Source organism: Pinus tabuliformis, chromosome 5_2 (assembly GCF_031772625.1).
Source record: "Pinus tabuliformis cultivar Carrire ecotype Pingquan chromosome 5_2, CPIR1, whole genome shotgun sequence".
Classification (NCBI taxonomy): domain Eukaryota; kingdom Viridiplantae; phylum Streptophyta; class Pinopsida; order Pinales; family Pinaceae; genus Pinus; species Pinus tabuliformis.
The window spans coordinates 1,005,575,123-1,005,647,211 of NC_142306.1; the positions used below are offsets into that span (position 1 = coordinate 1,005,575,123).

At 40.6% G+C, this 72,089-nt stretch overlaps 1 protein-coding gene across 1 annotated transcript; it reads left to right on the forward strand.

Annotated features, from left to right (window-relative positions):
* Positions 1-730: 730 nt before the first annotated feature.
* Positions 731-28,842, forward strand: LOC149162686 (uncharacterized). Its single transcript, XM_089435267.1, has 2 exons — positions 731-879; positions 27,408-28,842. Exons 1-2 carry the CDS (start codon positions 731-733, stop codon positions 28,840-28,842), a joined length of 1,584 nt encoding a protein of 527 aa, XP_089291393.1.
* Positions 28,843-72,089: the final 43,247 nt, after the last annotated feature.

The following is a 72,089-nucleotide window of genomic DNA, read 5'->3' on the forward strand; positions in this document are numbered from 1 at the left end:
AGTGGTGAAACAAAAAAGTTCATTGGTGCCACAACCACCTATGTGTGGTTGGAAGGCACCACTCACGTAAGGGCATGATAGATGGTATCAGAGCCCATTTTGTGAGAAGTGGGCTTTGTAGATTTAAATTGTGAAGCAGTGATACTACTACCACTATTTGATAGTTGGTATCAAATCTTGGTTCAGGGTGAGCTGAGCGGATTTGATGTTGAAGAAAAAATACAATAGCAGAGCTGCATTTGGTATTGAAGCTGGATCATTTTGTAGTTGGTTGCAATGTGACACTAGGAAACTGAGCATGGGCAAAGCAGTAATATTGGACCAAGTTGAAAAAAGGAAGATGGCATATAGAAGGGTTTTCCAAAAGCTTCAAGACATGACATATTATTGGAAGGAAAAGAGGCAACAACACTATTAAGCTCTTGTGCAAGAGTGGGAACTCTTGGGGCACATTGGAGATGGAATAGAAGATATGTGGAAGGCCTTGACAAATCTTTATGGAAGGTCTACTGAACTTAAGGAACTTGAAAATAAGATACAATAGGGGAAACGTAGACTCCAAGAACTCATGGATGAATAAGTTCACTTTAGGGAAAAAAGTGCCAAGTTGTGGGATAAAGTCAAGGGAATTGAGGAATAAAGCAAGAGGGACTTTCTTGATCATAAACCCGTTGTTATAGAAGAAGTTGACATCGATTACATTGAAAAATGTGGAGCTTACTATCATGAAATGAAGGATTATTTACGATCAGTGGGAGAAATACGAGTGGAAGAGGTCGATGCATGCAAAGTAGGTGCAGTTGAGCAACATGCGAAGAAGGAGAAGCTTGATGGAACACATGCTAGACTAGGATCGGATTTATTGAATGAAATGAAAGGGTAAGTTACATACCTCAAGAGTATAGTTAGGTCGATAAATTAGATGAAAGGCAACTCTGAGTGCCAATTGTTGAAGAAGGTTGTTGAGATAAGATACAAGATTAATCCTATGGAGAATGGAGATACCTTAAGCTTGAGTTTTGTGTAGGTGACTACATGTGGGAAGAATTTTTTTGCATTGGTTCACATGGGATCTACACATAGTTTCCTTTATAAAACACTAGCAACATATTTAGAGAAGAAGGTTTAAGTGGAAATAGAGTTGAGTGCTTACAAAGCTATTAACTCAACCACGAGAGTTGTGATATGTGTTTTAAAGAACACACAAGTGAGAGTGGGTTTGTGGTTTGGAAAGTTGGATTTGAGAGTGATTGATATGGATGATCATGCTATGGTCTTGGGGTAGTATTTCTTGGTAGCTTCACAAGCCATACTGATGGTGGACCATGACATACTCTTGATTACAACTCAAGGAAAAACCATGATCGTGCTGATGACAAGCAAGAGTCCCTTGGGATATCGACCAAGGAATTTTTCGAAAAACTTGTATGAGAAGGACTCGAATGTGAAGCATGAGTATGTGGAGAAATGGGAACTTGGATGTTGTTGACAGTGATGGATCTGCCAACATTTACGGGATCTCCCCGGTATGAAGTCCCAACTAGACCTCAAACCGTTTGGTGTAGGAGTCTCATCTGGTATTATGACCCAATTGCCATTCTCTTAAATATATGCCTTAGCTCTTGCTTGTCAGCACATGAGAGTGGTATACTTAGTCTTCAAACAATGAGGTATGTGTGCCTAGTGAGTTCTTAGTGTAACTTGTGTCTAAGTTCCTTCACTACAGAGGGGGAGGGTGAAAGTGAGTCTCAGGTCGAGAGGGAGTAGTCCCAACTCAGGAAGAGATGCACACAACACAACAAGATCTGTGTAGCTTTTGATGGAGTAGTCCACACAGATGTAGTAGTCACAAACACTACAGTGAACGGATAGCATGTACAACACCCATTGGAGTAGTTCACACGGATGCGATGGTCGTTATAAAAATATATAAGGATGAATATGTCTAGTGTCCAGTGGAGTAGTCCACATGGACGAGACAAAAATAGTGACCATTACAACACATCTTAAACAATATATGCACTAGCATAACCGAAGTAGTTCAACTATCCTAGTACGAGTTAAGAAAACATGCATTACAAGCATTTAAAGAATAATTTTACAAATGAATACAACACATGCATGAAAACTTGTTGGTCTGTGAAAGTCTTCTGAATTAAGCGAAAGTTCCAAGGCACATTTGTATGCCATACATCACTATACCTATTAGTGGAGCATTGGAGCCACTGCTCACTCCTCAAAGAAAAGATTACAGACTCTCAAGGCTATGGAGGAGGAGTCAAGGTGAAAATGTCCTTTGCATGTACAAATGAGGGGGTATATCTAGTCAAGGGTGAAACTGACCTTTGTGACTCGTCGACTTCCCTCATGACTATTTGACTTACATGACTCTTCAACTTCATTATTGGGTATCTTGGACTTACACGGTATATTACGATTACAACAAGTATGGCCCAAAGTAGTGATGTGGTTGAGAAAACTCATGACACAACTCTACATGACACTGCTGACATGAACATGATAATTGTGGTGTCTATGTCAACCTGCTATGTTGCTGGGTGATGAGTATTCTCTTGGTGTATCATATCTTTACCTCCACATGACAAAGTGTGCAGGGTCTTTGATGGTCTTGGTATTTGCTTAATGGTTAATGCATGTGTATGTATCTCCTTCCCTTGCTACTTTGTATGCTTCGTGTGTTCGTCCAACTGCAAGGAAGTCTTATAGCATGTACTCCCTTTTCATCTCGTTCATCGTCACGCCATGTTCCATTCATGTTCCTGATTTTGCAATCACTCATGGTGAGACAACATCAAATCTAGAAATATCCTAATCTACCATGATGCATTATTTTCCGTTTCTGGGTGCAAGTGACAGGGATAAAGGACAAGGGTATGAAACAGCACAGAGCACATGTCAGGCCGAGATGCGAGGCTTTGGGACACTATCAGGAAAAAATGCACAAAGGTCAATAGGAGGTTGGGATTAATAGTTCAGGACAAAAATGACATCTACAGGATATGGCTCAGCTGGGAGGAAAAATTGTACATTTTTTCTGGGGAAGGAAGTGCGGGCACTAGGGAGAACTAGCAGTGAAAACTTCACAGTTTTCCGCAGGAGGTCGGGATTGGCCTGTGGGAGATTGCTATTCAGGATTGTGCAGTTATGGGAGGTATTCAAGCAAGACATGACTGCACATTTTTTGGGCAAAGTTGAGTGTCACACAGCAGGTGGACTGTCACTGAAAACTGCGCAGTTTTCAGGAGGAGTGGAGAATAGTCCAATGGGGGGACTGCCTCACAAAACTGTGCAATTTCTTAGCATAGTGTAGTGATATGCAGCGGGTGCTTGTCCCTCATGTCTACGTATTTTCTACAGGCAGTACATGTAGGTAGGGTGGAAAACTTCTGCACAAGCTTGGAGATGAGTGCAACCCTGGGTCACTACTAAATTTAAATTCTCTGGTTGACAAATGAGAGGCTTGATGGATAGGCTTATGGGCAGAGTAGACTAAGATGGATTCTTGGGAAAATTTTGCACTGTTTAGGGTGACAGTCAACTGAGTTGATTCTAGAACTACATAGTGTAGACTGCCTAGAGGGAAGTCTTAAGCTCTACACATTTCTGGACAACAATTCTTGGTCATTGAGAACTGCAACTGCACATTGCAGCTTAGTGGAGGTCCGACTGATGGAGGGTGGTCTCATCACAGATTTTCAGAAAAATGGCTAAGTGTGTGAGCGAGTGAAATCATGTGTACATGATGTTGTGAACACACACTCAACATGACTCGATGACGAGACACCTCAATCAAACAAGACAAAATGTCCTAGTGTGACTGTCTAGCCGTTAAGAGCGAGAAGTGCTTGACAATCAAGATGGGTCATTGAACGACCATGATGACACTTGTGAGACATTGTTCACAACTTCATGTGCGAGTGCGATAAATGTTTACATAGCGAACACAACTCATGCACATAAAGAAAAACCTTTGATATCACCAGAACGAGGTCACAAGCATGACATAGAAATTAGCATGTCAAAGATGACATTTAGTTAAATAAGCAAAATGGAAGCAAGATATGTAGAGGAAACACATGAAATGAATTTTTTGTGTTTATACCCATGCATGTTACTTAAGACAGGATCATATGACAATGTCAAGTGGTCTTGCAAACTCAAATAAGAGGTGTACTTCAAAAGTTGTTCTTTACTTACCATACTTACCCTCGAGATGATCATGCATCTGACTGAGTTTGCATGTGGTCTTGATCTTTTTCCATCACTTGGTATCTTGGTCCTTCTTCTCAACTCCTTGGGAGTGATCTCAGCATGTCACCTTTTCCTATATTCATTAAGAGATAAATTAGCACAGTTTCAGTGGGCAGTGACTACTGTCGGGATTAATCCATGGGAGGCCCATCTACACAGTTTCTGAATGCAAGACTGATACAGTAGCTTGGACAACACTGTGCAGTTTTGAAGCACAAGACACTGTTATGGGATGGGGTCTTTGGAGGACACCTCTACACAATTTTTGAGTGCAGTGCAAGTTGGGTAGCTGAGAGGAATTACTACACAGTTTTTGGATGCAAGGAAATGTTGCAGGATGGGTTCTAAGAGGACACATCTGCATAGTTTCAGGTTGCAAGGAAGACTCATCAGCTGAGGGACAAGATTGTGAAATTTCTGGAGACACTAGGTTCTAGCTGGAGAAAAGATGCTAGAGGAAACCACTGTGCAGTTTTGGATGCAAGGGCAGGCTGAGATCTCTGTGCATTGTAGAGTTCCAGCAGGCAAGGTAGAAGTATTGGGGGTTGCAGAAGCAAAGTGTGTAGTTTCAGGAAGTTGTATGAGGCTAAGTTTCTGGGGACATGAGCTAAGTGTGAGATCAGTGAAACATATGTAAAGAGTGATAGGACTCAACTATGATAACACACGAACACTTAGTGATACAATGTAGACCACATAGAATGTATAAAACATACTCTACTTGATGCAACAACCTTCATGACAAGGGTGCATGAAGTGAGTATGAAACATGTCTATGTGATGATAAAAACTCATGCGCACATGCTTTCCCTTGAAGCAAAACAACATCCCCTTTGCATGATAAACAACAATCCCTATGCCCAAAGATGACACATGCTCCATAAATATGAGAACATGGAAAACTCTTAAGATCAAGGAGGGGAGCTTGAGATCATCAACTTACGAACAGGTGTCCAAGGAATGATCAATTGTAGGATCCAAGATAGGCTCTGAAATTTGTATGCAAGCCAAAAATTTGGAGGGTGGTTGTAGCCGCTAAAATAGATGTGTGACTCAAGTAATAAAGGAGAAGAGGATGATCATTTTTTTTGCGAGAGCCATGAAGGAAAATAATGATGGAGGTGGAAGGGTAGTTCCACCTATCATAGAGAAGAAGACAAATGTATCTTCTATTGTGAGGCTTCACCATGAGGTTTTTGACGAGGGAGGAAGTCTGAGTACTTCTTCTAAGGAAAAAGATGGAGAGGAGTATATAGGTAGATATCCAGCTAGGATTTTGGACTATTGCAAGTATTCTATGGGCATATATGACTTTCAATTGACAAATGAAAAACTTGAGAATCTTGGATGTATGGGAGATGAGGTTGTTTCTCTGCATGAGTACTTAAGGATGCATATTCAATCTATTACATAGGTGGATGAGTGTCAGGGATGAAAATTGCTTCCGCTTGTCATGCACTAGACCTTTGGAGATGGGTGCGTGTAGTACCTTAATGTGGATAGAGGTGACTCCACAACTATGACAAAGTGGCCTTTGGGTAAGGCCCCTCACACATATAGTGATGATGATTCTTAGATGGATGTCGTTGTTGGTACATGACCAGGGGAAGCACATGGAAAATAAAATTGACGATAGCATATTACATATGAGATGGAGACTACTTCATGGACCTAGATATGGCTTACTTAGCATTGGATAGAGATGGGATGGATTATTGATCGATTTGATGATGTGACAGGATGCTAGAGAAACAACCAGCGATGGCATGAGGAGGAGAATTCTCATGGGTTTGTTTATCAATTTGCGAACAAATCTAATCCTTTTACACATTTCCTCATGCTATATCGCATAAATGTTTACAAATGATGCGGTATGTGCATCAAAGCAAGGAATATTATTATGTTTCATTGTATGAAGATTTTTGCTATGAAGGGTATGAAGTATGTGCAGGCAGAAATTGTGTAGAGGTTATCTCTTAGAACTATGAATCTTTGTAGAGGACGGGGTGCAGGAGAACATAATTCTTAAAGTTGTTAATTTTCATTATGAGGTGTTTTTACTATGGGTTGGCATGGGAGAATGGGTGGTTCATAACATAATTTTGTAATTTTGCTTCTTTTACATATGAAGTAACACAAAATTACTTGCAATTAGATAGTTCCATACTCAGTAATGCTTTACAAATAGTCATTTACAATTGATTACTCTAACTTTTATGACTTACAATATAAGATATCTATTTTTTGAACAAATGTAATACTTTTACACATTTCCTGATATCGTATGAATGTTTACAGAGGATAGGGTATGTGTACGAGAGCAAGGAATATTATTATTTTTCGTTGTATGAATATCTTACTGTGTGGAGTAGGAAGTATGTGTCATTGTAGAGGAGAGGTTATTTGCAGGAGAAAATAATGATTAAAATTGTTAATTTTCATTGTGTAGGGTTTCTACTGTGTGTGTTGTGTGGGTGAACGGGTGGTGCATAATGCAATTTTGTAATTTTGTCTCTTTTCAAAAGTTAACAAATACTCATTTACAATTGACTACTGTAATTTCTATGACTTGCAATATAAGCTTTAATATGGGTTTTTCATAGGAAAATATTCATATAAGAAAATAGGTTTCTATCTTTAGTAGGACTTATTTAACTACTTATTTTCTTTAAGTGAACAAATTGTATATGTCTATAAATAGATTACTTATGAAAATTGGTTTACACTTGAGCATTGCAAAATGAAATATGGATTTTTTTGATAGCATTTCAAATTACACGAGTGCTTTGACAGTGTGTTATTGCTATGAGTGTTGGTCAACGAGCATGATATCATCTTCTCTATAATTGGCATCCTCTTTGTTGATAAAACTTTTCAATTTTTAGATTGTAATGTTATATTTTGAGAATATGGAGATAGGTGCATAATCTATTAGTTTGTTGGCATTACATTATATGCCCATACTCTAAACAAAAAACATTGTGAGCTAGTAGGGGCTGTTGATAATCATAGGGCTTCTCTTCGAAGGATTTTGAAGCATTTGGATCATAACACTTCGAAAAAAATATAATCTCTTGTTGGTTGTATATACTCCTTCAACTCTTCTTTGTATTAATATAATAACATTATCTATTGCTAGTGTGCCTGTTGCCCTACTCGGTTCTTTTGCTGGGTTCATTCTATTTTTTGTAGTTTTATAGCTGTAGAAGATTCATAAGACTTGTTATTTTTAGTAGACAATTATTACATTGTGTTGAGGCTAATGTAATGTGTTGATATGTGTTGAGCATCTTTTATCGATTATAATATTATGTGATGAGAATATGGGGATATGGTAATATAGTTAATGACAAGTGCATCATTTGTGGTTCATTAGCACTGCATCATATGATCATATTCTCAGCACAGAACATTGTGATCAAGTAGGGGCTCCTGATAATAGTAGCGATTCTCTTCGGATCATTTTGGTGCATTTCGACCATAGCATACCAAAAAACAATATAATATTTCATTGTTTCTTGATATTGCTTTAGCTCTTTTCTGAATTGTTAACAGGGCATTATCTATTTCTAGTGCGATTGCAAGAATTTCCATTTTTGGTAGAAGATTATTTCACTCAATTTATCATTATTACTTATAGATTGAGATTGATACACTTATGTGTGAAAAGTACATGAAATATTTTTGGTTCAGTTCGAAAAGGATAACTTACATGTAGCATTTCTCAAATTTACAGTAATCGATTTGGGAATCACGACCACTATTTTATTTCAATTCAATTGTGATTATTATGAAAATTACGGTACTTGTTTCAAATTCCATTACGTTTCTTATCATCAGTTTCTTTGACTTTCCATCATCAATATTTCATTAAAGGCATTGTGATGGTTAAAAATTCAGGCTATATAAAAATGTATCTAGATAACGATGAGGAAGATTAAACTGTGATTAGGAAATAATGTTAGCTACTTTATTTCAATTCAGTTCTCATTAGTATTATTATCATAGCAATTATGGTAATTTATTAGTATTCAGATAGAGATTTCATTAAATTAATTCCTATCACTTCTTGTCATTGTACATTGTCAATATTTTATTGGTAACAATGTATCTAGATAATGATGAGGATGATTAAAATGTGATTAGGAAATAACGCTGATTATTTAAATTCAACTCAGTTGTCATTTCTCTGCGAGGAGCAGAAAGACAAGTTTCACTTCTCGAGGAGAAAAAATCATGGTGAGTTGAACGTCGACGGTGGCAAGCTACACAAGTTGTTATGTGGGGATACTCTTACAAATTTCCTAATCATATATCATATGAATTTTTATAGAGGATGGGGTGTGTGTGGGAGAGCGGGGAATATTATCATGTTTCTTTGTGAGAAGCTTTTACTCTGTGGATTACAAATTTTGTGTGGGAGAGCAGTTGCATAGAGCTTTAGATTTTAGAGCTTTGTATTTTGAAGAAATGATTAATATTGTTAATTTCAATGTTCTGATTTTTCTAGACTCTGCAATCTTGATATTCATTATCAGATGAGAATAAAGAAATTCTTTTTGATCTCTTTCTAGTTTAGTCGTACTAAAAGTTAATATGTCAAGCTTGTATTTATGTGGTTGTCCGGAGGAAGCATGCGGTTGTTCGAAGGTGGTTGTGAAAAGAAAGCATGTACGGAAGAAACATGTGTGAGGAATTTATGTGGAGACTTGCTTTAATAAATTAATTCATTATTGTTATGAGAACTAGTGCTAAAGTTGAATCTTTGTCGAGAACGGGGTATGTGTGGGAGATTTCATTATGTAGAGATTTTACTATGTTGAGCTTTTATGGCAAAGACAAAATTAGGATAGGGTATTTTCAAAAGAACTATGATTATGTATTGTATGAAGGTATGTGTAGGAGAATGAGAAATATTATTATGTTCCATTGTGTGGAGATGGTGTATGCTTATTGATTTCTTGAACATATCTAATACTTTTACAAGTTTTCACATCGTATATAGTATAAATGTTTACGAACGATGAAGTATGCATGAGAGATAAATTGCATAGAGCTTTTCTTTTAGAACAATGAATCTTTGCAGAGGATGGGGTGTTTGTGGGAGAACATAATGATTTAAGTTGTAAATTTTCATTGTGAGGTCTTTTTACTGTTAGTTTATGTCGGGGAACGGTGATGCATATAGTAATTTTGTAATTATACTTCTTTTCCATATGTAGTAGCACATAATCACTTGTGCTTAGCTTGTTCCATACTCAATAATGATTTAAAAATACTCATTTATAATTGATTACTGCAAATTTTATGAATTACTCCATAAGCTATCAATTTTCCAAACAAATCTAATACTTTTACAAATTTCTTGATTGTATATCATATGAATGAGTATGTGTAGGAGAGTGGGGAATCCTGTTATGTTTTTTTGTATGGATATTTTAATTTTTTGAGTAAGAATTATTTGTGGGGGGACAATTGTGAAGATATTTGATTTTAGAACTATGAAACTCTGCAGAGGACAAGGTATGTGCGGGAGAACGTAATGATTAAAATTGTTAATTTTCATTGTGCAAGAATTTTACTTTGTGTTGTGTGGGTGAACGAGTGGTGCATAACACAATTTTGTAATTTTATCTTGTTTAAAAAGTTCACAAATACTCATTTACAATTGACTACTATAATTTCTATGACTTACAATATAAGATTTAATATGGGTTTTGCATAGAAAAATATTCATATAACAAAATAGGTTTCTATATTTAGTACGACTTATTTAAATACTTATTTTCTTTAATTGAACAAATGGTATATGTCTATAGATAGATTACTTACGAAAATTGGTTTAAACTTGAGCATTGCAAAACGAAATATGGATTTTTTTTATAGTGTTTCAAATTACGCGAGTGCTTTGACAGTGTGTTATTGCTACAAGTGTTGGTCAACAATCATGATATCATCATCTCTATCATTGACATTCTCTTTGTTGACAAATATATTCAATTTATCGATTATAATGTTATATGTTGAGAAGATGGCGATATGATAATAGCATTAATGAGAGGTGCATAATTTATAGTTCGTTGTCATTGCATCATATGCCCATATTCTCAGCACAAAACATTGTGATCTAGTACGAGCCCTTGATAATCGTAGGGATTCTCTTCGAAGGATTTTGGTGCATTTGGATCATAACACATCGAAAAAGCATATAATGTATTATTGCTTGTATATACTCCTTTAACTCTTCTCTATATTAATATAATAGCATTATCTATTGCTAGTATGCTTGTTGCCCTACTAGATTCTTTTGCTCGGTTCGTTCTATTTTTTGTAGTTTTATAGCTATAGTAGATTCATAAGACTTGTTATTTTCAGTAAACGATTATTACATTGTGTTGAGGATAATGTAATATGTTGATATGTGTTGAGCATCTTTTATTTATTATAATATTATGTGATAAGGATATGTGAATATGATAATACAGTTAATGACAAGTGCATCATTCTTAGTTCGTTAGCACTACATCATATGATCATATTCTCAGCACAAAACATAGTGATCGAGTTGGGGCTCCTGATAATAGTAGGGCTTCTCTTCAGATCATTTTGGTGCAATTGGACCATAGAAGACCAAAAAAATATATAATATTTCATTTTTTCTTGATATTTATTTAGATCTAGTCTGAGTTATTAACATGGCATTATCTATTTCTAGTGAAATTGTAAGAATTGCTAGTTTTGGTAGAAGATTATTTCACTCACTTTATCATTGGTACTTGCAGACTGAGATTGATACACTTATGTGTGAAAAGTACATGAATATTTTTAGTTCAATTCAAAAAGGATAACTTACACGTAGCATTTCTCAAATTTATAGTAATTGATTTTGGAATAGTGACCACTATTTTATTTCAATTCAATTGTGATTATTCTGAAAATTATGGTACTTGTTATGTATTCCATTAAATTGCTTACCATCAATTTCATTGACTTTCCATTGTCAACATTTCATTAAAGGCATTGTGATGGTTAAAAATCTTGGCTAAATAACAACATATCTAGATAATGATGAGGAATATTAAATTATTATTAGGAAATAATGTCAGCTACTTTATTTCAATTCAATTGTCATTATTATTATTATAGAAATTATGGTAATTTATTGGTATTCAGATACGAATTACATTAAATTACTTCCTGTCACTTCTCGTGGTTGTACATTGTCAATATTGCATTGATAATAATGTATCTAGATAATGATGAGGATGATTAAAATTTGATTAGGAAATAATGTCGATTATTTTCTTTTAACTCAATTGTCATGTCTCTGCGAGGAGTAGAAAGAATGGTTTCACTTCTCGAGGAGAAAAATTCATGGTCAGTTGAACGTTGGCGGTGGCAAGCTACACAACTCGTTGTGTGGAGATACTCTTACAAATTTCCTGATCGTATATCATATGAATGTTTACAAGGGATACGGTATGTGCGATAGAATTGGGAATATTATCATGTTTAGTTGTGAAAAGATTTTACTGTGTGGATTATGAATTTTGTGTGGGAGAGAAATTGCATAGACCTTTTGATTTTAGAGCTTTGTGTTTTGAAAAAATGATTAATATTGTTAATTTCAATGTTCTGATTTTTCTAGACTATCCAGTCTTGATCTTCATTATCAGACGAGCATCAGGAAATTCATTTTGATCTCTTACTAGTTTAGTCTCGCTAAAAGTTAATATGTAAAGCTTTTACAGTGGTGGTTTTGTGGAGGAAGCATGTGGTTGTTCGAAGGTGGTTGTGAAAAGGAAGCATGTATAGGAGAAACATGTGTGGAGGAATTTGTGTGGAGATTGGCGTTAACCAATTAATTCATTATTTTTCTGAGCACTAGTGCTAAAACTGAATCTTTGTGGAGAACAAGGTATGTGTGGGAGATTTCATTGTGTAGAGAGTTTACTCTGTTGAGCTTTTATGAAATAGACAAAATTAGGATAGGGTATTTTGAAAATAACTATGATTATGTATCGTATGAAGGTATGTGCAGGAGAATGGGAAATATTATTATGTTCCGTTGTACGGATATGGTCTATGCATATTGATTTCTTAAACATATCTAATACTTTTACAAATTTTCACATCATATATTGTATGAATGTTTATGAAAGATGAAGTATGCTTAAGAGAGAAATTATGAATGTTTATGAATGATGAAGTATGCTTTAAAGAGAAATTGCATAGAGCTTTTCTTTTAGAACTATGAATCTTTGCAGAGGATAGGGTGTTTGCGGGATAACATAATGATTAAATTTGTTAATTTTCATTGTGACATGTTTTTACTGTTAGTTTATGCGGGAGAATGGTGGTGCATAAAGAAATTTTATAATTATACTTCTTTTCCATATGCAGTAACACATAATAACTTGCACTTAGTTAGTTCCATACTCAGTAATGCTTTAAAAATACTCATTTATAATTGACGGTTGTAACTTTTAAGACTTACTACATAAGCTATCAATTTTCCAAACAAACAAATTTCTTGATTGTATATCATATCAATGAGTATGTGCAGGAGAGTGGGGAATCTTATTATGTTTTTTTGTATGGAGATTTTAATTTTTTGAGTACAAATTATGTGTGGGGGTACAATTATGAAGAGATTTGATTTTAGAACTATGAAACTTTGTGGAGGACAGGGTATTTGTGAGAGAACATAATGATTAAATTGTTAATTTTCATTGGGCTAGAAATTTACTGTGTGTCTTGTGTGGGTGAATAAGTGGTGCATAATGCAATTTTTTAATTTTGTCTCTTCTAAAAAGTTCACAAATACTCATTTACAATTGACTACTGTGATTTCTATGAATTACAATATAAGATTTAATATGGGTTTTTCACAGGAGAATATTTTGTATAAGAAAATAGGTTTCTATCTTTAGTAGGACCTATTTAAATACTTATTTGCTTTAATTAAACAAATGGCATATGTCTATAAATAGATCACTTACGAAAATTGGTTTACACATGAGCATTGCAAAATGAAATATGTTTTTCTTTATAGTGCTTCAGCTTACGCGAGTGCTTTGACAGTGTGTTATTGCTATGCATTTTGGTCAATGACCATGATATCATCATCTCTATCATTGGCATCCTCTTTGTTGATAAAAATTTTCAATATTTCAATTAAAATTTTATATGTTGAGAAGATGGGGATATGATAATAACATCAATAACAGTTGAATAATTTATAGTTCGTTGGCATTGCACATATGCCCATATTCTCAGCACAAAACATTGTGATATAGTAGGGGCTCTTGATAATCATAGGGCTTCTCTTCGAAGGATTTTGGTGAATTTGGATCATAACACATTGAAAAAAATATAATATCTTGTTGGTTTATATACTCCTTTAACTCTTGTTTGTATTAATATAATATCATTATCTATTGCTAGTGTGCTTGTTGCCCTACTGGTTTCTTTTGTTGGGTTCGTTCTATTTGTTGTAGTTTTATATCTGTAGCAGATTCATAAGAATTGTTATTTTCGGTAGACGGTTATTACATTGTGTTGAGGATCATGTAATGTGTTGATATGTGTTGAGCATTTTCTATCAATTATAATATTATGTGATGAGGATACGGGGATATGATAATACAATTAATGGCAAGTCCATCATTCCTCGTTCGTTAACATTGCATCATATGATCATATTCTCAAGAAAGAACATTGTGATCGAGTAGGGGCTCCTCATAATAGTAGGGCTCTCTTTGGATCGTTTTGGTGCATTTGGACCATAGAAAACCAGAAAACAATATAATATTTCATTTTTTCTCGATATTGATTTAGCTATTGAGTGAAGTATTAACATCGCATTATCTATTTCTAGTGTGATTGCAAGAATTTCCATTTTTGGTAGAAGATTATTTCACTCACTTTATCATTAGTACTTGTAGATTGAGATCGATATGCTTACATGTGAAAAGTACATGAAATAGTTTTAGTTTAGTTCGAAAATGATAACTTACATGTAGCATTTCTCAAATCTATAGTAATCGATATGGGAATAGCGACCACTATTTTATTTCAATTCAATTGCGATTATTATGAAAATTATGGTACTTGTTTCGTATTCCATTAAATTTCTTATTGTCAATTTTGTTGTGATGCATATTTAGCCGCACATATCCACAGTATGGATATAAATGCATGTCATAATCATGTCCCAAGAATTTCAATCACATAATTAGGAAAAACTCTCTTAGGTCAAGGTTTAATGCTCTTTCAAATAAATCTATGTGGAGACATTTCATTCAATTATCCAAAGTCTAAACCTTTATAAACCTTCAAGCAGAACCTTACAAAATTCTTCCATAATCTTTGGTTAATTATTATTATCTGCACATATCAATAATACCCTTTTAACTTGGATTTTAGTTTAATCCCAACATTAACCATAATATATTTATTCCTCTTTATTTCTATTATAACTCTTGTAAAATAAAAATTATACATAAACCATTTAACCTTTCATTAATTTACCATTCTGCCGATTCACACAACTTTACACTTTTACCGATGCCCAACCTGCACTTCAAATCTCCACCATTAATTCTCTTCCTTAAGATCCAATGGTTATCACGTCATATTGCACCCTAACTAGCACGATGGATAAAATTCCAGAAACACGCGAGAAAAGATGTTTTTCTTCCCCCTTGGCATGCTATGAGTCACCTCCACATTTTGTCGTGCACTCTTAAGGAATTCCACTTACCATTTTATTTCCATGCGAGATACCGCTTACCATCTTTCCCACTAGAACTCAAAGAAGTTAAACTTCTTTTGAATAACTCATCGGGTCCGCCCAGTGTGTTAACTCGTGCTCACATTTGAGAGTGATTACCATCAGATTATCACCAGAATGAATGGTCATGATGAATCGATGAATAAAATTTGGTTAATAGATGCATCGGGTCTGTCAGTCGTGGATAGATCGCATGCTAGTTCTAACTTGATCATCGTAGGATCGTAGGATCTCCTCCCATCGACAATCACAACACTGTCATGAATGTTGTCAGTTTTATTCATGTTGTACACTTTGTCTTCATCCACCGGTTCATGATCTGAAAGACTTCACTGTTTGCAACACATTCACCTCAAAATTCCACTGTGTCACACCTCACAATCTTTGCAATTCTGCTACCATTTCTGAGCTTCTTCGGTGTATTTCTCACATGCTTAGTTCGCATGTAGAATTGTCTACAGTCTTGATTGTGCACTATCCTCTATGTAAATTTGCTCAAGTTCACCTACACATTTGTATTCCACAGAAATATTCGACAATTTACACATCGTTTGTAGTTCAATCACTTAGTGTACACTATATAATTCATAATCAAATCTCTGTATATATATATAAACAAATATTTACAAAAGGGTTCTTTTCTCAGGATTTATTTCTAACGAGTGGCCTCTTCACCTACTCTCTTGCCTGTAGGCTCACAATTCAAACCTTTACTATCTATCTAAATTCAGAATCCCTCCATGCCTTGATGCTTATAGTTTTTATACAAAAGGTTCTGTGAACCAATTCTGGTTCAGATCCTTAATAATTTCAACTAAACCCTAAGAATCCTCTCAATCCCAGAAATCATGAACTAATTCCTAATTTAAGATCTATAATTAATTTCCAAATCTATCAATTCCTATGAACTCTCAACTATCCTGATTCTCTCATGTTCCCCTTCATTCGAGAACATTTACAATATGCCTCTCAATACTTAATTAGATCCTATTCTCATAAAATCACTCAAAAACATTAGAATTACATTAATTTGATGCATAGGAAACCAACTTCCTTAAAAAACACAAGACCCCTAAATTCTACTAAATGTACAAATTTTTGGAACCATGATGCTCCTGCATCAGACTCCCAAGGTAGAAAACATTCATGATCTCCAGATCATGTGTCTTCATATGCCAATAAAAAAAACCTCCATGGTCCCAAACCTTAGTTTGTAACTGCCCAAATGCCTTGCACCTTTGCTGCTGTTGTATATCTGTTGTCTTCTGGTTCATCTTCCTCTCTTCAATTAGTTTCAAATTATAATTGATCACTCTTCCTACTATCATTTTCCTCAACCTGGAATGTTTCATCATCAACTGCCATAATTCTTCAATCTCCATCTCCAGCACATCCTTGGGTTGGTACATAATCCGCCATTTACTACTATCTTACTCTCTCAGAAATATAAACACAGAAAATGCATAAAACAAGAGAGACACAGATATACGTGGTTCACCCAGTTTGGGCTATTTCCATGGAGAAATATCCAGTCCTTCTTTTTTATATATTATCCAGTAAATTGAAGAGATACAACCTACAACAGATCCACTGTAACACCCTCTTTGCTCTCAATCTCCTCTCTCTTCCTCAATCAGAATATAGATATACATAGACGCAATACAATTCCCTCATATATAGTGAGGGGTTCTAGGGAAAAAAACCCTAAATTAAACATAACTTCTACTGTCATATCATCCGCCTAATGAACAGCCCAGATTGACTAGAAATTACTAGGCTTTTACAAGGCAATTTTACATCTATTTTTAGCTTGGGGGGCGTTGCCTCAGGACCCGACCAGGGGGGGACAAGTCCCCCCCGCACCCCCACGCATGAATGGGTGTACAGTCTTCCTGGGGTATACATCTGGCTGAAACCTTTGAATACAGAAGATAATCAGGCTCCACACCTAACAATCTCCCACGTGGAGACTGATTATAGCAACTCCACCACTGCTTCATTTGCTAGAAAATAACTCCACTTTGGACCTAGTTGTTTCTCATCTTCTTCATCATACTTGAAGACCAATTGAAACTGAGCAGATTCTTATTTTCTCCCTGGTTACAACTTTTGTTAACATATCTGTAGGATTCTAGCTAGTGTGCATCTTTTCCAGCTTCAACTATCCATCTTCTAATGCTGACCGTATCAAATGGTACTTGAGCTATATATGTTTAGTCTTGGAATGAAATGCAGAGTTCTTTGCAAGATGTATGGCACTCTGGCTATCACTGTATAACATGCCCAACTCCTGTTTCTTACCTAATTCATCTAGAAACCTTTGTAACCAAATCATTTCTTTACTAGCCTCTGTAGCAGCAACATACTTTGCTTCTGTTGTTGAAAGTGAAACAACACTTTGGCTTTTTGAAACCAAACTGACAGCTATTCCACCTACAGTAAATACATGTCCCGTAGTGCTCCTCCTATTATCTCTGTCACCTGCCATATTTGCATCAACATATCCCTGTAGAGCATTGTTTGAACCACCAAAGCATAATGCTTGATTTGTGGTACCTCTCAAATACCTGAGAATCCACTTCACCGCCATCCGATGTTATTTTCCTGGATTGTTCATGTACCTACTTACAACTCCCACTGCATGTGCAATATCAGGCCTTGTGTAGACCATTGCATACATTAAGCTTCCAACTACTGATGCATATGGAACTTTAGACATCTGAGCCATTTCTTCTTGAGTCTTGGGACACACCTCCTTACTTAATTTTAAATGTCTTGCCAAAGGTATCATAACTGGTTTTGCATGCTGCATATTAAACCTTTTCAACACCTTTTCTATGTACTCACTTTAAGACAGTCTTATTTTGCGATTCTTCCTGTCTCTAATTATTCTCATACCAAGGATTTGTTTTGCAACACCCAAATCCTTCATTGCAAATGAGTTTGCCAATTTCCTTTTGAGCACATTTATTTCCTGCATGTTAGAACCTGCAACAAGCATGTCATCTACATACAATAACAATATAATATAGCTTCCATAATTTTGCCTTTTGAGATAAACACAATGATCAGAGTGACACCTAGTATAACCTTATTCAGACATAAACCTGTCAAATTTTAGATACCACTGCCTTGGAGCCTGTTTTAAGCCATACAAGCTCTTCTTCAACCTTCACACTAGTTTCTCCTTCCCTTTTACCTCATATCCTTGTGGTTGTCGCATATATATCTCTTCCTCCAAATCCCCATGGAGAAAGGTTGTCTTTACATCTAACTGCTCAAGATGAAAATCTTCAACTACTACTAGACTTAAAATAGTTCTGATTGAAGTCATTTTAACAACAAGAGAAATATTTCATCAAAATCTATACCTTTCTTCTGTGCAAACCCCTTCACCACAAGTCTAGCTTTGTAACTCTATTTTCCTCCATCTTCTTCCTTCATCTTGTAAACCCATTTATTCTGCAATGTTGTTTTACCTGCAGGCAACCTGACTAAGTCCCAAGTCTGGTTATGTGCTGAGGAGTCCATCTCTTCTTTCATGGCTTGATCCCACTTCTTCCTGGTTTCTACCTGCACTATTTCTTCATAACATTTTGGTTCACCAGAATCAGTCAACAATAAATAATATAATGAAGGAGAGTATCATTCAGGGGGTCTACTTATCCTAGTAGATCTTATAACACCACTTTCTAGTGTTTGAGGTGCTTGTTGTTGTTGTGGTTGTTTCTCTAGCTATTGATCATTATGATCTTTAGGCACCATCACGTTTCTTGTGATATCATCAAGCACTGTGTATTCACTGTTTTCTTTTTCTTGTTTCTTTTCCTACAACTGATTCTTATACAAGACCTTTTCATTGAATATTACATCTCTGCTCCTAATGATTTTGTGATTTTCATAATCATATAAACGATAACCAAAATAATTAACACCATATCCAATAAAGGTACATTTCTTTGATTTTGCCTCAAGCTTTGTTTTATTTTTTTTATTAATGTGGACAAAGGCTTCACAACCAAAAGTCTTTAAAAATGAGTAGTTTACCTTTTTACCTGTCCATGCCTCTTCTGGAATACCACCATCCAAGGAACTTGAAGGCCCTCTGTTTATTAGATAAATAACAGTATCTACAACATCTACCCAAAATTGTAAAGGCAATCCTATATGCAATCTCATGCACCTTGCATGCTCCATGATTGTCCCGTTCATCCTTTCTGACACACCATTTTCTTGTGGTGTTCCTGGAGCTATCTTCTCTCTATGAATTCCATTCTCTGAATAGTACCTATCAAACTCTTTGCTAAAATATTCTCCTCCATTATCTGATCTGAGATACTTCAACCTTTTCCCTGTCTCATTTTCAACCAAATCTTTCCATTTCTTGAAGGTATCAAATACATCAGATTTATTTCGAATACAATAAATCCAGGTTTTTCTGGTTGCATCATAAATAAAAATAACATAATAATGAGAGCCACCAAGAGATGATACCTAAGAAGGTCTCCATACATCAGTATGCACAATCTCTAATTTTTCACTCTTCTTTTCTTTCCCAACTCTAAGGAATCTGACTCTCTTCTGTTTTCCATAAACACAATTCTCACATAATTTTAAATCAACATGCTTCAAACCTGGCAAAAAATTTCTTGAGTGAAGAATCTGCATCCCCTTCTCACTCATGTGCCCAAGCCTATGATGCCACAATGCCGTATCTTCTCCTGTAGAGGTTAAAGCATTAACAGAATTAGAAATACCATTGCATAAATACAATGTACCAACCTTTCCGCCTTTTGCAATTACCAAGGATCCTTTAGTGACCTTCCAAGTTTTATCTGTGAAAGTACTTATGCAACCTTCACCTCCCAACTACCCTGTTGAAATCAAATTTTTCTTCAAATCTGGAACAAGCCTTACCTCCTTCAATAGCCAATGATTTCCATTTTGTTGTTTTATGAAAAATGTACCCATTCCAACGATTTTACAGGGTTTATCATCACCCAATCGAACCTGTCCAAAATCTCCTTGAACATAATCATGAAAATTTTTCCTATCAGGTGTGGCATGGAATGAGGCCCCTGAATCTACCACCGAGGCATCAATAATATTTTCTAATGAAATAATCAAGGCATCTTGCAACACATCACCTGTCACATTCACTTCATGATTAGTTTCTTGTTGCGCATCTCCTTCTTTTCCCTTCCGAGACTTGCAGTCTTTCTTCATGTGTCCTTTCTTCCCACATTTCCAGCACACTATCCCCAATCTGGACTTGGATCTATCTTTTCTTGACTTACTACGATATCTTGGGCTCTTTCCTCTTTCCATTTTACTTCAACTAGTCTCTGCAGTCAAAGCATTACCTAATGTCTCACCAGAGCTTTTCTGTCACATTTCCTTGCTAAGGATTGCACCGACAACATCATCAAACTTTAAAGTACTAGATCTACACACAGAGTTACTAATGGCCATAACTAAACCATTCCAACTTTCTGGCAATGAGCACAGAAATAACAAAGCCCTAACTTCATCATCAAAATTTACCCCTAGAGAACTTAAATGACTTGTAACTGTATTAAAATCATTTAAATGATCAGCAACAGATCCACCCTCTGACATCTTCATATTAAATAAATGCTTCATAAGAAATACCTTATGTGACACGGAGGGTTCTTCATATAGTTTGTCTAATGCTGAAATTAAACCCTGTGTTGTCGTTTCCTTTGAAATATTGAATGCTACCGACACTGCTAGGCATAGCCATATTGTTCCAAGTGCCTTTCTATCTAAAATATCCCATTCTGTGTCTGTCATACTCGTCTGCTTCTTTGTCTTTCCGCTCAATTGTAGGTAATATCTCTCTGATACAGATAATCTTCCATTTGCATCTTCCACAACTGGTAGTTTTGGCCATTGAATTTTTCGACCCTAAACCTACCATCTTCCGCCATTGCTCCCACTAGAACCAGGAACCCTTCTCTCTTGTGAGTTTATTAGCCAAATAGACCTTCGGCTTTGATACCATTTGTTAGAAAATTATATATTACGGAGCAATGGAACACATAAAATATTGCAGAAATATTAACACAGAAAACACATAAAACAAGAGAGACACAGATATACGTGGTTCACCCAGTTTGGGCTACGTCCACAGAGAAATAGTCAGTCCTTATTTTTATATATTATCCAGCAAACTGAAGAGATACAACCTACAGTAGATCCGCTATAACACCCTCTTCACTCTCAATCTCCTCTCTCTTCCCCCCGCACCCCCTTGCGTGGAGGGGTGTACAGTCTTCCTGCCGTATACATTTAGCTGAAACCTTTGAATACAGAAGATAATCAGGCTCCACACCTAACAATCTATGTGGAAACATTTCATTCAATTATCCAAAGTCTAAACCTTTATAAACATTCGATCAGAACCTTATAAAATTCTTCCATAATCTTTGGTTAATTATTATTATCCACACATATCAATAATACCCTTTTAACTTGGATTTTAGTTTAATCCAAACATTAACCATACTATATTTATTCTGCTTTATTTCTATTTAACTCTTGTATAATAGAAATTATACATAAACCATTTAACCCTTTGTTAATTTATCATTTTGTCAATTCACACGAATTTGCACATTTATTGATGCCCAACCTACACTTCAAATCTCCACCGTTAATTCTCTTCTTACAGACCCAATGGTTATCGCATCATACCGCGCTCTAACTAGCACGATGGATAAAATTCCAGAAGGACGTGAGAAAAGTTGTTTTGCTTCCCCCTCGGCATGCTACATGTCACATCCACGTTTTATCGCGCACTCTCAAGGAATTCCACTTACCATTTTATTTCCATGTGATATATTGCTTACCATCTTTCTCGTTGGAACTCAAAGAAGTTAAACTTCTTTTGAATAACTCATCGGGTCCTCCCAGTGTGTTAACACGTTCTCACATTTGATAGTGATTATCATCAAATTATCACTAGAACGAATGATCATGATGAACTGACAAATAAACTTTGGTTAATAGATGCATTGGGTCCGTCGGCTTTGGATAGCTCGCATGCTAGTTCAAACCCAGTCATTATAGGATCGTAGGATCTCCTACCATCGACGATCACAACACTCTCGTGATTGATGTCAGTTTTATTCACGTTCTGCACTTTTTCTTCCTCCACCAGTTCATGATCTAAAAGAATTCTTTGTTTACAATACATTCACCTCAAAATTCCACCGTGTCACACCTCACAATCTTTGCAATTCTGCTACCATTTATGAGCTTCTTCGGTGTATTTCTCACACGCCGAGCTTGCATGTAGAACTGTGTACAGTCTCGATTGCACACTATTGATTATGCACTGTCCTTTGTGTAAATTTGCTCAAGTTCACCTACACATCTATATTCCACATTAATATTCCACAATTTACACATTGTTTGTAGTTCAATCACTTCCTGTACACTATATAATTCATAATTGAATCTTTGTGTGTGTGTATATATATATATATATCTATATATAAACAAATATTTACAAAAGGGTTATTTTCTTAGGCTTGATTTCTAATCAGTGGCCTCTTCACCTACTGTCTTGCCCGTAAGCTCACAATTCAAACCTTTAATATCTATCTAAATTCTGAATCCCTCCACGCCTTGATGCTTATAATTTTTATACAAAAGGTTCTGTGAACCAATTCTCGTTGAGATCCTTAATAATTTAAACTAAACCCTAAGAATCCTCTCAATCGTAGAAATCATGAACTAATTCCTAATTTAAGATCTACAATTAATTTCCAAATCTATCCATTCCTATGAACTCTCAACTATCTTGATTCTCTCATGTTCCCCTTCATTCGATAACATTTACAATATGATTCTCAATACTTAATTAGATCCTATTCTCATAAAATTACACAAAAGCATTAGAATTACATTAATTTGATGCATAGGAAACCAACTTCCTTAAAAAACACAAGATCCCTAAATTCTACTAAATGTACAAATTTTTGGAACCATGATGCTTCTGCATCACGTTGACTTTCCATCATCAATATTTCATTAAAAGCATTGTGATGGTTAAAAATCCAGGGTAAATAATAATGTATCTAGATAATGATGAGGAAGATTAAACTCTGATTAGGAAATACTGTCACTAGTTTATTTCAATTCAATTGTCATTATTATTATTATAGAAATTATGGTAATTTATTAGTATTCAGATATGGATTGCATTAAATTACTTCCTGTCACTTCTCGTGGTTGTACGTTGTCAGTATTGCATTGATAACAATGTATCTAGATAACGATGAGGATGATTAAAATGTGATTAGGAAATAATGTCGATTAGTTTCTTTCAGCTCAGTTGTCAAATCTCTATGAGGAGCAGAAAGAGAAGTTTCACTTCTCGAGGAGAAAAATTCATGGTCAATTGAATGTTGGCAGTGGCAAGATACACAAGTCATTGTGTGGGGATACTCTTACAAATTTCCTGGTCATATATCATATGAATTTTTATAGAGGATGGGGTATGTGTGGGAGAATGGGGAATATTATCATGTTTTGTTGTGACAATTGTTTACTGTGTGGTTTACAAATTTTTTGCGGGAGAGCAGTTACATACAGATTTTGAGATTAGAGCCTTTTATTTTGATGAAATTATTAATATTGTTAATTTCAATGTTATGATTTTTCTAGACTATGCAATCTTGATCTTCATTATCAGATGAGAAATTCTTTTTCATCTCTTTCTAGTTTAGTCTCGCTAAAAGTTAATATGTCAAGCTTGTACAATGGTAGTTATGCAGAGGAAGCATGTGGTTTTTCGAAGGTGGTTGTGCAAAGGAAACATGTACAGAAGAAACATGTGTCAAGGAATTTGTGTGGAGACTGGCGTTAATCAATTAATTCATTATTGTTTTGAGCACTAGTGCTAAAATTGAATCTTTCTGGAGAACGAGGTATGTGTGGGATATTTCATTGTGCAAAGATTTTACTTTGTTGATCTTTTATGGCAAAGACAAAATTAGGATAACATATTTTCAAAAGAACTATGATTATGTATCATATGAAGGTATGTGTAGGAGAATGGGAAATACTATTATGTTGCGTTGTGCAAAGATGGTGTATTCTTATTGATTTCTTGAACATATCTAATACTTTTACAATTTTTCACATCATATATACTATAAATGTTTATGAAAGATGACGTATGTGTGAGGGATAAATTTCGTACATATTTTCTTTTATAACTATGAATCTTTGTAGAGGATGGGGTGTTTCTAAGAGAACATAATGATTAAAGCTATTAATTTTCATTGTGAGGTGTTTTTACTGTTATTTTATGTAGGGGATAGGTGGTGCATAAAGAAATTTTTTAATTATACTTCTTTTCCTTATGTAGTAGCACATAAAAACTTGCGCTTAGCTATTTCCCTACTCAGTAATGCTTTAAAAAGACTCATTTATAATTGACTACTGTAGGTTTTATGACTTACTACATAAGCTATCAATTTTCCAAACAAATCTAATACTTTTACAAATTTCATGATTGTATATGATATGAATGAGTATGTGCAGGAGAGTGGGGAATCTTATTCTATTTTTTTGTATGGAGATTTTAATTTTCTAAGTACTAATTATGTGTGGGGGGACAATTGTGAAGAGATTTGATTTTAGAACTATGAAACTTTGTAGAGGACAAGGTATTTGTGGGAGAACATAATGATTAAAATTGTTAATTTTCATTGCGCAGGAATTTTACTGTGTGTATTGTGTGGGTGAATGGGTGGTGCATAATGCACATTTGTAATTTTCTCTCTTTTCAAAAGTTCACAAATACTCATTTACAATTGACTACTATAATTTCTATGACTTACAATATAAGCTTTAATATGGGTTTTGCATAGGAAAATATTTGTATAAGAAAATAGGTTTCTACCTTTAGTAGGACTTATTTAAATACTTATTTTCTTTAATTGGTCCTTTTATCACTCTGTAATTTAATAAGGCTGGGAAATAATCGCAGAGGTAACCACAAAACCACTTTGGAAGCTGGGATCTAGCCCTCCTAGTTTCAGAGAGGGATCTCTTTGTCAAATTTAGATTTGTTTGGTTTAGAATATTAGGCTAGGTATAAAATTTCAAGGTTTGGTTTATGACTTGGTTTTAAATGTATGGTTGATTGATGTATAGATTAACGTTGGGCTATGGAGTATGTAACTTGAAGGATGGATTTGTTTCAGTATTTTGTAGATATATTTCAGACGAAAAGGTAGCCAAACTAATTGGATTCTTTAATTTTAAATGAAGTGAATAAGAAGAAGAGAAAGGATTTACATTATGTAAATAGCAATTAAGAATTATTTTACTTAATATCAGTCAGATACATTAAAATTATTCAAAGCTAGAATCAAAGTGTACATCAAAACAAATTATGTTCTTCAACTTTCTATTAGATAATTCAGATTATGAAAGCACACAAATATGGTAAACAAAGAGTAATAAACACATAAAATGATAGAGGCACTTCACCAAGAATTTGACACAAGAATCCTGTGAAAGAGCTTTTTATATTATTGATAAGTCCACTGAAGCTTGAAAATGTACAATAGCTTTTTGAGATGCAAAAACCAACCACTATTTTTCAATTGATGAAGTATTTATACAATTTCTTCACAAAATATCTTGATAGAAAATATCAAGATTCATTACAAATATCTGAAAACTATATTACAAAAATATGACTAAACTATAGGACATTCAAAACTAATTAATCTACTTGGAACTACCTTTGGGGATTGCTGGTAATAAGGAACAAGATAGGGTTACCATGGACTGTTGGCTTATGGTGGGAGGCGATTTCGAATTTGGAGCTCCTGCGCGACCGCCATAGACTGGTTCTTCTTCTTCCAGGCCCCACCTGGTTGCTCCGCTACTGGGTTTGTCTTCTCTGCGCCCCCCTTGGGCTCCCCTCCACCTTCTGGTCGCTCTCGAGCCTCCTGCCTGGCCCCAGCTCTGGGGTCCCTCCCTTCAGCCTTCGTTTTCTCCCTGGCTCATCTGCGTTCTGTCTCTCCTTCGCAACAATGGTTGGGACTGATCCATCGTCCCCAGACTTGGAAGACTATGAGAAATTGTTCACATCTCTTATCCTTGAGAATGCCTCAACAAGAATCCGTCCATCTGCGTCAAATTTCGTCAAGAAACTTGATGAAATCCCTGAAGTATCTCTTCCTCCCACCCTCCCAAGGAAGGCCGCAATCACTTTAGCTGGGAGAGGCCTCGTTGGCTAGTTCACGCAGTCCAAAAATGGGTGGAACATAACTGGAATGCGATAATACTAGGAAAAATAGCTATCAGATTCTGTGGAAGGGGCTTCTACACCTTTCTGTTTGAATCAAAAGAGGACATGAACCTTATCTTTAGAAATGGCCCCTATTTCATGGATTCAAGAGGCCTCTACCTAAACAGATGGTCTCCCGACCTCGATCCGGAAATGGACATCCCAAATGTTGTCCCGGTTTGGGTTCGTCTACCCCATCTGCTGCTCCACTACTGGGGAGTTGAATCAGTAAAGGCTATTGGGAACACGGTCGGCAAATACATTGACAGATCTGAGCCAAAGGAGAATATGCATGCTTGTGCAAGGATCTGCGTAGAAGTCGATCTGAGGAAAGGCCTGCCGGAAGCCATCAAGATCAAAGTAGATCAATGGACACACATCCAACAGATATACTACAAGCAGTTACCCTTCAAATGTAAGGTATGTCACGAATATGGACATTTTTCAAATAGATGTAGCAAGTTAAAAATAAATGAGTCTAATGGAAATGCTGAAACCTCCGAAGGCTCTTGGGAGCAATTAAAAAAGAAGAAATCTACCCCTTTGCAAGGCCCTAGCTCCAAGCCTCCTCCGAAAACCCTAAATGCCCCTCCTCCTCCCCCTTCTAGTTCAGCCCCTCCCTTCCCCTCATCCTCCAACCCTTTTCAATCCCTGTCAATTGAAGATCCCCTATCCCCCCTTGCATCTCCCCGAGCCACTGCCCTCGCAGTCATACCCTCCCCCTTGCTACCTCCATACACTCCCCCCCAACCATTGAGCGAATCCTTACTAGAAACAAATTGAAAGAAGCTAGCCTCTCCTCTGATCCTCCGAGAAAAGCAGGCAGGAAGTCGAATAAAGAAATTAGAGACGAAACAGCAGTGAAAGAAATGGCCACTGGAACTCAGCAACCGATGGACACATACCTGGACAAACAAAAAGGAAGTGGGGAAAAGACAAAGGAGAGGAGCGGGACTCACCCAAAAATTGGTAAATGATGATATTGGTCTCTTGGAATTGCAGGGGGATGGGCTCCTCCCTAAAATCAAATGCAGTCCGGGATTTAATCAATCAAGAGCAGCCAGACCTCTTCCTCATCCAGGAGACCAAAATATCTGAACAAGACTTCCAAAATCATATCAAAAGATACAAAAGTTTTACAGGTATAGCAATAGGTGCAGCAGGTGCCTCAGGAGGCATAGGAACTCTATGGAACAAGAACAAATGGGACCTCACCAACCAAAATTCTTGCAATTGGTGGGTAAGAATAGACCTTAAAAACAAAGTCTCAAAAGAATATTACACTATCTACAACATCTACGCCCCGAACCACTACAGGGATAAAGCTCTTTGCTGGGACTCAATAAACTCAGATTTGCAGTCCGCTCAAGATAGGAACATTTTCTTGGGTGGAGATCTGAATCTAATAAGGAACATTGAGGAAAAACTAGGTGGGAACTTCCTCGCGGACCCTTCAAGAGATTCTCTGGAAGCGATAATTCAAACTCACAACCTTATTGATATTCCCCCTTATAACGGGAAATTTACATGGAGCAACAAAAGAGCTGGCATCCACAACATTAAAGAGAGACTAGACAGAATCCTTGTACATGAAAGAATTGTCGCAGGCTTTTCCTCAGTCAAAAACAAAATTGTCCATGCCTCTGCCTCAGACCATAAGCCCGTGGTCATGATTCTTGACAAGGGAAGAAATCTGGGGCCTCTCCCCTTCAAATACAACAAATCCTGGGATTCTAAAGACGACTTTCGTAAACTTATCAAAGATCAGTGGGCTAAGGAAGTCATTGGTTCGCCCCACTACATTTGGGAAACAAAATTAAAGTCTCTAAGAACAGCCATAAAACAGTGGGCAAGAGCAAACGCAGCAATGGAAAACAAAAAAAGAGCAGATCTTCATAAGCAGTTGGAACAGTGGAACCAGGAAAAAGAGAACAACCAATCCACAAAGGAAGACCAAACCCAAGAAAATGAAATGTACAGGGAACTTTACAGGCAAAATAGAGTGGAGGAAGAAGAACAACGACAGAAATCAAGGTGTCTCTGGCTCAGAGCTGGAGATAAAAACACCTCCTTCTTCCACAATAACATAAAACCCAGACGTGCCAGAAACCAAATCAACCAAATTGTGGCAGAGGGGAAAGAGATTAGCGATCAAGAGGGAATCAAAGAGGCAGCGCACAGACATTTTCAATCTCTATTATTAGCAGTTCCACAGACTTCGGACAGCACGGATTTCCTTAGACCAGTCGAGAGTAAAATTTCTGATCTGCAAAACAGAGAATTGGACCAGGATGTATCAGAAGAGGAGATCAGGTTGGCGGCCTTCAGCATGCAGCCGGACAAGGCCTCAGGACCTGACGGTTTCATTGTCGCCTTCTATAAAAATCATTGGGACACAATAAAAAAGGACTGTCAGGATGGTAAAAAATGTTTTTAAAAAATACAAGATGGTGGAAAATACTAAATCCTCCCACCTTGCCCTCATCCCCAAGGACCTTAATCCCCTCTCCTTCGACCTTTTTAGACCTATTTCTCTATGCAACGTCTCTTACAAGATAGTCACTAAAATCCTAGCCAACAGGCTCAAAAAGCTCCTCCCCTATCTTATTTCAGAGAACCAAGGCGGATTTGTCCCTCATAGAAAAATCACGGACAACATCATTTTGATACAAGAAGCAATTCACAGTAGCATTAACAGGAAAGAAAGAGGCATGATCATCAAATTAGACATGGCAAATGCCTTCGACAGGGTTGACCATCACTTCCTGACAGACGTCCTCAGAAAATTCGGGATCTCCAACAAATTCATAAGCATCATCATGGAGTGCATCTCTAACCCTTGGACCACCCCCCTGATCAATGGCAGACCTAGCAGCTACTTCAGAAGCTCTAGGGGACTGAGGCAAGGCTGCCCCCTCTCTCCTTTCTTATACATCATAATGGCGGAAACCTTGAGCATCCACTTGGAAAAACTTCGCAAGCAAAAGGAGATCACAGGGATCAGTATAGAGAGAGGGATCAAAGAAATCAATCATTCGCTCTTTGCGGATGACACCCTACTAATTGGGGGAGCCTCAAGCTTAATGGAAAAAAGATTCAAGAAAACTCTGGACTCATTCCTGGCAGCTTCAGGGGGAATGCTAAACAATAAAAAATGTAAGATATACACCTGGAATGTCCCTCTTCAAATCATGCAAAGAATCTCCTCGATTCTAGACATCCCAGTGCAAAGAAATTGGAGCCACTTCTCATATTTGGGTCTACCCTTAGCAAAAGAAATAGTCAAGTCTGAAATTTTGGTAAAGTACATAGAAAAAATGAGAGGACTTCTCCAAAGTTGGGGGCTATCCTGGCTAAATTTGGCTGGCAGAACTATTCTAATTAAGGCTATCCTCTCTGCCCTTCCCATTTATCAATATGCAGTAATCTTGGCTCCCGCCAACACCCACAAGCACATGGAATTAATTATGAGAAGTTTCCTCTGGCAGGGAGGGAAGCAAGATTCAAAAAAATTCAGCCTAGTCAGATGGGACCAAGTTATTCTTCCCTTTGAAAAAGGGGGCCTAGCCATCAAAATCCCAAGTCTCTCTAATAAAGCTATGGGATTCAAACTGATCTGGAGAATGCTTATAGGAAAAGGCTCCTGGTGGGTGGAGGTTATGAAAAGAAAATATCTCAACGGGTCGAATTCTAATGTCCTCTCTGAAGCAATTGTTGAAAGACCTTGCACTCCTGTCTGGAAACTCATCAAAAAAGTTCTCCCTCAATTCAGAAACCACATCTCAAAATTTCCTGGCAATGGTAAAGAAATAAATATTTGGACAGACAGAATCATGGGAGTAAAGCCAAGAAATCTACTCCAGAATTTCAGCACCCTGCAAACTTGGATGGAAGCAAAAAATTTGAACTCTCTTTATGACATCTCCCTATGGGATCATAATAGTTGGCTTGATTGGAAGGACCTCCCTCTTCCAAATGATCTCAGGGACCAATGGGCAGACCTTAAGACCTCTCTCTCAGGATCTGCTCCCATAAACAAAGCGGCTGGTGACAGTTTCATATGGGACCCTAGCGGAGGAAACTTCACAGTTAAAGACGGGTACAAACTTCTTCAGGCAAGTATAGCAACAGGTAAATGGAACCTCTGTACAGCAGTGTGGAAATTAGAGTGCCTGCCAAAGATCAAGTTTTTTAACTGGACCCTTCTCAAAGGCAAGATCCTCACGGCCGAGAATCTTAAAAAAAGAGGTATACTTGGTCCCTCAATCTGCTGCCTATGCCGTGCTCAGGAGGAAAGCAGCCAACACCTCTTCTTTGATTGTCCTTATGCCCAAAGCTGCTGGAATCAGCTTATCAGTCCTTTGAAAATAAGAGAGACCTTCGACCAGCTTCCCTCTTTACACAAAAATTGGGAGAAATGCTATCCTTATCCTAAGAAAAACAAGGCCCCTATCATTCGCTTGTGGAAATGCATTCCCTCAACACTCAACTGGAAAATCTGGCTCACCAGGAACAATTGTATCTTCAACAACCAGAAGCCAAACCCAGCGCGCACCTTGGCAAAAACTATGGATCTTGTCTCTAATACAATAAGTGCCAACTCTGTCTCTCAACCAGATCGATCCAGCAGGCAAAAAGATGAGGATGACAGGTTCAACAAATTCTGTCTAAGTTACGACAAAAACAAGAAAATCCACTTCAAAGAAGAGAAGAGAAGGAACAACTGGAAACTTCGAGGCACCAAGGAGGACATAAATCAATGGATTCTAGCACAAAAGCGAACCACTCATCAGTTTGATGGAGCTTAAAAAAACAATCCGGGGAAAGCTGGGGCAGGAGGAATTATAAAGGATCAGCATGGCAAAACTCTTATAACATATGAATGGGGCTTGGGTCAAATGTCAAACAACATGGCCGAGGCTTACAGCCTCCTCTTAGGCACAAGCATTCTGAAGCATATGAGAGTTCAGAATCCAATCATCCTAGGAGATTCGGCAATTGTAATTGCTACTCTGGCTACAGGGGGAGAGTTCAAAAAAGCCGCTCTCAACAATATCAAACTAAGGATCATGGTCAACATCAATCATATGGGGGATACCACCTTTAAACACATTGGATACCACCTTCAAACACGTCCTGAGGGACAATAATACAAAAGCTGACTCATTCTCCAACAGGGCAACCAATAGACCCATTGGACAAGTCAGAGAAAACGATCTCACTTATGATAAGCCAATCCCATAGCTTGATCCACATTTCTGCAAACTCTCTAAATATCGGTCACCTCAGCAATCATATTATCCTTCCTGCTCACTCCCCTAAGCTTTTCAAGCCACCTGCAGTCTTCACCCTCTCTGACACCGACCCCCTCCTCACCTTGAATGATGCAAAAGAAATCTATGCTGCCAAAATGAATAGGTACGGGTCCAAGATATCTCAGAATCTCCGTGACATCTCCAAGCAGAAGTTAGTGATAGAGGTAAATGTTCCCCTAGGGATTTTTGGGTTGAAACCCTAGCAGACTGAAAGTTATCTATTCAAAGAAACATATATTCATACAGCCATTATGCTATTATAAGCAAATTCTATGATAAGGGTACGTACCTTTGGTCCTACGTTTGAGAAGGCCTTTAGGGTGCAAACCCTTCTTGGAGTTCCCTTCTTCTCTTTTGTCCTGCAAAACAACCAATTCAAAGAATACAGCAGTACATGGACAAAAACTTATAAAGAAAACATCTTCATGTTATAAAGAAAGGTAGTTAGTTATGAAATCCAAACAACCATTTACATATGAATTCTAAGCATGAATATCATTAACATAAAGAAGATTCATTTCGGGAACCAAGACATGTGTTTCTTTTATTATAGACAAATAAAGTACATAAAAAGGAATATTTTCACCTGAGTCACCTTCAGCAGGCTCCAAGAAAAGCTTCCTTCTAGATCCGTTCCAGCCTCAAGCCTCTAACAAAACGCCTTCCATGACTCTCTCCATGATGTCATAAATGGTGGATGAACATCAACACACAAGGAAACAAAGGTTTCCTATACAAAATGAGGGAAGTGTAGAAGGCACAAGGGACTTCAGACCTGGTCAAGGGAAAAATCTTAGCATAATAACCTTTCTCTCTCTTCTCTCCTCCCTTAGGCCTTCCCTTTGAGGTCTTTTTAAACCATCTCCAAAGTAGTTTTTTAGTTAGGAGTTGGTTGGGAACAGTTGGGCCACGAGCACTAATAGGTGATCAGCAGGTTAAACCCACGATCTCCGCCTGAAAATAAGGAGTTTTATATTTTTTTAAGTGTTTTAATACATACACGTGGGTTGGCTATACACATACCCGCGTATACACGCGTTTAACTTAGGGCAATGTCGCATATAAGGGATAAAACACTATTTTTTAAGTTTTTAGGACCAGGTCTGGAAGGAGGGGTTGCCCTAGGCCATGATTACAGCATCATAAACCATAAGAGTGAGATTTGGAGCTATAACAGATGCCCCCTAATATATGAGGTCAGAAGGGGTACATGATGGCCGAAATATATTATGCGAGTACATGGAAAGGAAGTCTGTCAAAAACCGAGGAGGACTTCACCAGAATTCAGCCTGCCAAGCCACCAAAGGAGATTAGAAAGAAACACTGTCTGAGGCAGGCATACCCATGCTCAGAAAAAGTAAAGCATGTCTGCATATCAAGTACAAGTGGATCCACTAAGTATACAAGTATAAATGACTGAAAGATACATAATGGATCATCTGATCATAATGAACAAGTACATGTCTGAATATCACATATAAGACTGTCAATGATGCTGAAAGATGCAACGGATCACTGATATCATAGACTGATCCCCAAAAGGTACCAACTGAACATGATGGAATAGGATGGTACTATACTGCAAACTCAGGTGCCAGCATATAGAATGTCGCCACGACTTACTGCAACATATAAAGTGGAGTGGTATCAACTAGCAGCAACAGGGGCAACTGTCAAGTGAACCAATGAATGTTGATACAACCTGAGGTCTTCACCGACCGTCGTGGTACATTTCTACACCATGGGAATAAATGATCTGAAGTCGACCATGTGAGAAATCGTTTGATTACCGGTCATTGATTTATACCGTTAACAAACGTGAGACTACTCACTGATAATGATAATGAGCGTCAAGGTACCCAGTACAATCTAACAAGTGTGAATAGATGAGCTGGAGTCGAACACCTGTAAGAATCTATCGATCAGGAGACAATGATGGTTTCCCACTATTGATAGCGAAGGATTTGCCACTAATGACTGCAAACCCCAAGGTACTGCCAAATGGACTCTAGATGTTTGCCCTAGAGCAATGAGTCAGAGTCGATAGGGAAAGATCCGCTAGAAGGAAGGCAATTAAGGCATCCTTCATCAATCTAGCGCGAGTGTAACCCGTAGGCCAATAATGTGGAAGGAATCGGACGAAAAAGATGTAGTAACCCAACCGAAGTATGTTTCCGGTGTACACAAGATGTGGCTAGTGCACGATAGAAACCCTCTTAACCAACCAATAATGAAAGCTGACACAGAGGCGAGGTATCCACTAATAGGGTCAAATGGAAACCAATGTACTGCACGAATCCCAATGTGTGATAATGTAAGCTGATGTCGAACACAAGGGAAACCACTCAGTCAAAGACCCATGATACTGATCGATGCTGAGCACAAGGTAACCTATCAATAGTGAAAATAGGGCCAAAGTGCAGCTCTAGGCCTATCCTCAAAGCAATGTGTCGTCGTCGATAAGGACCAGACCCGCCAGCAAGAAGTCAATGGGGACCTTCTCAAACCGGCACGAGTAAAGGACCAATATAACTAATGTGATGATAGACATGATACTGACAACCAGGGATGGCCGAGTGAAAAATGAGTCAAGAGACATCGCAGAGAGGCCGACTCAGGCTAACTTCCCTTGAACAAAAGCACGACTCAACGTGACTATGTGGCAGCATATGATGACTCTGTATAAGTTTGCTATGCAGGAGGCACGAACAAACCCTCCAAATGATTGGAAGAGATAACCAATTGGGGGAGAAGTGACTCAATAACAAGGTTATGGCGTACCTAAGTCAAACTAAATCCCACCCATACGAAGGAGACTTTGTTTTGAGTGCTTTGTTCAAGGGCGACACAACTGACTCTAGCTGCCAACAATAAATGGAAATAATGTCCCGTTCCCGCTCTTTTTGGAATATTTAATTTTTTTGTCTTTTTCTGTTAAGCTGGAAAAAGAATAAAAGAATGCTATGGTACAGTGGAAAGAATGAGTGTCGGTGAAACAGCTGATCTAGTTCCTGGGAAAGGAACGTTCCTATGCTCAATGCAGGGAGGTGAAAACTGGTCAGTGACACTCAAAGGTATGTTCCTTACACGGGTCAAGGTGTGTCAAGCTGCAGAATTCAAAGGTATGCAAGGTTGATTTTGCAAACGTCATGGTCAAAATTTGGCTTAAACACGAGTCCAAGTGAAGCCGGCCCTAGGCCAAAAGGTGCAAGTGGTCAACATGCAATGCAGTAGTACAACTCAACACAAAGGAGCCTCTAGGGTATAAGGCTAGAACAAAGCGGAGAAGCTAAGAGGAATGAGTCTTCAACGCATAAGTCATGGCGAAACTACAGAGGACTCCCGAGCCTACTCAAATCGGAGTAGCATGAGCAACAAATGTCAGTGAGGTGCTAACTAGGATGCCCATGTAAAGGATGGCTCTACCATCGTGTCATGATTTAAAGAATCGGCGAGTGAAGATGGCTTATGAACCATAACACGATGGGATCGCCCCTATGGCAGATGTATCGGTCAAATGGAGGCTAGTATGCATAATGCAACTGAAAAATGGTGCACTAACCTGTATGCCAACGAGAACACGATACCTGCCATGACGGGTCAGCAGTCATGGAACCGCCTCGAAACTGAAAATCGTCCAAAATGACCTGAAAAATAGACCAATCTTGACATTCCAAGCTCCCAAGTTAAAAGTCACATGAGTCCAAACAAAATAAAATTTTGAAAAAAAATTTCATTTTCAAAACTTATAAAAAGCATTTTGGACTCACCATTTTCACCATTTGAGTTTGAGAGCAAAGGATTTGGAGCAAAAGGAGCGAACTTCCCACAACGAGATTCAACCATTCAAATTCATCGAAAACCTCCAGGTAACTCTTATACTTAGCTTGCAATTGATTGTGACTGGTTTTAAGATTTTTGATTGATGTCTCATCGTTCAACTTTTGTCCAAAATTTCCTCGCGGCGTATACGTGGGTTGGTAATATTGAACCCGCGTACACGCGGGCCCTATATGCGACTGTGTGCACAGGAACCCGCGTATACGCCACGAACCATTTTTTAAAAAAAACTAACGGTCTTAAATCGATTTTTTCTCAGGATGCCTGTCACGTGGCGTGAAAGAAAGCATGCAGCGGTAGACAATGAAGTTATGAACAGTCCAAAAGCATTAGATGCCCTAAGGGGATGCGGTTTGCTTAAATTTTTCAAATTGCAAAATATGAAAGCGAACACATGTCTGCTTGAGATGCTCATTGATTATTGGGATGTCGATGAGGAAGCTTTTATGATCAATCAGATGCCGCTCAGGGTAGAAGTGGAGGATATCTATTTTATCACGGGCCTTTCCCGAAGGGGAGAGGTAGTACAGCCCGGGGCAGGACACGGAGTGCCCTCTCGATAGAGGACTATGTACATATATACTGCCCGGGACATCCCAAGAAGGTTGGGAGCCAGATTTCCATCACACATGTGGTGAGTTTATCACTTAGGATAATCCTGTTTACCATGGCTCGAGTGAACAGATCATCCTCTCTGCATCAGGCATCACGACGAAACATGAGCGTGGCAGTTGACTGTCTCACTACTGTGTTCGACTGGTGTACTCCTCTTCTGGCCATCATGAAGAGCCAGCTCACTTCTATCGGGAGGGGTAAGACTAAAAACTTTGGATATGGTAGCATCTTGTGTACTTTCTTTTTCGAGAAGGTTACTGCACTCCGCCCCAGGGTAGCAGTTTCCATAGGCACCCCACGCAATCCACGCATGGGCCGGTGGGCTGATCTGATGAAACGTCTGGTGGGTGGGGAGGTCCCAAGGACTGCCTTTGACGATGACTTCTTCACCTGGTGGGATCAGCAGATCATCACCGTGGATGACTACCCCTATGCTGGGCTAGATTTCCGAGGAGATCCTGATCTAGTGTTACCACCGAATGTAGCATGGGGCGAGATCGGTAAGATTTTTTGATTTTATGATTTTTTGGATTTTTCAAATATAATAATGAATTTTGAAAAATATTTTTTGATGAGATTCAAATGACTGATATGATGATCATGTTCCAGACATCGGGCCTGTACAACCAGATGGATTCCCGCGGCATGGACGGCGCGGCCAAGGAGCCGAAGAGGCGGCTGCTGATACAGAACGGACTCTAAACAACGTTCAGCGACACTTGGCGAGATTGAGCTACTGAGTACCGATGGCTGGTGATCTCCAGTATTGTAGCAATAATGCTACAACTCCTGGAGCTTCCTATCTCTAATTTTATCAACCCGGTAGTTCGTACAAACTTGGAAGCGGCGGTGTTGTATGCACAAGTACTAGCTCTTGTCGTAGCTGTCACTTGTTCAGCTGGCACAAGTCCGCTAGGGCTCAAGCCAACTTCTATAGGCTCTCAGAAGAAGCTTGCTAATTGATGGACGAAAGCTATTCTCAAAGGAAAGCTACTTTTCTTGACAAAAGTGAACTGAAAGCAAATCAAAGCATGTAAACCTAGGAAACCCTAATTTGACTAGTCTAACCTCTATAATGCAAAGAATGTGAATGCAACTTCTACCAATGCTACCATTACCTCTAACAAGTGAAAATGCATGAATCTAAGCTGCTTGCATCTTAAAATACATAATTTTGTGTTTTTCCTTTAAGTGGATGGAATGATTGTGATTTTGTGCTAATTAGGGTTTGGTTGTGCAGATGGGATGGAGAAGGAAGGAAAGTGTGGGAAAGGTTGGGGAGGCTAGGAGAGGTCCCTAGGGATCCTTAGCATCCATCCACAGAGGTTCCTCACGTTCAGAAGCTCAGCAACCGAGTGAGTGGCCTCCTACAGGATGTCTGCAGGGGATCCTACAGGAAACTCAGAGGTTTCTACAGGATGTCTACAAATTGCTACAGGATGACCTACCGTGGGTGTTTGAAGTGATGGTGGAGTGATGGACTGGTAGGGGGAGATATGTAAGGTAGGAATAAGGCTGGTGATGGCTCAGAAGTGGAGGAATAGGATGGGGAATGAGTGTAGGAAGTAGGTTGGAAGATAGAGGGCTATGTCAAAGAAAGGGCTAGAGAATGAAGTTACGTGAGGAGTGGAGGACTTTGGGAGTTAACAGAACGGAGCAGAGGTCAAGGATGTGGTTGCATGCGTGATCAAGATGAAGGAGGAGGTAATGGAACGAGGGGGAGCAGTGTAAAGGAAACAAATGGCTTATGACTGTCACCAAGACAAAGATTCATTAACCTAGGCTATCTGTGCTATGAATTCGATGAACAACAATCCAAAGTGTGAAGAGAAATGTGCATGAAGCTGTGATGAAGGTGTGTAGTGCAGGTGTGAAGTACATGAAAGAATCTAACATAACTGTGACTGTGTTGCAGCAAGCACAAAGTAAAGAAATGCGTATTTTTGTGGTTGGTATAGGCTGCACTCCAATCTCCAAACAGAGATGGCAGTGGAGGCTTTCTCAACCATTTTCCTTGGAGCTCTTGTGTGTTATCAACCTGCTAATCTAACTGATGCAACTAAAAACATTTCAACCATAAGCTAAACTCACTCAAATTCATAAAGCTAACTCAGCAAACCTGTAATTTCAAATTGCATGGTAAAGCAATGAACTAAAGTGCTGAAACAAAAAGAAATTAACATTACAAAACAGAGGAGGTCTATTGCTCTCTTAAAACTCAGAATTGGATCAAAAGCTGCCTGTCTTTGTTGAATAATCATGAATCTAATGACATGCCAAAACTGGCTTACAAGGAGCAAAAACCGAGCTACAACATGACTAACCAAATTGACTAACTAGCTATCCCCAAATTGACTAACTAGCTACACAAAATGACTACCCACTAGCTAACCAAAATGAGGCCCCAAGCCTTCTTATTTATACAATTTGAGGACCCAACAGTCCTCCTAAAAGTTAGGGACTTGGCTGCCCAAGACTTGTAGTTAACAGCAGTCCAACTTGACTTGCTTGGCTGCCCTTGAGCTGATTGATTCGGTGGCCCTTGAACTCCGAGCTGATGGTGGAGAATTCGAGGTAAGGGCCCATAAATGAGGGGGACACCTTCCTACAAATCCTCTAGCTTGTTCTCCCACGAATTTGGCTGCCAAGTGCTCATTAAGACCTTCAATTTTGTCTCCAAGTTGACCAAAAAGGCTACACAAAGCACCCATTAGACTTGTTGGCATAATGACTAACCAAATTCACTCTATTAACATAAAAATAATCAAAAACATGCAATAAATAAATGAGAATGGTGGACTAAGCCAAATTAGGAGGTTGAATGAGCCCAAATAATTGTACATTTTTGGGGCTCATCATCACCCCCCTACTGAAAGTGTTGCTCATCCTCTGAGCAACCAAATCTCTCCCCTTGTCTTTGATGGCCCTGGTGGCTTCCTTGGCTAACATCTCAGCCGATTTCTCCTTTCTTGGCTTCCTGTAGAAACGGTCTCTGTCTTCCTGAAGAAACAGTCTCTGTCTTCCTGTAGAAACAGACTATGTCTTCCTGTAGAAACAGTCAGCACCACTGTATCCTGTAGAAACAGTCTGCTAACTTCCTCTGAACCGCTTTTCTCTGATTTTGCTTGCTTGGCTGGGGGTACCTTCTCCTTGAGCTGTGCTGTGGCTGCCTTGGGTGTGTCCCTACTTGTTTGGCCTTTTTCAGTCTCCTCTGCTCGTGCTTGCAACCGCTTCTCCCTTGGCATTTGTGTTATTTTACCACCCCTGCTTTGGCCTCAACAGCTTGTCCTTTTCCCTCATTCCTCTGCCTGTTCCTTCTGTGGTGGTCTTTTTGTGTTTGTTACATCATCATTGAGACCCTCACTGTTGCTTCTTTATCATATCCATGAAGTCTACCTGAAGGTTAGATCTCCATGTGTGTCTAAATTGTGATTGCAACCGTGGAATTCAAATACCCATTGAGAGATATCAATTTGCAGTTCACACTGAGGTATGCAAGCCAATATAAACTGTATGTTGAGCTCCGTGATCATAGGACAGATCCTGCAACTGCATCTCTTTGATCTCCATCAAGTGGAGTCCAGCATTGCAAATTCGAACAATTTTACTGAGTATGCAAGCACTGTTAAGTGCACCAAATCCAGATGACCCTCTTTTCTGAAAATATTGCAAAACACTGGAAGACAAATGAAATTGAGGCTGTGGAAACATCAAAAGAATGGATAAGGCTGTATGCAAGTGGGGCTTGACATTCTACATCGATTCATTCAATAATACTATTCTAATGTGGTATTTGTGCGAATGAACAGGCCTTGTATGAGTGGTTCTTTTCTTTTTTCTTGCAGCCACTGTTCCTATTTTCACCTTGTAAAACTTGCTGGCGAAACTGTCATTGAACTGGAATGTATCTTTTTCACCTATATCCCTGCCCGTAGGTTCTTTACGCAGTACATTTTCCCTTTACACAGGCAAGAGACTGCAAGCACCTTTTCAGATCTGCAGCTAGGATATTTGTTGCCTGTTCAAACAACATTAGAATACACATCTGATAAGTGGAAACATTAAGTTCACACACAGCCCAGATTTCTGTGGGCAGGTTACAACATGCACCTAGCTGTGTTGGCCATGAACCTGTTGTGAGAACTTGCACGGCCAAAGTAGGCTCTTCGCTGATTTCATTGGATCCTTCCGACGGTTATCATCAACAAACAAAGAAATATATTCTGGTGACATTGTATTCAAATTAATAAAGAATCCCAATGATGAATTCAAAGCATTTTGGAAAGTTTTATCATTGCTAAATGCCATGCTAATAATGTTGTCATACTTATCAAGAAGGTGTTTGCACAAAGCCAACTGAATCTTTCAGCGTTTTCCTTCTGCAGAGCTGTTCTCTGCCTTTCCTATAGACGACATCCTGTAGAAACGCCTGTAGAGCGTGACTCGGCCTTTGAATGATCTTTGCATGCGGGAGAATTGTTAACAAGCCCAAAAACTTGATGAAGGACGTGAGTTTAACATTTGCAAGTGTAAATGAACAACAGTTAGCAAGTGTACATGAACAACAATTAACGTGAGTCTTCAGCCGAGCGTTCCTTTATTCACTGCGTGATTTGTGGTGAGGTGGCAGAGGCCTGCACTTAGCCCATGCAAACTGTTCGTCCCCTGCAGTTCCATCTGCCTGTAATCCCTTACCATTTGTTTCACTGGAGTTTAAACTATCCACAACTGGCTGTGTTTTGTTTTTGAACTTCACGTGAATGGCTGATCCATGCATGCATGATTTTTGCCTTGCTGAGTGCAATTGGACGTGGCTCCCTTCTTGGCTGAATCCACTCATCTCATTCATTCATGCATTTCTTTAGATTAGATCTATGCAAACAGAGGAACAAGGTTAAGTCACGTACCTCGAAGTTGAATGGCTGTCGTGAGCTGTTGTGGGCTATCATTGCTGCATGCATTTGATTTTATGGTTGCATGATGGCTTGGTTGCTGATTCATGGCTGGTTTTCTTGTGCAGGTGTCCTCTGGCCAGATGCATGCAACAAGAGTTCATTTCCACGTTCAGATCTGCATCTTGAAACTGCTGCCATTGAATTTTCACAGGACCAGAACTTCTTTTTGCCATTTCTCCCAAACGGCAAACCGGATTGAGCTGAAACTTGGTGGGCATGTTCCTACCATCATGATGCATCTCCCATAGCAAATTCGTGATCAATGGATGCACGGATTTCGAGAAAAATGGAAAATGGCTGAAGATTTCAGAGGTCAATTTCTCGGAAACCGTGCATTGGAATCGGCTGAAACTGCTTGGGTAGGCTACTATCACCCACGTGCATCTCCCCATGAAACAGGTTTTGAAACGGATGCACGGTTATGGAGAAAATGCAAAAATGGCTGATGGTGATGGAGGCTGATTTCTTGGAAACCGTGCACCGGAATTGCATGAAACTGCTCAGGCATGTTGTCATCGACCTTGTACAATCCCCCATAAAATGGTTTGTCAAATGGATGCATGGTTTTCAAGTTATGGCAAAAACAAATTCTGCTCTATGGATTTTTGCTTCAAGGTACTTTGCATGTGCTTGCATGGTATGACAAAATGAATTTTGGCTGTGATGCAGGTATGGAGATGATGGAGGAGGAGTTGAAAGAGTGCAAGATGCTTCTGAACAACTGAGGAAGCTACCATGCTTGCCAAACCACTTTTTTTGAAATCCATGGCTAGTTTCCCTCAATTTCTACAGGAAGTTCCTGTAGAAGCACAATGAGAAGCACAATGAGGTGGACGAATGATGGAGAAAGGCAAGGGATGGACACACAAGTGCTTGTAGGCCTAATCAACAGATTCCCACCATTAGATTCACTTTTGAGATTGAATTTGGCTCCTCCAAAGGTTCTACAGGATGTTTCCTGTAGAAATACAGAGCTTCCTGTAGAAAACACAGTTTTGAGGAAAGAAGCATAATGACATGAAAAAAATGATGGAAAAGGGGTGAGGAATGGAAACATGGATGTGGGTAGGCCTCATGGACATATTCCAAGCCTTCAGGTCCTCCTCGGAGATCAATTTGGCTTTTTTGTAAGCTTCCTGTAGAAGATACGAAACTTCTTGTAGAAGGCACAAAAACTCCTTTGTCTTTGTTTTGAGTGATCCACCTGACCTACAATGTCCTTCTTGCAACCTGCAATTAGTCAATGGAAATTAGTTGTATTTGTTTTTTTTTTTCTTTTTCTCTTTTTTTTTTTTTGAAAAACAACTAGGGCGCCTCATGGAGGTTTTCACCCTAATTGCCTGCCCTGGGCGCCTCCAAGGAAGGTTTTCACCCAGGGATCTTATTCCCTTTTATTTTCTTTTCTTTCCAACCCATCGACCGCCTCATGGAGGTTTTCAATCAATGAGCCAATCTAAGGCGCCTCCGAGGGGGTTTTCACCTTAGATTTTTATTTTTCTCTTATTTTCTTTTTTCATTTCTTTACTTTTTTTTCATTTTTTCTACCCTACCCTACTTGAAAAACAAAATCATTTTCAAGTATAAGAATACTTCCAATGGAGCCATGTGCACATCGAGATTATAGAGAAAATGATGTGAAGGCTCGAAATGCATGCTTGGACAAGTATCCAGATCTCAGAGACCAAATGATCTGGCTTTGAAGGGATCAAACGAAGTTGAGGAAGAAAGTACTGCTGCAACTTAGTGATCTTCTGAAACCATATCTCAATATAGCTTTGATATCCTTGGTTCTTTTGCTGATCTGGATCATTCTTCATGTCACCTTCTATCATGACCTTCTGATCTTCCTCTTTTTGTTGATCTTTCTCTTGAATACATGGAAGATCTGATGGTAACCATGGGGGATCTTTCTTTATCTCTGATTCTGATCTCTTCTCTTCATTAAGTGCAGCCCATGGTTCTTTGATCTCCTCTTTGGAATCTTCTTTTGCTTTTGGTCCTTCAATGTTGTCAATAGATTCTCTCTTTTGCAACACTCTTCCTGAGCTTTGGTGAACATCATTGAGCTCAAAAGGAGTCATTTGCACATGTTGTGCCTCAGCTTTGCAATTGGGTTGAGCTACTCCATTGCATGGTTTTGGAAATGGAGGTACGGGTAGCTGAGTGGAGGTGTGAAATTGAGATGGAGATGGATGGCATTGTGGTTGGGTAGGCATTTGGGGTTGCCTTGGTGGAGGAGGAGGCGATGGTTGTGGATGAGCAGGTGGTGGAGGAAAATGAGCGGGATGAGAGTTGTACTGCGGCCTCCACTCCTGATAAGGTGCCTTCCACTGAGGTTGTGGCTGAGCATAAGAGTGAAACGAATGAGCAACTGGTTGGGCATAATATGGATCTGTGAAGGAATAAGGAGGAGGTGTGAACCAGGAAGGATGTGCAGGGGGACCCCAAGAAGGCATGAAGGTGGCTGGATAAGGGTCATAATAGGTCTCGGGTGTCCCTTGTAGTTCCTGCTGGTAGGGTATGGGTCCATGTGGCCTCCTTTGGTTCATATAACAGAGTGATTCAGTGGCTCCCTTGGCTCTTTGATATGTAGCTTTGATTCTGGGCAAGGAAGGGCACTGATCTGTAGGATGGTATTCTTCACAGATGAAACACACTTCTAGAGAATGCATTGGACATTCGTTTCTAGGATGCTTTCTAGTGCACCTAGGACAAAAGATGACCAAAGCCCTCTTGGCTTCTTCTTGCTTCTTTTGGATCCGCAAGGTATCCAGTTGCATGGCAAGAAACTGCCTCATATCACTCTTGAAACCTTCGATCTGATTTTCAAATTCATCTTTGGACAAGGGACTGCTCCAATCATTTCTGCTCGTAGCCATTTGCTTCAGAGGAGTGTTTCTTTCTTCTTCTCCCCTAGAGGTTCTTCAGATATGTCTTGATGTCCACCCAGGGGTTCTTTCATCACAGCCATTGAAGAAGAACGTTGGCTATGTGAAGCAGTGGAGGGGTTGTGCAATCATTTTTCTAACTTATCTCTACTCCTACAAAGCATGAAATGAAATCTTTTTGGTTGTTTTTTTCTTTTTTCTACTTCTACTTGCAAAACTAAAATAGATTGAACTACAACTAACTATCTTGCTGAAATGAAAATGCGGAATTGAAATGAAAGCAGGAAAGGACTAATCTATTTTGCTCAAATGAAATTGCAGGAATGAAATGCTAGGCTACGCTTGCGAAATTGAAATGCTAATCTACGCTTGAAGAAATGAAATTGCGGAATTGAAATGCTAATCTACGCTTGCAGAAACGAAATTGCGGAATTGAAATGCTAATCTATGAAAGCAAGAAATGCTAATCTATGAAAGTAGGAAAGGCTAATCTATGAAAGCAGGAAATGCTAATCTAAGAAAGTAGGAAATACTAATCTATGAAAGCAAGAAATGCTAATCTACTTTTGCATAAATGAAATTGCATAAGGGAAATGAAATAAACTACTTAGCAGAAGGTTGTAAAGGAAAATAGAAGAATAGCAACAATCACCAATACTCTGCCGCTTCCCCGCCAAAGGTGCCAAAAATATGGTGAGCTCCAGTATTGTAGCAATAATGCTACAACTCCTGGAGCTTCCTATCTCTAATTTTATCAACCCGGTAGTTCGTACAAACTTGGAAGCGGCAGTGCTGTATGCACAAGTACTAGCTCTTGTCGCAGCTGTCACTTGGTTAGCTGGCACAAGTCCGCTAGGGCTCAAGCCAACTTCTATAGGCTCTCAGAAGAAGCTTGCTAATTGATGGACGAAAGCTATTCTCAAAGGAAAGCTACTTTTCTTGACAAAAGTGAACTGAAAGCAAATCAAAGCATGTAAACCTAGGAAACCCTAATTTGACTAGTCTAACCTCTATAATGCAAAGAATGTGAATGCAACTTCTACCAATGCTACCATTACCTCTAACAAGTGAAAATGCATGAATCTAAGCTGCTTGCATCTTAAAATACATGTTTCTGTGTTTTTCCTTTAAGTGGATGGAATGATTGTGATTTTGTGCTAATTAGGGTTTGGTTGTGCAGATGGGATGGAGAAGGAAGGAAAGTGTGGGAAAGGTTGGGGAGGCTAGGAGAGGTCCCTAGGGATCCTTAGCATCCATCCACAGAGGTTCCTCACGTTCAGAAGCTCAGCAACCGAGTGAGTGGCCTCCTACAGGATGTCTGCAGGGGATCCTACAGGAAACTCAGAGGTTTCTACAGGATGTCTACAAATTGCTACAGGATGACCTACCGTGGGTGTTTGAAGTGATGGTGGAGTGATGGACTGGTAGGGGGAGATATGTAAGGTAGGAATAAGGCTGGTGATGGCTCAGAAGTGGAGGAATAGGATGGGGAATGAGTGTAGGAAGTAGGTTGGAAGATAGAGGGCTATGTCAAAGAAAGGGCTAGAGAATGAAGTTACGTGAGGAGTGGAGGACTTTGGGAGTTAACAGGATGGAGCAAAGGTCAAGGATGTGGTTGCATGCGTGATCAAGACGAAGGAGGAGGTAATGGAACGAGGGAGAGCAGTGTAAAGGAAACAAATGGCTTATGACTGTCACCAAGACAAAGATTCATTAACCTAGGCTATCTGTGCTATGAATTCGATGAACAGCAATCCAAAGCGTGAAGAGAAATGTGCATGAAGCTGTGATGAAGGTGTGTAGTGCAGGTGTGAAGTACATGAAAGAATCTAACATAACCGTGACTGTGTTGCAGCAAGCACAAAGTAAAGAAATGCGTATTTTTGTGGTTGGTATAGGCTGCACTCCAATCTCCAAACAGAGATGGCAGTGGAGGCTTTCTCAACCGTTTTCCTTGGAGCTCCTGTGTGTTATCAACCTGCTAATCTAACTGATGCAACTAAAAACATTTCAACCATAAGCTAAACTCACTCAAATTCATAAAGCTAACTCAGCAAACCTGTAATTTCAAATTGCATGGTAAAGCAATGAACTAAAGTGCTGAAACAAAAAGAAATTAACATTACAAAACAGAGGAGGTCTATTGCTCTCTTAAAACTCAGAATTGGATCAAAAGCTGCCTGTCTTTGTTGAATAATCATGAATCTAATGACATGCCAAAACTGGCTTACAAGGAGCAAAAACCGAGCTACAACATGACTAACCAAATTGACTAACTAGCTATCCCCAAATTGACTAACTAGCTACACAAAATGACTATCCACTAGCTAACCAAAATGAGGCCCCAAGCCTTCTTATTTATACAATTTGAGGACCCAACAGTCCTCCTAAAAGTTAGGGACTTGGCTGCCCAAGACTTGTAGTTAACAGCAGTCCAACTTGACTTGCTTGGCTGCCCTTGAGCTGATTGATTCGGTGGCCCTTGAACTCCAAGCTGATGGTGGAGAATTCGAGGTAAGGGCCCATAAATGAGGGGGACACCTTCCTACAAATCCTATAGCTTGTTCTCCCACGAATTTGGCTGCCAAGTGCTCATTAAGACCTTCAATTTTGTCTCCAAGTTGACCAAAAAGGCTACACAAAGCACCCATTAGACTTGTTGGCATAATGACTAACCAAATTCACTCTATTAACATAAAAATAATCAAAAACATGCAATAAATAAATGAGAATGGTGGACTAAGCCAAATTAGGAGGTTGAATGAGCCCAAATAATTGTACATTTTTGGGGCTCATCAATGGCCGTCATAGAGGACCTTCCTGAGGATATGCAGCGTCATGTGGTTGGCATGCCACGTGACTGGGTTCGCATTTTTCGGCGTGTGGCCAATGCTATAGTGACATACTTAGACGCTCATCCTGAGCCGAGGCATTAGATATGTCGGACATGATTATGGGCATTTGAGTCTCAATTTTGTATATTTTTTGGACACACATATGTACACTCGAGACGATTTACGATATATATATATATATATATATATATATATATATATATATATATATATATATATACATATACATATATATATACAGTATGACTTTTTGATGCTTGATTTTATTATGATGAATGATTGATGTGCCAGTGTAATGCCTGATTAGCGATAGAATCAGCTAACCAATTATGAGATCTTGGAATGTGCAAATAATTAATATAAATAAATGATCTTTGCAACAACCTCACCCTTAAATACCGGCGATATAAAGATGGATCCCGTACCCGATAAATGTTATTTAATTGAGACACTATCAATTGAGAATCAAGATATACTACCAACGAGTCAATCCCATGAGAGATTGCCTCGGATAATAAATTAATAACAGCAGTATACTCGACCATATTGTTTGAAACAGGACCGATGCACACGCCTCTTGATGCCATCAATTGACCAGTTGGATAATAGAGTACCCAAGCTGCGGAAGCAAGATTCCGAGTGTGCCGACTAGCACCATCGGCGAACCCAAAATAGACCGAATCATCCATCAACACCTGCCACAGCAGACCAAAAAGTGTTGATATCAGAAAAACTCTCGACGAAATATGTACAAATATACATAAAGTACAAAGAAGCCATTGCCTGACCAAAACTAAGCAAAGTACTTCTTTAGGTAGAGCCCGTTTCAGGGCTCCGCCAGCTTGTTTCCCTCAAAGTCGATTAACTCATACGACCCTTTTTCTAAAACTCGTTTAATAATGAAAGGACCGTACCACATAGGCTTAAATTTTCCTACCCCCAAGGCGTCTTTATCTTGGTCATAGACCAAGACAAGGTCACCTTCAAAAAAGACTCGAGGACGGACAGACTTATCATACTGGGTTTTAACCCTTTTCTTATGGGCCTCATTCATCGTGGTGGCATCTCGACACTGCTCATCGAGATGTTCCAAGTGAACTAGGCGCTCTTCGAGACTCGAAGTCTCAGGAAGAAGCTCAACATCCAACTTAAGAGATGGAATTTCACATTCAACCGGAAGGATAGATTCCATCCCATAAACCAACTGAAAATGAGTAAAACCAGTAGTCGTTTTGATGGAGGTTCGGTATGCCCAAAGAGCCGAATACAACATAATGTGCCAATTGGACCAATTTTTATCAATTGTCCATTGGAGTATCGTCTTAAGAGTTTTATTGACTGCCTCGACCTGTCCATTGGCCTGAGGATAATAAGGGGACGAATGCTCCTGGTGGAAACCTAATTTAAGAGCCAATTCAGACAACAGTTGATTCTGGAAATGACTACCATGGTCAGTGACAATCTCTCTTGGGATACCGAATCTTGAGATAACCTGATTGAAAAGAAACAAAGTTGTCGTGTCACTATCATTCTTATAAGTAGGCATGGCCTCAACCCACTTCATAAAGTAGTCTACAGCCACGATAATGTACTTGTGATTCACCGAAGAAGGCAGATTACAAGTTGTAAAATCAATACCCCACTTAGTAAAGGGACCGATGGTGACAACGGGAAAAAGAGGAGCTCGATGCGTGCGCATCTTCCGAGTAAAAATTTGACACGGGTGACAGCATTTGACCGCTTCCACACAGTCCTTAAAGGGTGAAGGCCAAAAATAGTCGGCACGTAAGATGCACTGGGCTGTAGCAAGCCCTGATAGATGGCCACCACAAGCTCCACTGTGGGAGTCATTGAGCACAGACTCTACTTCCTCTAAGGTTAAACAGCGCCGAAGGATGGAATCAACCCCTCGACGGTATAATGTGTCACCAATGATAACATAGTTTTTAGCCACGTGACGTAATTTTCGACGTTCATCCTTGGAGAAAGTAGAGGGAAACTTCGAAGTCTGGAGATAGACAATGATATCTCCATACCAAGGGTCGAGTGAAGAGATGAGGAATAAATGTTCGTCGAGAAAACTTTCCTCATAAACTGTATCCTCTCCACAAGGAAGCTCAGAAATTAGCTCCACGAAAACCATGGATTTCTTAGACTTGGCAGACAAGAACTCAAGATCGAATTCTTGCAAAATGACTATCCATCTATTGTATTTACCCCCAATCACTCGCCTACTGAGGACAAATTGAAATGGATTGACTGCTGCTAAGACAAAAGTTTTGCGTAGCAAGATATAATGACGGAGCCTCTGGACAGCGTGAATAGCTGCCAAGGCCAACTTCTCAACCGGAGAATAGCGAAGTTCATGACCTATTAAGCCTCGGCTCAAATAAATCACGTGCTCGGCGAGAGCATCGTCTTCCTGAACGAGAACAATACCAATGGTTGATTCTGCTGCAGCGAGATATAAAAGGAAGTCTCTACCATAATCCAGTGCACTCAAAGTGGGGCAGGGACTAATGCCTTTTTCAAACCATCAAACGACCACTGCGCAAAGTCATCCCACACAAATGGAACTCCTTTCCATAGCAAACACATAAACCCTTTAGTGATCTCGGCATAGTTTGCTATAAACCGTCTTATGAAATTAGCCTTCCCTTGAAGACTTTGAAGTTGTCGAATTGAGGATGGGGGAGGCAACTGAACTATTGCCTCAACCTTGAAGGGATCAACCCGAATCCCTTCATTGGACATGATGAACCCTAACAACCGACCGGACGTAACCGCGAAAATGCACTTGTTGGGATTCAACCGGATTTTATAAAAACGACATCGTTCAAAAACCAATTGAAGATGACTAGGATGATCAGTTCTCTTTCAAGAATGAGCAGCGAGATCATCCAAGTATGCCTCGATGACATGTTTGATGTCGTGGAAAGCATATGACATGGCCCGCTGAAAAGTGGCTCTAGCATTTTTAAGACCAAAAGGCATCTTTCTATATGCAAAGGTACCCCAGGGACATATAAAAGTTGTCTTATGTTGATCTTCAGGACGGATAGAAATTTGATTATAACCCGAAAAACCATCCATGAAGGAAAAAATTTCATTACCCGCACACTCGTCGATAATCTGATCAATGAATGGCGTGGGTTAATTATCTTTCGGACAAGCCTTGTTTAGGTCCCTAAAATCGATGCATACACGGATTGTTCCTTGCTTTTTGTCCACAGGTACTGGATTAGAAACCCAATCAGTAAGAGGAACAGGGTATATAAAACCCGTCCTTAGCAGCTTCTCAACCTCAGCTTTGATAGCTACTGCTTTCCTTGGGTTAATCGGTCGAAGCCTTTGATGAAATGGTTTCACATTTTCATACGTCTTGATCTCATGTTGAACTATAGAAGGATCAATGCCAGGCATTTCTTCATAAGACCAAGCAAATACATGACGATATTCCTTGAAAAGGTCGGTGTAGATTTGAATTTCTTCAGGGGAACACTCAATTCCGATGAAGATATTCACCGACTGCATAAAAAATCCAAGGCCTGATGTCAAAACCAGCAAAATCCTTGCATATCACACGACAGACTTGGATGATCAGTCTCTCAACCTGCTTTATATTCTTCAGAGATCTTCATTCCTCTCTTAGCTCAGAGCTACAGCTCCTCAATTTCAAAAGCGCAAAGGTCCAACTCATTTCAGAAAGTTTCTGGAGCTCCTCAGTATCAGATGGTGCATTACGTCCAGCTTCGATAGGAGGTTGTCTTCACCCGATTCCAGTGGTAAATGTCGTGCTCTTGGTGTTTTGTTATGTTTTCATGCTAACCATAGCACTGTTTTCTTGAACCAGCGCCCTCTTCCTACAGCGTTCTCCTCCCACCCGGTTTCATCCGCCCCTCTGCTCTATACTCCTCTTTTCATTTTCCTCCTCGCTGCTTTCGATCCCTCTCAGGCCTGCGCTCACTGCCAGTTCTCCTCTTCATCTCTTCCCCTTCTCCCCTCTCCCTTCTGCTCCCCCCGTTTCTCCCCTCTGTTTCATCTCCTTCAAGCTCCCTCCAAGAGAGGTTCCGAAATGGCCGAGAATCCAGCAGACCGTGAACCAGCTGAGAACCCCCTGGAGCGAGTAATCACCAACAGTAGCTGCACCTTGTGTAAAGCTCACTGTTTCATGATAGCCAGATTCGTAAAGCACTTCAACGACCTCAAGGAGGAATTCCAAGCTGACAGTAAATCAAAAAGAAAAAAGCTGGAGAAACAGAAAGCGGAGATCGAAGGTCTCAAAGAAAAATGCAACCATATGGAAGAAGCCATTGCTCACATCAAAGCAATAACTCAGAGCATGCAAGCAGAGGCCTTGACAAGTGCCAGCGCAAAAAAGGAGCCTCATCCCGATGATTCTGTCAACCAGCAACTGTAACTTGATCTATGTCTTGTAAATTGTTTTCTAGTAGGCCTATTTGTACAGCAATATAGCCGTTATCTTTTTCAAATCACATTTCACAAGTCCACTATCAAGGATCAAGGGTCTGCATACCCATTTTAGATTCCCCTGCTCTCTGCTCCCTCTATCTTATGTAATAGGACTTGTTCCTTGAAGTTTTATAATACATAAGTAATTGATCTTGTTAAAAAAAAATAAGGAACAACAATTTGAAACAATGTTTTGGACTCCCCCCTATAGTTAATTGTCGAAGGGGCTGGGGGGTCCAAATTTGATCACTTGTTGTTGATCTCGGCGGGTTGAATCATGGTCGTTTCTTCTTGCACACTAGTTATTACAATATTTACAATTCAATTAATCATAAGCATGATCAATTTCTTTAAGGTGCACTTAGAATAGCATGTCATCTTATTTATTTCCTAAGCCATTAAATTGCGATTAAAGAACGTGATTATTGCTAATTTGTTTCATGGAAATAATTTCATAAATGAATCATTATTTACATCCCTCAAACCCAAATAATTAGGTAAAACAATAACTCATCCTATAAAATTTATAGGACACTAATAGTGAATCCATTGGGGATGGCATCCTCCCTGTGAGGTGCCAAGAACATCATAGACTAGTAGCCTAATCCATTGGGTTGATCCCTAATCTGCAACCTTCTCTGCCATAAAATCTTTGCGACTAAAAAATTCTCAAACTAAATCGAAACCACTCTGCAAATTGAAATATGAAATACACACTAAACTTAAAGTTGTACTACTATCTAAAACTGAAACTGACCATAATTCCTAAAAAATATGCTCAGAGTACTGAGCTTATTTGCACAGAACTACCTATCCTACACTACTGAAAATCATGTTGAATCAAATAATACTAAAATGTCAATGAAGTCACTCAAGTAGCTTCTGAAATAAATGGACTTCTTGACTGCTTGTTAGAAAAATCAAAAGGACGACTGGACTATTGGTCCACAAAATCAAAGTTGTGATGTGTAATGGAAACTACTGATGGATTCAGTCCTTATAGTGAAAAAATGGTTGAACACTTAAGCTGAAAAGAACCTCCATGTAGTTTTCCACAGGATCAATAAAGGCATGATTAATTAGTTTACCTTTCAGGCCTTCAATGACTAGTTGAGCATGGATGATTTTTCCAGTTGTATCCTCAAGGTTAAACCCTGATTCCAACTCAGTAGTTTCATTCTTGTGCTCGAAAACAAAACTCTCATCAATCTACAAATCAAAATGCAATAAAATCTCCTCTTGTTTTGGAGAAGTAAGATTTTTTAAGAACTGTTTCGGATCTTGGAAACTATATGACCGAATATGACAATCCAAAAGTTCAATACCCTTCTCAAATCTTTTAGCAATTAACTCAAGAAAACAAATTTTACCTTCGGGAGAAAATTTGCTCATTTTCAAACAATGAAACAGGGTTGTTAAAAAAACTTCATCAATTTGAAAATCTGCTAATGTATCCCTGAATTCTTTTAAAAATTCACCATATATAGGGTATTCACATACCTTGTCATGTTTCTAAGCAAGACATCTGATGAATATGTAGTAGAGTCACCATGTGTTTTCTACAAATCTATATTCTTTAACAGTGGAGTCACCCTGAAAACTTTGAAGCTTTGGATAGTTGAAACATGGAGTTGCCAAGTGAAAAAAATTCATTCTTCTTATGTCTGATCACTATCCACCATCAGTAATCAGATCTGGAACTTGATACTATTTCCTAAGGAACATGAAATGTTCATCCTCAGTATGGTCGCCACTATGTTATCACTCTGTAATTTAATAGGATAGGAAATAATTGCATAGGTAACCACAAAACCACTTTGGAAGCTGGGGTCTATCCCTGCCAACTTTAGAGAGGGATCTCTCTATCAAATTTAAATTTTTTTGGTTTCAGATATTAGGCTAGTTATAAAAGTTCAAGGTTTGGTTTATAAATTGGTTTGAAATGTATATTTGATTGATGTCTAGATTACCATTGGATTATGGAGTCTGTAACTTGAAGGATGGATCAATTTTAGTATTTTGTAGATAGATTTCATAGGGAAACACAACCAAGCTAATTGGATTCTTTAATTTTAAATGAATGGAATAAGAAGAAGAGAAAGGATTTCCATTAATTAATGATCAAATAAGAATTCATTTACTTAATATCATTCAAAAACATTAAATTATTCAAATCTAGAATCAGAGTGTACATCAAAACAAATTATGTTCTTCAACTTTCTATTGAATAATTCAGATTATGAAAACACATGAGTATGGTAAACAAAGAGTAATAAACACATAAATGATAGAGGCACTTCACCAAAAATTTGACTTGATAATCTCGTGAAAGATATTTTTGCATTACTGATAAGTCCACTGAAGCTTGAAAATGCATAGTAGCTTTCTAAGATGCAAAAACCAACCACTATTACTTCAATTGGTAAAGTATTTATACCAATTATTCACAAAATATCTTGATAGAAAATATCAAGATTCATTACAAATATTTGAAAACTGTAGTACAAAAATAGGACTAAACTATAGGAAATTCAAAAGTAATGAATCTACTTGGCACTATATTTGAGTATTTCTAGTGTTAAGTAACATCAATTCGAATTTGATATAAACTCTTATTTGATGAGGTGGCATCCAAGTCACTAACTGCCCATGAGCTTTTTCCTCCTAAAATTACGAAAAATAGGGTCCAGTGATCCCTGTTACGCAGTAAATTGTCACTGTCTCCTTGTCAGTCTCCCTACTGTGTCATGAAATCAAATGCACCATGCTCTTGCTCTTTAAACTGGCCGAATGACCCACTTTGCCAAAGTTTATTGCATCAGCGCGTCTGTTATTAAAATAATCGCGCTGACAGGCGGCTGATAGTGTAACTGATGCGCTGCCAGCGCGGAAGCACACGGGTTTCCCGCGCTGGTCGAAATTTATGCGCCAGCGCATCCTATGAAAGTATTCAGCCACGCTGACACAACCCGCTCTGTTATTGTTATGCGCTGTCAGCGTGGCAGTTCAGCATTACACCAGCGCTGATCCAGTTTGGGCGAATTTGTTCCAACAGCCAGCCTTCCAGATGGTTCCAGACTTGGTTGTTGGCCTTGTGAGTATCGCCCTCCCTTCTATGGCATGTCTGTTCGTCATTTGGAACCACCTTCCTTGAAGATAAGCTTGTCCTCCCACCATCCATGGAGACTCCTTCTCCTATTTAAACCTCCACCATTACCATGAGCAGCTAGTTTGGATAGTGTGGAATTCATAGTGCTTGGATTGTTGCTAGTAGGTAGTTGGTGTGACAAGTGTGGTTTTGCTAGAGGAAGCTTAAGGAATGTTGTGAGTATTGCTTGTGTGAGAGAGGGCTTTTGTGTTGGGAGAATCTACCTCCAAGGGTGAATGCTTAAGAGACTTGCTGGCTGGACCCTCTAGAGAAGGACTCAGCGTCAGAACTTTGGTTGTACCTTTCTCTGTTATTGATTTAATAATAGATGACTACTGTAATGGTTCCATTCTCATTTATCTTTGCAATGGTTAATGTGAATTACATCCTTTCTGACTGATGTATAATTGCTTTTATTAGATTTCACGCTTGTGTTTGTCTTTCTCTTCGTGTGTGCAGGTATCTATTCATGGAGATCGTGGAGGATTGTGACCAGCCGGAGCGAAGGAGCGAGAGCGGCATCTCTTCATCAAACAATAGCGTTGGAATCCAAGTAGGTGTTCATTGCCTCCCTTTTAAATTGCAATTAGGAACTTGCACAGTAGCATTGATTGATTGTTGCTAGACCCATTCTAGGCTAGTAGGGATCGCCTCTATCTGTAGAGGGGATTTACCTCTCCAACAATTTGGCGACTCCGCTGGGGAGCTGGCCTTTTGTCTCTTTTGTCTATCTTTGTGTTGAGTTTGATTGTTCTCTCTTTTCAAAATTGGAGATTAGTTCTCTGCTTTTAGACTTCCTGGTTCAGTCTGGGAGGTGTATAAATTGTTTAAAGAGTTCTGGCCTTGGTTTGGGAGTTTTTTGGCTTGATTCTGCCTCTTTTTTAGCCTCAGCGCGGTTTATATCAAAACAGTTGCGCTGACAGCGCATAGCTGTTTCTTTAAACCTGTTGTCATCGCGCTTGTACGTAAAACAGTCGCGACGGTTCTGAAATCGAACCAGCACGCTTAATCCGTGTCCTTCCGCGCTGACAGCGCCAAGTTGCTACGCGTGACCTCTTGTCAGCGCACAGTTGCTGAGTGCTACCCACGCTGATCCTGTAAAATTGAATTTGTTTCAATTTTGCCTCCTGAGCCTGTTGGTTTGACTATCTCCAGCTTTTTCTACTTGGTTTATGACTTGATATTTATTGTTTGAACTGTTACACACTTGCTTGCAAAGTCTTGTCGAACGGATTTCATTTTTGTGTCCCGTGACCTAGTGCCATCATCCCGTTTTCACTGGATTGACTTTGTTTTGCTCACTTGTTCACTTGTTCACAAAAGTTCGTTGCTACTTGCCTTTGCTATTGTGGAAACCTTCCTCTTTTTGCTTTCTTTGCTTGTTTGCTTGAGGTGATTGTTGTTGAACCGATCCTTGGATTGTTTCACTACCCAGACACAGATCACGGTTGCTAGGGTTCAATCAGCTCTTTTCACGCTTGTTGTGCTTTTCATTGAGTGATTTTACTTCTTTTTTCTCGGTGTTGCTGTCTCTCAAAATTCATTTTAAAGTGCATAGTGCCATTGAAAGAGAAATCAAACTAGCATCTTTTGCATTCAATAGTTAATGAAAAGAAGAGCATCTCTGATTTGTGTTCTCAAAAGAAAAATTTTTATTTCTTTGTCATTAGCTGCATTAGATTGTTTGATTGTTTGAGTTCATTTTGTTTGATTGAAAGCTCTTAACCTTCTCATAGTTAGAATTCATCGAACAAAATGGTATTCTTTGGCATGTAGTTTGCATCTAGGTAATTGTGAGAGATCATACGATAAGGCCTGAAACCGAAACTTAATTCAAGATCAACCATAAAATAAACTAAATAAATCTAAAAACGCATTGGAACTTAACTCTCATATTGTAGAGGTCTAGGCTAGAGACGTGCTCCGGCGTCGTTAAACCTAGTCACTGTTGTTTCACATTACGGTTGGGTGATTCCTCCTCTTGTGACTCGATAGTGGTCTAGCACGGATTTGAGCTCCCACGTACCGTCGCGTATATAGGGGAGACCCTACTAGGTTATCGACCTTGATCCATAGGAAGCCGAGTCCGCCGCCCTGCGAGCCGTAATGCACCGAACATAGCATTCGGGAAGATTGACTGCAGTATGGAAAGTCCTTGGTTCTCATACGATTGCCAAGGTGTATAAGCAGTTTTACGGATTGCTTGGTAAACCCTTTGCCTAGAATCTCCAGAGCAGTCACTTTTGATCCTTTTCGGACTCCCTAAATGAAAAGGTGCCAGTGAGCTTCTTGTCACTTCGTGCTCATTAAACATTCGAAGGAGACTAGAGTCATCTTTTCGTCCTTTTCTCGACTCTTGAAACATGAAAAGGTCAAGTTCAGTTCCTATGTCTTAAAAATTTATTCGGCCACGATAACATCACCTGGTTAGATTTTGTATGCGTTAGTTTTGAGTAGGGTCTTTGTCGTTAGTTTCCTTTAGGGTTTTGTGTAGGGTTTGTCATCCTGGCTGACCCGTCAACTCCCGGTCCAAGTGATCAAGGTTCTCCATCTTCTGTTGCTCCTGAGGTACCAGTTGTAAGCGGTACTCTTCCGATTGTCCCGAGTATCCAGCCTATCAACGTACATGCCCCGGGCGACGAGGATTACGAAGAAGATTGGAACCCTATCTGGGAGCCTGACGAAGACGATATTCCTGTTACCCCTCCCGGTATGTCGTCTCCGATGTCAACTTCCCAAATGGATGAGACATCACCCAGCGCAGGTGAGACACCCGTGGTGTCAAATGTTGAATCTCCCATCCCAGCTACTTCTCCACTCCCTCCACGGTATCAGTCAATGAGGGATAGAATAGCTGCCAGAATGCCTTCTACAACTATATGGGATCCTAGTCTCATTGCCACCACGGAACCCTTTCTTTCGCAACCCCCTAATACGCCTGTTACCTCAGTTCCCACAAATCCAACTATTTGTGTAGCATACTCAACTCCAGTTGTCAGTGCTGTGACAGCATCTTCATCTACAAACCCTAGCGCTGGTCCCTCTCACAGTCAAGTGAGTAGTGGCCAACCAGGGGTTTCGTCTGGAGTCATCGATCCTGCACAAAGTGCTCAGCCCTCTTCTAGTCCTGTTCCAGGAGGGGGGCCGTATGATGCCCATGGGCAACCCATTGTGGACCCGAATTACCAAGGTCCACTCTTTTATTATGATTCTAACGGTCAGTACCTCGAGCACGTTCAATCTGCGCCTCTTCAACCTTTCGTTGAAGTCTCGACACCATTAAACATTACTTATGATCCCGTTACTCATACTTTTCGTGGGGCCCAGGCAATTCCTGGACAGCCTCAAGGACCACCTAATCTAGGCCAGCCACCTTATGTGCAAGCCCCCCAAGGGCAACCACTTTATGGCCAGTCTTACCCAGGACAATCTGGGGGCCCACAAGGACAACCCTACCCGGGACAACCTTCGGCCATGGGAGGTCCATCCTTTTCCTATCAGAGTCAACCTTCTGGTTACCCAGGGCAACCTGGTACCCAGCAAGGTTATCCGTCTGGTCAGCCAGGGCAGCCTTACATCCAACAAGGCCAACCTGGTTTCCAGCAAGGGTATCCCACTGGACAAGCTGGGCAAAATTACACCCCTCAAGGTCAACCAGCAGTCCAACAAGGGTATCCTTCTGGGCAGGGGGGCAACCCTACGTACAGCAGGGCCAACCCACTGTCCAGTCTAGTCATCTTTCTGGGCAAGGGGGGCAACCCTACGTACAGCAGGGCCAACCCACTGCTCAGCCCGTGCAACCTTCTGGGCAAGGGGGGCAACCCTACGTACAGCAGGGCCAACCCACTGCTCAGCCAGTACAACCCTCCGGACAAACGGGCCAGCCCTCTGTGCAACAAGGCCAACCCACTGTCCGTCCTACTCATCCAGCTGGACAGGCTAGCCAACTGCAAGGTCAACCAGCCATCCAGCTAGCTCGGCCACCTGGTCCGCAAGGACAACCCTTGGTTGCTCAAGGACAACCTAGCACCCAGCAAGTACGTCCTTCTGGGCAAGCAGGTCCATCCCAAATTCAACCAGGCCAACCTTCCGGCCAGATGATCCAAGCCCAACCGGTTCAAGGACATTATTCTGAGCCTCAAACTCAAATGGGTTATCAAATGTAAGGCGGGCCACAGCCCTAGCCTTCCTACCAAGCGCAGCCTGCTTACCAGGCTCAGTATGGAGCCCAGCAAATGCATGGCTACCAGCAACCCCAGGGGAAAACTCAGTTTACCCCTTACCAAAATTATCAACAGATGCAGGTCACGCCTTACCAAAATTATCAGTATGCTGCACCTGCGGGTCAAGTTGCTAATACCTGGGGTGCTGGGGGGCAGACTCAGGGTCAACTGTCTGCATATGGACAGAATCCATATGGGCAGAACCCCTACGGACAAGGTCCCTATGCGCCAGGCCCTTTTGGGCCAGGTCCATCTAGACAAGGTCCCTATGCGCCAGGCCCTTTTGGGCCAGGTCCATCTGGACAAGGTCCCTATGCGCCAGGCCCTTTTGGGCCAGGTCCATCTGGACAGAGTTCGTGGGGGCAACCACCACCTGGTTGGAACCCTAATACTGCCTCGAATCCACAACCACAAATGTCCTTCAACCCTCAGTTGCCGTTCTTAGCGACGTTGGAACTTCCGGATGTGTCCAAGTTAACGAATGATCCCATTCTGCATAATGCGTATTGGCCACCAGTTCCAACTAAAATACCCGGTGATTGTCCAAAATTTGATGGCAAAGCGGGTGAGGATCCTCAAGCGCATGTTATGACCTATCACCTCTGGTGTTCATCGAACTCATGGCTTGATGACTCTATCCGACTTCGCCTCTTTCAGAGAACTCTCACTAGCTCAGCCGCTAAGTGGTACATTGAGCTGAATCGCGGCATTTTTCAAGATTTTAACTCGCTGGCTATGGCGTTTTTAACTCATTTTCAGTTACCCATTCGGTACGAGACAGGGACAAATCTCCTCACGTCTCTCAAACAGGACACGGCTACGCACATATCTGATCATATACATGAATGGAGAAGGCGTCGTCGCTTGATCAAATTCTGGATTCCTGATCAACTCCTGACCGATTGGTTCACAACTTCCTTTGTCCCTAAAATTGCAAAAGACATCGCCATGGGAGCTTGTGTAACTGAAGAGCAAGCGATCGCGCGAGCTCAGTACCTAGACTTAGTATACTCTCAGTCGGGTACTCTATATGATTATTTTCCAGACGCCCCGAAGCCTGGACAGACCAAGGCTCCGCCCAAACCATCTGTTGATGGAGTCATTGGCTCTGTGAACTCGTCATCGAAGAAATCGGCCGCGAACCCTGGGAAGCAAAAACAAAACGCTTCTAATGAAAATGCTTCTCAGGGCCAATCTAATCCTGGAAGTACCTCCGAGGTAAACGCCATCCAGTCCACCGTGGCGGATAAATCCTCAAAAGGGAAAAAGAAGGGGAAAGCTAAAGATAAATCTGGACAGCCCAAGCAGGATGCCCCTAAGCCTCCACCCGAGGAAGGAGCTAAACGAAAACCTAAGTATCCTTGTCTCATCTGTGATGAGGATCACTACACTAAGGATTGCCCAAGGCGGTCCGAAGTTAGTCGGTTATTGAAAGGTGCTCCTGGAACTCCTGTCGTGCTTAAGGAGCCTTTCCCTTCCCAGCAGACCCAAATGGTGGCAGACCCGTCTCAATCCTCTTCCTCGTTCGGTTCTCAAGTGTTCATGGCTGGCACGATTCCCATCCATGTTTCAACCCGAGCGAAAGATTATCCATCTCGTGCCGGGAAAGAGCCGGAGGTTCCCTCCAGCGCTCCTCCGTCCAGTTCAGGTCCTCTCCACATCGAAAGGCCCAACACTGAGACGATCCCCCAACCCCCTCCAAAAGGTGTACTCAGGAAGTCATCTTACAACCCTAATGCTTGTGCTGCCCAGCACTATAGCATTGTTGAGGACTTAGCTCAAGCTCCGTCTGCTATGTCCGCTCTAGAAGTCCTCCAGAGCTGCCCCTCTCAGAGGAAGTCCCTGCTATTAGCGATTGGTGGCATTGACCCGGCAGATTCAGATTTGATTTCTTTCGATCTCGAGGGTTTTACACAGAGACTGCCTCACCAAGTCGCTTTCCTTATACAGGTCATCATCAATAGCAGAACGATTCATCGTACGATTATTGATGAAGGTGCCTCAACCTGCATCATGTCCATTGCTTGCTGGAAGGCGATTGGTTCCCCTGCTTTGAGTCAGTCTCCTACGACGTTAGAAGCTTTTGATGGAAGAGAATCTCGTCCTTACGGTATCCTCCAACGCTTACCCATCTCTTTGGAAGGAAAGACCGTAGAAGTGGAGGTCGAAGTTGTCGACGCCAATTTGACTTACAACCTCCTCCTCGGACGGAGCTGGACATACGCCATGCAAGCCGTGGCTTCTTCCCTGTTCCGTGTCATTCGTTTCCCTCACCAGGGGAAGATTGTCATGGTGGACCAACTCTCCTTCTTCGCCTCTTCTTCTGAAGGTAATGTGCCATTTGTGGAGCATACCTCAAAGTCACTCGTGAACGTGGGTGCTGGACTTTTCAAAGATCCCACTTTAATGGGAGTCTTTCCCCACCCACCTCTGAATCTCGCCCTTATCAACATGATCTCTGTACGCTCAGATCCGTGGGTTCTTCCTCCTCCTAATCAGGAAGAATCTTGGGGTGATATGATGCCGTTGAGTCCTGCCGAACTCAACTACATCGAGATTGTCGCTGCATCGGCTCCCCCTGATGAACCTGCTCTCTCGAGCAGTGTTCCCGATTCATATGATCATTTCCCTTGGCTAGGAAATGAGGCTACTTCGGATCCATTGAAGGAAATATTTCCTTCCGACGAAGCCATCATAGAGACCATGTCTCTTGAAGAGCTCCCTTGGTCAGATCACCACCATCGCTCTTCGTTTCTCCCTCCCCATCCGGAAATGACCGCATTTCTCGAGTGGTTTGCTTCATGTGTCCCATCCCCGCCCCTCCAAACACCCATTCATCTTTATCAAGTGTCGGAGGGCAATATGGGAAATATCATGCAAACCCAACCGATCGACATCTCTGTCAAACCAGGGATCATCGAACACATTCATATCGGTGTCACTTGCACTCCTGAGGAAGTTCAACTCTATACTGCTTTATTTCGCGAATTTCGTGATGTCTTCGCATGGTCCTATGAGGAAATGCCCGGCATCGATCCTAGTATAGTGGTGCACGAAATACCTACATATCCAGGTGCTAAGCCTGTTCGTCAGCGCTTACGCCCTGTGCACCCCCGAAAGGCTGCAGCCATCAAGGCTGGAGTCGAAAAGCTTCTTAAAGCTGGTTTCATCTACCCCATTCCCCTCACAGATTGGGTGTCTACTATAGTCCCTGTGAATAAAAAGTAGGGCACTATCCAGGTCTGTGTTGACTACCGTGATATCAATCGTGCCTGTCCCAAGGATAACTTCCCTACAACCTTCATCGATTAGCTTATTGATGAGTGTGCAGGAAGTGAAATTTACTCGTTTATGGACGGCTTCTCTGGCTATAACCAGATCAACATTGCACCCACAGACCAGCATAAGACAACTTTTATTTGTCCTTGGGGCACCTTCGCCTATAAGAAGCTTCCTTTCGGTCTAAAGAATGTCGGCACTACATTTCAACGTGCAATGTCTTATGCCTTTCTTGATATTCGGCACATTGTACAACCTTACCTAGATGACCTTCCGGCTCATTCAGCTAAGCGTCAGGACCATCCCTCACATCTTCGCGAGATTTTTCTTCGCTGTCGACACTACCGCATAAGGCTCAATCCTCATAAGTGTGTCTTCTGCGTAGAATCTGGCCGACTGCTCAGGTTCATCGTCTCCCGAGAAGGCATCCGTCTGGATCCCCTCAAAGTTGAGGCCATCTTGAATCTTCCTCCCCCTGCCTCTTTGCAGCAATTGCAGAGCTTGCAGGGCAAAGCGAATTTCCTTAGACGATTCATTCCGAATTATGCCGAGGTGGCTAAGGGTTTCACACGGTTATTAAAGCGAGACACACCCTTTCGTTGGGATGCCATCGCCCAGGAGTCTTTCGAGCGACTCAAGGACCTCCTTGTCTCGGCCCCACTCTTAAGACCTCCAAACTATCACTGTGATTATTCTCTCTATTTAGCTGCCGATGCCACCACCATCGGCATGGTTCTGGTGCAGGATGATGATGATGGCCATGAGCACGTTATCTATTACCTTAGTCGCAATCTCTTGGATACAGAAACTCGCTACGCGTATGTCGAGAAGTTGGCATTGGCAGTTCTCTGCGCCGTCCAACGCTTCCGGCACTATATCCTATTGCGCACTACGACCATGATTTCCGACTGCAACCCAATGACCTACATCTTATCGCGTCAGCTACTGGGGGGCAAGTACTCGAAATGGATTGTCATCCTACAAGAGTTTGACTTGGAATTTACTGCTGCCAAGTCTAAGAAATCTCTGGTCTTTGCAGAATTGCTCTGTTCTTTGCCATCCCCTTCTGCACCATCTCGTTCGGAAGAGCATATCCTGGATGAAACATTGTTTCTGATCAGCACCCTCGACCCTTGGTATGGGGACATCATAGTATATTTGCAGACGTCTTCCTTCCATCCTAATGTATCGAAAGACACTCGACGCAGGATTCGTCACCAATCTCAACCTTATCGCATTATTGGCGATACCCTGTACCGCCTCGGCGTTGATTCGGTTCTCCACCGCTGTTTGACTCTCGAGGAGGCTGAACGGGTATTAAATGACTGCCACTCCGGTGCTTGTGGCGGCCATATGTCCGGATATGCCACCGCCCAGAAAATCCTCCGTGCTGGTTATTTTTGGCCTTCTATCTTCAAGGATTGCATCCTTGCCGTCCGTGCATATCATGAATGTCAGGTTTACCACCGGAAAATGCGTGCACCTCCTGCACCACTGCACCCCATTGTTATCGTAGGTCCATTTGCCAAATGGGGCATCGATTATACGTCTTGTAACCCTCGTTCGGCCGGGGGGCATGGATATATCATTGTTGCTGTGGATTACTTCACCAAATGGGCCGAAGCGATGCCTACACTGAACGAAGACGGTTACACAGCGGCGCAGTTCTTGTTTAATCATGTCATTACTCGGTTTAGAGTCCCCCAGGCTATCGTCACAGATCACGGAAAACATTTCCGTAATCACATGATGACGGAACTAACGACCCAGCTAGGCTTGCGTCAAGATAGCTCGACGCCGTATTACCCTCAATCTAACAGCCAAGTTGAAGCCGTGAACAAAGTTTTGATCACAATGCTCCAACGTACCGTGAATACGCACAAGTCTAACTGGCATCTGATGCTGTTCCCCGCCTTGTGGGCTTACCGGACCTCTGTGAAGGATGCCACCGGTTTCACTCCTTTTCAGATTGTTTATGGACTGGAGGCCACCCTTCCTGTTGAGTGTGAGATTCCTTCATTAAAGTTAGCTGTCGAGTTGCTTCCCAACACCACTCCGGTGGAGGAATGGCTTCTCTATTTAGAACGGCTAGACAAGACTCGTCGCTTAGCCTCTCTAACTATTGAAGCACAGAAGAAGAGGGTTAAGGCTCACTTCGACAATACCATTCAACCTCGTTCCTTTGTTGAGGGAGACCTAGTACTGCTCTATGATCAAGCTAAAGATAAGCTGGGGGCAGGAAAACTCGAATCCATGTGGCTAGGCCCCTGTATCGTGAAGAGAGTTTTGCAAAAGGGGGCATATGAGCTGATCGACTACGAAGGAAATCCTCTTGACAAGCCCCGCAACGGGCTCTATTTGAAAAAATATTATGCATGATTTCGTGCACCTAGTTTGTACATACGTGTGTTCTTAGCAACTGTGTTATATGTGCATGATTTCTAGTTTTGCTTTGGTGTGAAGGCGTGTTTGCCTCTTATTTTGTTTTCTGCTTCTTGTGCAGATGTCTAGTACACCTTACGTTGGCTTCACTGATGGCGCCTGCCGTAGTACTTGCAATTTGTCTTCTGCGGCGTGGGTGATCTACGATCCTCACGGCGAGTTGCTAGATCTTCAAGGCGTGTGCTTGGGCCGTACCACCAACAATGTTGCCGAATACAGTGCTGTAATTGAATTACTAGCCGAAGCAGTTGATCTTGGCATTCGTGCATTGGTGGTAAACCTGGACTCTCAACTTGTCGTCCATCAACTCAATGGGCGATATTCCGTCAGAGACCAACGCATTCTAAGGTTGTATTTACATGTGAGATTGTTAGAAAGGAATTTTGATTATATCACATATCAACACATTCCGAGACGATTAAATACGTTAACCGATGCATTGGCAAACCATGTGTTGGATAGACATTTGCGTAATAGATAAGCATCATACAAGAAGAGATAGAAAACATAATAGGACCATAAAATAAGCATATGTAGATAATTTCTTTTCCAAGCATAGTTTGCATGTGTGCCTGCATATGTGTTTTTAAGCTTGCATAAAAATTAAAATACATGGGTCGTGTTGTGCAACTGATACATTAGATCACATTTGTATTAGACATTTGCGTAACATATTAAAAACACATCATCACATGTGAAACGATCCATCCAAAAACAGTATATATATATATATATATATATATATATCGTGTGGCGCACTAAGGCGCTCAAAAATAAGTGTATATGTCCAAAAAATAAAGCCGGTGTCCTCGGTACATCCGAGACATATGTCTCTCAAAACATCAGTGGAAGTAAAACCTAGGTGACTACTGTGCTGGGTTATGCTCTCTATAGCATACAGCTGCCCGTGCCACCCGCCTCAAAAGGCGGTGCATCCTGGGTTCCACCCCCACTGTGTGAATCTGATGAGCTATGGGGACCTCCTCGACCCCCTGGTAATCTGGCACCCCCTCCAGCAAACCTTCAAGGTTGCGAGCTACAGTCTCCGTCGTGTCAACTCCTGGAGGAACTAGGGCCAGGGCTCCAGCTCCTTGCCCCTCTCTCCGTGCCGTTGGGGCTAGGCCAATGGGTCTCACAGGTCCCACATCTGCACACCATGACATTTATCAAGACATGTACATGAAAAATCAAAAACATCGAAAAATATTAAAAAGAGATCAAGTGTCATACCTCCATCGTCCCAATGCTCTCCCGTGGGCAATGGCATGTCAGGATCGTTGTGGAAGTCCATACCGGCATATGGCCAGTCCTCTACGATAATAACCTACCGATCCAGCCACTCTCGGAAATACACTCCCCAAGCAACTGGGCGGCCTCCACCTCCACGTGGCATGACGCGGGCCCATCAGCTGGCCCTCGTCTCCCGGGGGCCTCTAGGTGGATCCACGGCCATGGTCTGTAGCTGTAGGGCCGGCACCCGCTCCAGCATGAGCGGAAGTAGAAGCGACCCATATGCAAACTGCTTCGACTCTCCGCATCGGCAGTTGCTCAGTTGCCTCTTCATGCTAGTCGTCACAGTTGCTGCCCAGTTAAAAATGGTGGGCTGTAAGCACTCCAGAGCTAGTAGTAGTTGGGTCTTTGAGGCCTCATGATTGGCCAGAGAGCCCGCTGCCCGTGTCACCAGAAAGAGTATGGTGTGAAGAGGCATGTCCTCCACCTTCGGAATACCAACCTTCCCGCTCCGTGTTTTAACAGCTCCTGGGCACACTCGAGCCATCAGCTGGTCAAGAGTCTCACCGCTGGGTCGCTGCCCCTCCAGGATGGGCATCTGGCCCCGGCGGGATAATCCAGTCAAAAAATAGATATCCGTGGAATCAAACTCAATGTCCTAGCCACGGATCGTGAATTTTCCATCCACTGGGTTCCAAGCTCTGATTAAGAGCTCAAGCAAGTCAGGTTGCGCCGTCAGGCGCGGAGTAAGGAAGAATTTCAAGAACCCGCATGCCCGCATTGCATTTCGGCATTCGGCAATTGCATAACCGGCTATATCCTCATCATCGTGAGCTCTCTCTTGCCAAACAAAAGACATTTTTCCCTGCAAGACCATGAAAAAATATTAGGATGCTAACCGTTGAGATTTGTACGTTCATTTTCTTAAAAACAAATCTTTACGGTGCCAGCGCGACTGTTTTTAAAACAGTCGCGCTGATAATGGCACACCGTTGTTTTTTCCTTGGATCAGCGCGGAAGCACACGTGTTTTCCGCGTTGACCCATGAGGTGGTACGTGTAAATGTAAATCGATCAGCACGGACCCGAGCGGGACATCCGCGCTGACCAAGAGCGCACCAACGCTCAAAAAATTTGCCCAAAGGGCCACTTCCCACCGTGGAATTGCTCTCAAAAAGACTCAAAATGAAACGCAGGGAGAGGAGAACCTACCTGGAACAAGCTGCCGGATGAATGGTGTCCGCACGGGCTGGAAATCGCTCCGTCAACCTTGCAGCTCCTCAACGTTCTTCACAACTCAAAATGGTAACAATGGTAAAAAATGACTTTTACCCCCCTATTTAAGGTAAAAAATTCGTAATTAGCTATAATTTCTTATCAATGTGGGTTTTTGTCATATTTTCACCATGGATTTAGCACTAATGTCACTGTATTATGCCTTTATGCATGTTTTGCTATGTTTTTACACATATCAAACAGGTTTATGCGGGTGGTGTTCTTGTGCAGGTTCTAGTAACCGGCGTGGTCATAACGATTCTTCGTACACTTGGTCCTAAAAACATGTCGTCTTTAAGCTCTTTTCCGACGTGAATCAAGAAAAGATGGCCGAGCTTCCTTTCGGCTTGTTAGAAGGAATGAGAGGCGGTCGTTTTTGAGCTCTTTTTCGACCGTTTAACTTAAAAAAGATTGCCGGGTGTTTGTCGTTTCGCACTCGTTATTGGCTCCAAAACGACTTGCTTCCGACCGCTTTTTTACTTTTTCGGGTCGAAGTCACTATCCACGAAAAGTACTCCTCGATCATACTGGTCGAGCGGTTCTTTCGAGCATTGTTTTATACTTTTTCGGGCTCGAGAGACACAACTTTACGAAAAAGGACCCCCCTGGAGTTTCCTTTTTCGTTGTCTTTTCAAACTCTCTAAACAAGAAAAGACGTCGAGTTCTTCCTTTGTCAAGCTCGTTAAAACTCAATGACATCGGACATCATCGAAATGACACTTTCCAAGCATATTCTATCCCCGTCAAGCTTGTCATCCAAAAATAATCGGGGTACCTGCTAGAAATGGTGGGGAAAATGAAACTGTAATAATGGTCGTGTCGGCAGTATGTCGCTCTTGAACATGGCACTCATCTGCATTCGTGTCTGGGTGGGGATTTCTCATCTTGTTTTACACTAGCCTCCATGGGTTTGGGTATCCTATTTGACCTCTCATCTGCTCATTTCCATTGTCACCATGACCTCTGCTCCTTTGATGTCAGATACTGCCAAATCCGCTATTGTGCCGCCGATATGTTCAAGAGAAGTTGGCCTCTGCAAGATTACCACCTCCCTCTGATGTCTCACACAAAATATTTTATCCTTCTCTGTCTCGTGTCGATGATGTGGGAAACATCATGGCCCACCTTCGATCATGGTTACTTCCTGTCGACTTCAGCTCATTATCCAGGAAAGTGACCTAGAGACTCCCTTCAAGTGCCTTAGAGCCTACATGCCTCAATGGCAGGTTCTTCGTGTTCGACGTGAGGTTTTCATCATTGGCCTCCGATCGAATGATTCTGCAGGTGTTCGACACCAGTTCATTGATTCACACGCCGTGGATTGTACCTATAAGTACCTTGAAGGCCATTGTCATCATTGGTGGTACCTCTCGCGTCTGTTAACCGTTTTCATCATTGACTGGTAATCAAACGATGTTCATGCATGTTCGACTTCAGCTCATTATCCAGGAAAGTGACCTAGAGACTCCCTTCAGGTGCCTTAGAGCCTGCATGCCTCAATGGCAGGTTCTTCGTGTTCGACGTGAGGTTTTCATCATTTGCCTCCGATCGAATGATTCTGCGGGTGTTCGACACCAGCTCATTGATTCACACGCCGCGGATTGTACCTATAAGTACCTTGAGGGCCATTGTCATCATTGGTGGTACCTCTCGCGTCTGTTAACAGTTTTCATCATTGACTGGTAATCAGACGATGTTCATGCATGTTCGCCTTCAGCTCATGTATTCACATGCTTGAACCTGTACTTCGTTCGGATTGGGATGGAGCGCAAGACCCTGGTTTTTGTCTGTTGCAAACCAGGCTGCGATTTTGTGCATTGTTATTACATGACTCATTGATGGATGGCTACGCCCATACCTGAGTCTTTGGGATGGCTGCGACCATACCCTCTTATCTTTATGGTCTCTCCAGCTGGGTGGCTGCGTCCATACCACAGACCTTCTTCGTATGTCTTTTGGATGGCTGCGCCCATGCCTAGACTACATGTGATCGAGATATCAGTTGTACATTCATGCAAGTCCTTCCTGGTGGTGTTCCAATTCATCAGTTTTGTAAAGCATTTCACCCCTCCCACTCTCTCGGGCTTCATGCTTTAGGGGGCATCTGTTACGCAATAAATTGTCACTGTCTCCTTGTCAGTCTCCCTACTGTGTCATGAAATCAAATGCACCATGCTCTTTCTCTTTAAACTGGCCGAATGACCCACTTTGCCAAATTTTATTGCATCAGCGCGTCTGTTATTAAAATAATCGCGCTGACAGGCGGCTGATACTGTAACTGATGCGCTGCCAGCACGGAAGCACACGGGTTTCCCGCGCTGGTCGAAATTTATGCGCCAGCGCATCCTATGAAAGTATTCAGCCACGCTGACACAGCCCGCTCTGTTATTGTTATGCGCTGTCAGCGCGGCAGTTCAGCATTACACCCGCGCTGATCCAGTTTGGGCAAATTTGTTCCAACAGCCAGCCTTCCAGATGGTTCCAGACTTGGTTGTTGGCCTTGTGAGTATCGCCCTCCCTTCTATAACATGTCTGTTCGTCATTTTGAACCACCTTCCTTGAAGATAAGCTTGTCCTCCCACCATCCATGGAGACTCCTTCTCCTATTTAAACCTCCACCATTACCATGAGCAGCTAGTTTGGATAGTGTGGAATTCATAGTGCTTGGATTGCTGCTAGTAGGTAGTTGGTGTGACAAGTGTGGTTTTGCTAGAGGAAGCTTAAGGAAGGTTGTGAGTATTGCTTGTGTGAGAGAGGGCTTTTGTGTTGGGAGAATCTACATCCAAGGGTGAATGCTTAAGAGACTTGCTGGCTGGACCCTCTAGAGAAGGACTCAGCGTCAGAACTTTGGTTGTACCTTTCTCTGTTATTGATTTAATAATAGATGACTACTGTTATGGTTCCATTCTCATTTATCTTTGCAATGGTTAATGTGAATTACATCCTTTCTGACTGATGTATAATTGCTTTTATTAGATTTCACGCTTGTGTTTGTCTTTCTCTTCGTGTGTGTAGGTATCTATTCACGGAGATCGTGGAGGATTGTGACCGGCCGGAGCGAAGGAGCGAGAGCGGCATCTCTTCATCAAACAATAGTGTTGGAATCCAAGTAGGTGTTCATTTCCTCCCTTTTAAATTGCAATTAGGAACTTGCACAGTAGCATTGATTGATTGTTGCTAGACCCATTCTGGGCTAGTAGGGATCGCCTCTATCCGTAGAGGGGATTTACCTCTCCAACAATCCCTTTGTATATCCCAAACCATAATAGATGTTAGGAAACTGAGAGAGGTTTTTGTACATGCATAAGTTAGAAAAATAAAAATCTTTTAGTGTTTAAAAATTCATTTCCACTTGTTCAAAAAGTGTATTTGAAAAGACTGGCTAAAAATAGGAAAATTCAGGAAACTATGCCTGAAAAGCGTCATCTGAATCTCCCAAAGCATAACTGACGTTAGACAAATGAGAGAGGTTTTTGTACATCAGGAGGTTAGAAACAAAAACCTCTTTCAGTTTTTAAAAATCCATTCTCAGTCGTTTTTAAACTATGTTTTAAATTACTGTGTTGTATAGGGGAAAAAACAGTTTTAATTGACCATGAAATTAACATATGACGTCAAGAAGGGAGGTGATATGGAAGTGGTACATAATGTGGAGGCACATGGTTGGTGGAAATAGTTGACATGTGAGTGTGGAAGGAAGGCGAGGGAGTAGAGATGTGGTGGGGAAATGTTGTGATAGGGGTAAGTAGACATTAGCAGGAGATGTGCAGGACATGGCCTTACCACTTAGTTGCGAATTGTCAAACTGAATTCTCCAGACCGCAAAGTGTAAAATGTGGCGTGGGACATGGCCTTTATAGCAAATTTTAATTTCAAACGTCATGATTGGCTTATATTTTTCTCATTTAATGCATGTATGGCACTAGATTCGGCCAGTTTTGGTTCTTAAATGTGTTTCTCCCACGCCTTTTAATGACAACTTTCTTTTAACGGTAGATTTTTCCTTCCAATGGTCATATTTTTCCAGTTATCTTCAAAAATCACACAGTAATATATCCTCCATCATGGCTCTTCCGAACTTCAACATACTTCTGAATATCGCGTGGTAATCCTCCTTTGGCATGGTTCTTTTGCACTTCATCATACTTCTGAATACTGCGAGTAATCTTCTTCAATGAAGTCCCCTTCTCCAGAGTAATTTATAATCCAATGCCCACTTTCAACTGCAGGTGACAATAACACTCTTCTCCTTTCATTCTTCAATGTGAAGCTCTAGGGACAAATATGTCCTTGTATATCTTCAATATACTACAATTCACTTGTCCTCAAATGAGATGACCATTTAACTTTGTGAGCCACATGGTGCCACCATCAGAGGCATGCCCTTGAATTTACCAAAAAATGTCAAGCCTGTTATGTCCCTGGCCAAAGAGCCATTATGGCTCCATCTGGTGACATCCTATTTACCATTACTGCCCAATATATAAACCAAATGATGTTAGCCCCATCTATGGAAAACAATGCCCCATTTTCCTTAGAAGCCCTCACCCAACTTTATCAGAAGCTTGATTTCGCTACTAGAGCCAAAATCTTTGAGATCTTACCCGAAAAAGCCCAATTACCCAAAAAGAACCCTCTATACCCTTCCTCAATCAAGCTAAACATATTATATCCATAATTTCATACATTTTGGGTTACTATTCTGATCAGTGTGTAGATAAGCCCATTCTAGCTTTCATTTCCATATTTTCCACAGGCAGTAAACCATCCATTTTATTCAATTTCAGTCAATTCTTAGCTGATAGCATTCATGAACAGTTTCTAAAATTTCCAATAGAGAATGTGCTTAATTACACTTCCATTTTAATCTATATTTTATGTACTATCAAGCAAACAGGTTCAATTTTTATATGCAGAAGATAGATGATGAAGGAAACTAGCAACCTATGATTTTTTGGACTTCATTGGTCATGAAGAAGTAACAAGAATTCTCATACAAACAATTTATTGAAGAGTTTGTTCACATAGCAATGAACATCCTAAACAACTCAGTACAACCCAGAATCAGTGAAGACATCAAAAGGGTGTTGCATTTGACAAATCAGGTTGAGACTGGAGATTGGTATTTATACCAAAACTATACAGAA

Bases quoted from the DNA above. Each gene is read 5' to 3' on its own strand.
- LOC149162686 (XM_089435267.1), top strand. From the start codon at position 731: ATGAAGGATTATTTACGATCAGTGGGAGAAATACGAGTGGAAGAGGTC. The intron at 880-27,407 runs GTAAGTTACATA...TTGGAATTGCAG, and splicing joins TTATTGAATGAAATGAAAGG to GGGGATGGGCTCCTCCCTAA.